General features: G+C 42.9%; 1 protein-coding gene across 1 annotated transcript; it reads left to right on the top strand.

The window, feature by feature from the left end:
- Nucleotides 1–11,654: 11,654 nt before the first annotated feature.
- Nucleotides 11,655–71,298, top strand: LOC124715040. The gene is made up of 4 exons (XM_047243070.1): nucleotides 11,655–11,765; nucleotides 37,810–37,926; nucleotides 61,370–61,652; nucleotides 71,071–71,298. Exons 1-4 carry the CDS (start codon nucleotides 11,699–11,701, stop codon nucleotides 71,075–71,077), a joined length of 474 nt encoding a protein of 157 aa, XP_047099026.1. The 5' UTR covers nucleotides 11,655–11,698; the 3' UTR covers nucleotides 71,078–71,298.
- Nucleotides 71,299–72,089: the final 791 nt, after the last annotated feature.

Raw genomic sequence — 72,089 nt, 5'->3', positions numbered from 1 at the left:
GCTATGCCCTATGGCAATCCGATAGTAGGGTTTTGGTTTCGAGAATGCCTGGAAAACTTTGCTCTCCATCATGCATAATGCCAACAGTGAAGCACGTAGAAGTGGTGTTACGGTAGCGGGAGCTTATCGTGGTTGGGTGTGGTGCCCTTATAACGCTTTAGGAGATGTTAAATGTCTACTTACAGCAAAGGAACACTTCGGAGCCGATAATTATCTGCATCAGGATGACGATACAGCCTGTTACAAAGCAGCATTTGTGGACAGTAAAATTTCTGAAATCAACTGGCCTGCATGCAGACCCGAACGGTACCCAATGGAACACCTTTGAGGTGAGTTAGGACGACGAAATCGCTCAAGATCCCAATAGCCAACATCACTACCTTCTCTGCTTTAAGCTCTTGAGGAAGAAGAGGTTACCGTTCCTCCATACTCAGAGAGCTCATTGGACGCTGATGCCGTCATAAAGGCGAAGGGTGGACATTGCCCACATTAATGTCCACTAATAGGTGTCCATGTACTTTCAATCAGGAAGTGTAATTACTTTTCTTGTCTGGCCTATTCCAAAGTTTTTTATTTCATCATAATTCTGTCAGGGGGAAAAGACGAGTGTTATTCGTTCAGTAAGGGCGGGATTATTAGTAAAGACAAGACTCTCTGGACTATTTTCCTTTGTCCGTATTACCCTCATTATAATTGGAGCTGTCACTACTCGAAAAAAAAAAAAGTAATAACTTCTTCGACTGCTGATTCGCAGACAAATTTCGTTGTAAGGAGGTCATTAGTTCACTGCTACTGGGCGTCATACTATCGGTCACAGAGGAACAAAGCAGTATTGTGGAGAAAGCCTAACATGTCAGCCGACAGCCACCTCTCAGTCCGTTTTCCTTCCCTCTGTTGTGCTCCATATCCTACAAACAGTCAGCTGCTTCTGTACACCTCAGTAGAGGTATTACCTCCTATACGTACAGTTTAGTCCAGTATTAACTTTCCGCTATTAGTCTCCTTCCAGAAGTATGCACAGTTGCGTGTGGCACTGACGTGGTGTACTATTTGCTGATGGACAGCAAGGACTATTTCTTACGCGTCACTCAACATACTACTGCACAGTGAGTCAAGAGGGCATTGCTATACAGTGATACGAAGAATATAATTTCCTGGGCAACCATTCATGACGAGACACCTACGCTCATTCAGCTGTAGTATTTCTCGCAAAGCATTGATGCTTCTTGCTTACTAGGATATATGTGCACTATTTAGATGCCAACAAAGATGTCCACTAAAAGTGACTAAAGGTGGACATTAGACGTTTGCGTTAACACACCCGCATCGTAATTCTGCTAGGAATGTATTATTCAAGTGTGACGTTTACAGTGATATTTAACTTTATAGGAATTTCGGATGTTGAATTTTAGCTGAAAAATGAATCTGAAGTTACTACAGAACAGATTTTTTCCACGGGCCAAAACTGATGTACAGCAACGATTTCTTGCGCTACCCAAATCCACTCGAAAGGAAGGAACAGTAGTTTTACTGTACCGAGGACAGAGAGGTCAGTAAAATCAGAGCTCCGAATTTGCCGCGTGAAAACAATCGAAAATGTATAAATATATACGATAAATTTTATCTGCAACTGCCATTTCAGTCTGTTACAGCCTTGAGAGTTGCGGCAGGACTTCGATCTGAGCGAAGTGGCGCAGTGGTTATCACACTGGACTCACATTCTGGAGGACGACGGTTTAAACCCACGTCCGGCCATCCTGATTTAAGTTATCCGTGATTTCCATAAATCGCTTCAGGTAAATTCCAGGATGGTTCCTTTGAAGGGGCACGGCCGGCTTTCTTCTCCATCCTTCTCTAATCTGACGGGACCGATGACCGCGCTCTTTGGTCCCCTCCCCCAAATCAACCAATCAACAAACAGGACTTCAATTTTTTTTACAAACTGTAGACAGAGTAGGAAATGAGTTCAGCGTAGTACTCCGCACATAATCCATACGATTTTTAAACGAGGGAACTGCAGATTTCAGTTTAAGAATATTATAACACACTCATTTTCAAACAAAACAGTTTTTTTGCTATTAGTATTCTGTAATCGTCTTCCGCTGACAGAAAGATTCTGCTTGTAATGGTTGAAATTCATTAACGGTACCAGCTGGAATCAGTTGTACCCGTAGTTCTTTCTCAGAATAAATTCAAAGTGCAACGTAATTATTCAGCAATTTTGTGACATGATCAAGAACCTGTAAGGAATAGGAGCGTGCAATTTTTATTCCCTTTCACACTTCAACGAGGTTATCACAAGTTGTTCTATAAAGCACAGTATACTTTGAACACGTTTCGAAACTTCATGGTTGAGTTCGAGGTACCCATATGATACAGGTGAAAATGAACCATTATGAAGTATGAGTGCGTAATTTGAAACACGCCAGATATCTTCTGACACACATCTATTTTTCAGTTTCAGACATCTGCATTACTTACGAAAGACTCAATAAATCCGGGAACGTATTCCTTGTAGTTTCAACGACAGCTTCCGTCATTTCAGCATGAGTCATTTCTTTTTGTCAATACAAATTCTCTCATCTTCCCAGATCCGAGTTTACGAGATTTCTTGCAACAAGTAACCAAACTGCTGAATTTTCGATATCTATGTCGTTGTCAACATCTAAAGTCCAAAAAGTCGGACAATGTCGTTAACACAAAACAATTAGGTGCTGGTTGAGGGAAAAATGCGGTAAATTTTGATAGGGTATATCTCAGCATTTCATTGACAGTTGTACTCAGCCACAGAGCGAACCTATTGTCTTCGAGTAAATCAACTAAATGGTTTCGGAACAGCGTACATGGAAGTTTGTGTACAATTGACAGGCTTCTGGTGCCTCCAGCTGTGTGCAATAATCGAGTGAGCATGTACCCAGTAAAAGCGTTATATAGTGAAGTCCGCAGAGGACATATACGAGGGCAACTAATTATTCACAACCGATACAAAAGAGTTAAATGTTTGCACCTGTTACTATCCTTCAAAGTAGTCACCAGCGTTGTGTAGAACCCGTTGGCAGCGTTGTGGAAGGCATAATATATCGTTAGCAGAGGCTGTTTTGTTGATGGTGCGAATGGAGCGGTGTACTGCCTGTCGAATCTCTGGAACAGTTCTCAAGTGAATGCCACGAAGCCAAAATAGAAACGCAAATCCAACGAATGGGTCATTATGGGTCGCCGTGAAAGTCGAAAGTGTGTCAGAGCCCCAGTATTGTGAAAGTTATGGTGATTCTCGTGTATGACTGTGATGGTGTTACCCTAACGTATTACGTTCCTCCAAGGCAGACTGTCAATGCACAGTATTACTGTTCGTTTTTGGAGCATCACCTGCGACCAACTTTGCGAAAGAAGCGGCGACAGTTTCTGCGCGACCGACCCATCATTTTACACGACAATGCGTGGGCACATGCAGCGCAAGCTGTGGCTGCTCTTTTCGGTCGAAGGGACTGGGAATTACTGTACCATCCACCATACTCTCCGGACTTAAGTCCTTGTGACTTTGATTTGATTCCTAAGATGAAGGAACCACTTCGTGGCATTCGCTTCAGAACTTTTCCAGAGATTCGACAGGCAGTAGACCGCTCCATTCGCACCATCAATAGAACAGGCTTTGCTAAAGGTATACTACGCCTTCCACATCGCTGGCAACGGGTTCTACACAACACCGGTGACCACTTCGAAGGAGAGTAACAGATGCAAACATGTAACTCTTTTGTATCGGTTGTGAATTAATAGTTGCCACTATTTAAGTTGCAAGCCTCGTACTACTTTTACTTCATTACCAACCAGTCATTCTCGTCCCCAACTGACTCGTCCGTTGATTAGAAAAGCGACGAATTTTTTTAAAAAAAGGAAAACACTATTAAAAAAATTCAACCGACTGCGTTAAAATTGTACATTTGACAGGATAATGAGGAGCTGTTTCTCCAGCCGACACAGAGAGGAACAATCTTGACCACGGTCGAAAAATGAGTCGGAGCTGCAGGTGAAAAGAGTGTGAACATTTCGAAACTACCGATCCAGCATAACAAATTAGAGACCATCAAACAATTAAATCCTCACGTTATGTGTTGCGAAAGCAATTTTTTCGAATGGAGTTGATTAATGAGAATAGTAATATCCTACAACAGTATGCGGATATCAGTGGAGTCTCGTTTGCACGTTAACTTTTACGGCAACTAATAAATTTTCCGTTACTGGCCGATGGTAAACACCTGAGAAATTCACGCTCGGCCATTATGTAATGTAAGAAACTGTCAGGAGTGGCTGCGGGCAGTAAATTGAAGGTTACGCGTTGACGTCCCGACGCTTTTGCGTCGTTGTAATATGCGTGCTACACAGTTGTACATAAGTATTACGATTTAATATGAAAAGATGCATTGGAACAACAAGCTTCATCGATGCGCAGCTTGCAGCCATGTAGAATATATTCTTACAGCACTGTAAGCGCAGCAGGCCGGCATGCACAAACAAACAAAGTTCGATGAAAGTCCAAAACCGTCGAAGTTGAACAGAAGTTTGTTTTTATTTAAATGGCTACCAGTTTCGGACCTTAATGCATTATCAAGCCATCTACATAAGTCCTACCATAACACGACAACGTGTACACGCTCGCTACATTGCTTGTGATAGTGGCGAAGTACAAGGGGCTATTTCCATACGACGGTACAGTGCTGAGTGCAGAACGGAAAATATTTTAGCTATATTCATCATTTTGATTTGCAGCTCCTTAGTTGGCCGTGTTCACAGTTAAAATTGTTAGATGTGAGGTCCGCCAGTTAAGCAAAACACCGTTTTTTCTCAGTACCCAAACATGTTTCGGCACCACTGTGCCATCATCAGTGGCTTTTCGTTTTTATTTATTCTGTAATGTGAACATTTTTGTCAAATGATTATAAAATTATGTGCATCTTTAGTTCAAACACTAGATCGTTTCTTTTTGTAAATACCTTTACATTTGGTGTGCATGAATTTTCTGGATCACTTGGGTGTTAATTACTACAGGTAGCTTGTCATCTGCAAACAAACGATGTTGATGGGAAAGTTTTTTGCTGGGAGTTAACCTATCCTGTAGAATGTAATTTAGTTTGTTGCTATGCTTTCGCGCCTATATTCATTTTTCCTTACGTTTTCATGTGGCAAGCACTTCTCTTCACCATGCTGAGGTGTTGTGATGCACACGTAACTATAACAAGTATTTTCACCAAATGACCTAGTAAAACACTTTTCACCTCACCAAAACAGTGTGGTTGTGGTTTTTTGTGTGTCCCAGCCCAGTCAGTGTTCATTTGTTCACCAGAGAGTCCGGCGCCAAATTTGAATTTTGTTTGCATTTTATCTTTGGGTGTGTGTGTGCGTGTGTGCGTGTGTGTGTGTATTCTGTGCGCTTCTAAGCTCTGTGTTTTGTCTTTTATATGGTATTCCTTTTGTGTGTAAATGGTGCGTCTTTGCAGATTTTAGTGTATCTATTTTTCGTGTGTGTTGACTTAATCTGTTTGTGCTCATTTCATCTGTAAAGTTCCTTTAATGTGTTAAACAGTGTGCCCTTGCAGTGTAGTGTATTCGTTTAATACCTGTTTTCCTTCTGCTATTGGAGGTCTTAAACTCCCAGCAAAAACTTTCTCATCAACATCGTTTGGTTGCAGATGACAAGCTGCCTGTAGGAATTAACACACAAGTGATCCAGAAAATTCATGCACACCAAATGTAAAGGTATTTGCAAAAAGAAACGATCTAGTGTTTGAACTAAAGATGCACATAATTTTATAATCATTTGACAAAAATGTTCACATTACAGAATAAATAAAAACAAAAACCCACTGATGATGGCCCAGTGGTGCCGAAACATGTTTGGGTACCGAGAAAAAACGGTGTTTTGAATAACTGCCGGACCTCACATTCAACTATTTTAGCTGTCGTAGAAATTAAAGCGCAGACGAGCCTGTTTTGCTGCACAAGACTCTCGTATGCAAGTAGTACCTTGCACTTAGCTACTCATACAAGCTATGCGGTCAGCGTACACGCATTGTGGAGTTCTGGTAAGACTTATGTGGATAGCTTGATAATGAACTAAATTCGGACCCAGGTCACCACTTACATTTTACTAAATCATAGTAAATTGCTGCCTATTGAAATCCAGCATTCTGGAAGTAAGTAAACGAAGTTCGGTCTGTCACTGACATTAAAATGGGATAAAAATGGCACAAACGAGTACATTAACATGTTCCTGATGCTTCACGAATACCGAAAGGATGACATGACCTTTTGTGAGCTTCTCTAATGAATCGTGCTTATGACACCGAGCTCACAACCCCAGACGACAGTGCATCGCTGAAGCTTGTCGCCCCGTGGCACCAGCAGCTTTAGATCTCGCCTACAGGTCTTTCACAGGGCGCACTGAGTCGTGCAGTCAGAAAAAGGGGCACTCGTTTAAGCACCTCAATTAAATGAACATCCCGCCACCAGAACATCCATCTCAGTGCAGCCAATTGTGTAGATCAAATTACATCCAAGGCTAAAACTTTAAACATTACTTAGCTCCATTACTAAAACTGACATAAACTGTTGGTTTAAATACATGAGATACATGAGAGAGAAAATTGTGTTCTCTTTAAAATAACTACAGCTCGTAGTTTTAACTCTCTGATAAATTATACTAAATAAACTATGTTAATTTTTTCGGAGAATGATACACGAACGATCCACCATGTGTGGTGGCAGCGAAGCGTCAGCAAGGTTTGAGCCCATAAGCGTGGGCTGGGATTGTTGGCGACCACCTGTTCAGTGTGGAGCTAAAAGACGAACAGAACATTTCCACTTGTCTGGTGCGTGTTCTCATGTGCGATTTCAACCTTTGCAGCGTATACTATCAAAAATCACTTATTAGCAAAGTATGTGAACCTCCCTTGGAATGCAATTCCTGCCGAATATCCAGAGAGCTTCTTTGCTCCTTATGCTCTGAGGAGTCGTTTCCTGCGTTTTGTCAGCATTTAGAAAAATAGATTTATTACATGACAAACAAAAGTGAAGCTCAAAGAAGGGAAGAAGGAAATGAAACTTCACTCGTTGAGAGGATGTATGATATTGATCAGTGATTACAAATTTACAAAAAAATTGGGCCGTATGAGACGACATTGCATGCCTCTGGTCTGGATGTATGTGCTGATTCTATTGGTTGGGTGTTATAAAGCCTCGAATCCTCTCCTGAGGCAAGCTGGTCCAGAACTGTTGTAACTGGTCCCTGATGTAATGGATGATGCTACTGGGCGGAGTTGACATTCCAGATTGTCCTGAAAATGTCGTGTCGAGGACAAACGTGGGATCTTGCTAAAAACAGGACGAATGGGATCTCCTTCCACGTTGCAGCTCCACTCGCCGACGACGGTTATCTGGAAGAGTGCAGCACCACTTCGTGGTCACGGCACCACTTCAAAAACGACCATTTGTGTTGTCGTGTTAACAGGATGCAGAGGATAGTAGGCGCTGGGGATGGTAGGCGCTGGGGACAGTAGGCGCTGGGGATGGTAGGCGCACGGGACAATAGGCACAGGGGACAGTGGGCGCAGGGGACAGTAGGCACAAGGGACGGTAGGCACAGGGTACAGTAGGCACAGGGGACGGTAGGCACAGGGGCAGTAGATGCAGGGGACAGTAGGCACAGGGGATGGTAGGCACAAGGGATGGTAGACACAGGGGACGGTAAGCGCTGGGGATGGTAGGCACAGGGGACGGTAGATGCATGGGACAGTAGGCACAGGGGATGGTAGGTCCCTAGTAAAGCTGATACTAATTTCCGACTAACAGTGTGGGATGACACAGGACGTTGCAGGGAGTCCATTGATTGTTCTCTGATGACAGGTCCGTATGTGAAGGAGTTACAATGTGCTTGGTGCACAGTACCTTTACGTCTACATCTTCATGATGTAGATGTAGATATCCAATATTTATTCTGTAGCTAGGTACACATGGATCCAAAGATAAGTTTTCCTTTCACGTGTAGGTATTGCACTTGCTTTGGGTTTCTTCATCAGTCGTCTTATTTGTTTTAAAGTTCAACTTGTGTCATTGTGCTTGAGTTCAACCGATTGTCAAGACCATTTGTTGGTCAATTCTATTGTATCGCTTAAATATGTCACACGTATTCACAAATGTTGACTATGCTGGTAAGATTTTTGGATACGAGTTTTGTAATCGAGACGCCACTGCCACTTTTCTAAACGCAGAATACCAGATTTAACACTGTAAACTCGCATTTTCGCTAATTCGTACATGTGTGGTGTGTCAGTAGGCACGTTTCATCCGAAAGTGCAGATGAACTGCGTGTGGGTGAAGTAAAAGACGTTATTCAGTAGGTACAAGGTAGTCTTTCAGCAACCACATGCAGAATTTCTAGACGTATCAGTAATCCTACACAAAAAGACAGTAATGTCAGACATTACGTGTGCACGACCTCCACCCTTTACAATTTCAGTAGAGTCATCACCTCAATAACTTGGGGGAGAGGGGAGAAGAAGACAATAGTAGACGATAGAAATTTTATCATTGGTGAATTTAGAATTACCGATTAATATCATTAATGTTTACTGATGAAAACAGACAGTTTTCTGAGGAGACACAACTTCAAAAATGCTTCTCCGTAAATGTGTGGTATAGTATGATAGACAATTATGGACAATCCGTCGATTGGACCTGCTGCGTTACAGCATGTCATCGAGACTAGCAAACGAGTTTCCAGGATTATAGGAAGGCGTTCCTTTGGGATGGGTATACTCTTCCAGCAAGCCGGAATCTGTTCATATTCTAGTCGTCACGTGGTACATCATGAAAACCTTACATTCCACCCAAAAGTAAATCGGCAGAAATGATCACGTTTCATGGTCACCAAAGTACCCAGACCTTAATGATTTTGATTTTTGCCTGTAGGGTCGGACAAAAGACGAATGGATCTTTCAGTCTGTGAGTAATAGTGCCCTGAAAAAAAAAGAAAGAAAGAAAGAAAGGAAACACCAAGACGATCTCGGAACAGCTGAAGTGATGATGTCAAGAAAATTCGAAAGTGCTTTGAAGTTTGGAGTGGAAATTGGGAAAATCATTTGCAGAATTGCCCGCGAAAGGCAAAGGTCCCGAGTTCAAGTCTCGGTCGGGCACACAGTTTTAATCTGCCAGGAAGTTTCATATCAGCGCACACTCCGCTGCAGAGTGAAAATCTCATTCTGGAAACATCCCCCAGACTGTGGCTAAGCCATGTCTCCGCAGTATCCTTTCTTTCAGGAGTGCTAGTTTTGCGAGGTTCGCAGGAGAGCTTCTGTAAAGTTTGGAAGGTAGGAGACGAGATACTGGCAGAAGTAAAGCTGTGAGGACCGGGCGTGAGTCGTGCTTCGGTGGCTCAGATGGTAGAGCACTTGCCCGCGAAAGGCAAAGGTCTCGGGTTCGAGTCTCGGTCGGGCACACAGTTTTAATCTGCCAGGAAGTTTCAAAATCATTTGCCTTTGCATGTAGAAAATGAATGAGATGTCTACATAGTTGGACCCAATAGCCAGTTACATTTAGGTGGGGGGTGTGAGAAATTGCCGAGAAGTTTCGAAATATTACGACAGGGTGACTCGTTGTCTCGAGGGGTGGCCTTAAAATCCTTGGCAGACCAGTGTGGTTCATAGTTTACCTAATTTTCCCAAATTATTTCGCATATTACAAAAATCGCTTCAACGGCGCGACAACTGACTGCTCATTGATCGTTCTCCCAGTGAAAACTGTACACGTCTATAATGCCGTCGATATCAATTGGGTGTTAAACACTGAAACTACTCATTATCACTACCATTTGTGTTGAGAACAACTAGCGGCAGAAAAATTATCGTATTTAATTGGCCCAGTGTAAACCAACCAAGACATCTGTCGTGGAGGAACGGCTGAAGTGATACAGGTAGCAAAACCATCAGATAGCCTATAAACACACCGTAAAGATAACTCAGGACGTCACTTCCTCACAGATTAAACCTGTGCGATGATCCAGAGCGGAACTGCTTTGGACTTTCCATAATTTCTTATTTATCCACTCAGTTAACCAGAAGTGCCTAATGCGTAGTTCCAAAACTTCAACTGTAGGTGCAGCTGAATATCTTAGATTAGATTAGATTAGTTTCTCGTTTCATATATCCGCGCTGAAGAGATCCTCGTGGATGTGGAACATGTCAATATTTTTTTTAAGCTGAAATAACAATACTAATAGTATGAATATATACAATACATCATTTGCTTCTATTAAAAAATTAGTCAAGAGAGTAGAAGGAGTTGGCCACTAGTAAGCCTTTCAGACTCCTTCTAAACTGATCTTTATTTGTAACTAAATTTTTTATTGTTGTTGATAATTCATCCGGGTTATATGGCCGTGGTCAATGGAATTCTTCTATTCCTGACGTTTCGTCCAATACTACGTTGGACATCCTCAGAGGTATGGCTGGTCCTGCTGAGTCCTGCCAGCCATACCTCTGAGAATGTCCAACGTAGTATTGGACGAAACGTTAGGAATAGAAGAATTCCATGGAACACGGCCATATAACCCGGAAGAATTATCAACAACAGTATCATCCGGTCGTGAAAGCCTTCATTGTATGATTAAATTTTTTTATGTTTGCTGGCAAACTATTAAGGATGAGTGTTCCTGAGTAGTGGACCCTTTTTTGAACTAAAGTAAGAGCTTTTAAGTCCTTGTGCAGATAATTTTTGTTCCTGGTATTGTATGTATGAACTGAGCTGTTTGTTGGAAAAAAGAGATATATTATTTAGGACAAATTTCATTAAGAAGTAAATATACTGAGAGGCAGCAGTTAGTATATCTTCTTTGAAGAGGTTTTATACAGGACGTCCGTAGATTTACTCCACAAATGATACGTATTACGCCGGCCGTAGTGGACGAGCGGTTCTAGGCGCTACAGTATGGAACTGCGAGAATGCTACGGTCGCAGGTTCGAATCCTCCCTCGGGCATGGATGTGTGTGATGTCCTAAGGTTAGTTAGGTTTAAGTAGTTATAAGTTATAGGGGACTGATGACCTCAGAACTTAAGACCCATAGTGCTCAGAACCATTTGAACCATTTTTTTTTTTTTTTTTTTTTTTTTTGATACGTATTACACGCTTTTGGACTCTGAAATCTTTTGTTTGACTTGAAGAGTTACACCAAAATATTATACCATATGACATTATGGAATGAAAGTAGGCAAAGTATGCAAGCTTTTTCTTTTTGTATGTCGCCTATGTCAGCTAACACTCGAATTGCAAATGCAGATTTGTTAAGGCGTTTCTGCAGTTCTGTGGTGTGCTCCTCCCAATCTCAGTTGCACGGCAAGGTAAGTATTCAGACTGCGGTTCATCACAAACTCTTATTTGCTACGAACTTTAATTACTGCGCACGCCCCAGAACGAAGGGTTAATTCCGTGTTTCTCGAAGGCTGTAATGCTGGTGACGACGATACAAAGGTGGAAGCAGGGCAGCGAGGTCTGCGGCGCCAGTGGAGTGCTGTCATGTAGCAGTGATCTGGGCGCCATGACGTGGCGCGGCATGGCGTCGCTATAAAACACGGCGTGGCGGACGGTATGACCCGAGCTTGCACAACGCAGGCAGGCACGCCGGCCGCACTCTCCGTCCGTCACAGGCCAGGGATGGCGGCCGCGTTGGGCGCCCTCTGCTGTCTGTCGGCGCTGTGTCTGGCCACCGCCGCTCAAGCAGGTCAGTGGCTGCTCTATTAATGATGCTGGAAACATTTCCACTCGGCTCTCTCATCTCACTCAGGAGGAGGTCATCTTTCATACCGGGTATTGGCATATATTTTTATTGGTGACTGAGGACAGCCGGCCGGTGTGGCCGTACGGTTCTAGGCGCTTCAGTGTGGAACCGCGTGACCGCTACGGTCGCAGGTTCGAATGCTGCCTCGGGCATGGATGTGTGTGATGTCCTTAGGTTAGTTAGGTTTAAGTAGTTCTAAGTTCTAGTGGAGTGATGACCTCAGATGTTAAGTCCCATAGTGCTCAGAGCCATTTGAACCATTTTTGACTGAGGACAGCGTACTGAATATTACATAAGTATTTAATTCATTTTCAGACTAATAACTGTAGCTGTAAGGAGTGATACGTTTTTAGGTTGGTTAGTGCCTCCAAGTATATGCGACAAGGACATCAACGCTTTCTTTTCCCGTGGACAGCAGATCAGGTGTTGAGGTGTGGACGTGTGGCCACAACATGGTTGATCTATACTGACAGACGTAATCCACTTAGTTGTGCCGGTACAACTGTGCACAAAACATCACGTACTAAATTATACGATGTGTTTGCAAGAAGACCGTCAGATGCAGAGAAAACAACTAACACACTGGCGTGGGTACATATTAAGGTACCACTGATCAAAATATCTTCACTTAGTTCTACTTGTACCCTTAACACCCAGCATATTTGAAATTATCAGATTAAAACTATTTACCAAGTGTACCGGTATGAAACGAGCGTTTTTTTGGTGAAAATGAAACATTAATTTTGAATTGAAAAGTAAAAACATTTTATTCAAAGTACTGACAATTGCTTTCTATACATTTTCAGCACCTTTCTGGCAATTTCTGGACACCACGCCATTTGAAACGTTCGTCTTTTGAAGCAAACCAATTAGACACCCAATTTTCGACTTCTCTGTAGGAATAAAAGTGTTCCTCAGCCGATGCGTGTCCTATTGATGAAAACAAATGGTAGTCGGAAGGGCCAAGTCTGGTGAATACGGCGGAGTAGCAGCTCCCAGCCAAGTGTTTTGCTTGTATCCTGAACCAGTTTTGTTTTGTGTGCAGGTGCATTGTCGTGTAAAAAAAATACTTTTCCATGTCCTCGGGTCCATTTTGGTCTTTTTTCAATCAATGCATAATTCAAATTGATCATTTGTTGTCTGTAGCGATTAGTATTCACAGTTTCACCGGGTCTTAGAAGCTCATGATACACCACACCTTTCTGATCCCACCAAACACAGAGAATTGTCTTCTTGCCGAATCGATCTGGTTTTGCAGTCGATGTTGATGGTTGTCCCGGATCGACCCACGATTTTTACCGTTTAGGATTCGTAAAATAAATCCACTTTTCATCGCGAGTAAAAATTCGATGCAAAATAGATTTTCTTTCATGTCTTTGAAGCAAAATTTGACAAATGGTTTTTCGGTTTTCCATCTGTCTTTCATTCAGTTTAATGTGGCACCCATTTCCCACACTTTTGGATCTTTCCCATAAGTTTCAAACGGTCAGAAATTGTTTGTTGTGCAACATTTAGCATTGCTGCCATTTGCTTCTGACTCAAAGTATTATCTTCATCCAATATTGCTTACAATTCGGCGTCTTCGGATTTTTTTGGTGGTCTTCCACGTTCTTCATTTCTTACATGAAAATCATTATTTCTGAACCGTTGAAACCATCTTTTGCATGTTGCTTCTGATAGAGCATGATCACCAAATGCCTCGACAAGCATTCGATGCCACTCTGCAGCACTTTTTTTTTTCAAATGAATACAAAAAATTAATGCTTTCCGCAAATCATCACTTTCTGGTACAAAATTCGATATTGTTAACACGATGAAAACATATGATGTTCTTTGTTCCATGACTTGATTTATACTAAATATCTTTGACAGATGTGATACCAACCAAACAAAAAAAATTAAGGCTCGTTCACAACACATTTTATCTTAACGCTCATTTCATACCGGTACACCTGGTATTTTCACCTGCCAGATGATTGCCGAGGGACTACATGTTACCGCTGAATACGTTATCTTCATAAATTGTGCTACTGTAATAACGTAAAAGATCTAAGTTATAAGTAAACTAAACAACAGTTTATGACTCTGTTAATAATAGTTACTAATAACAGATAGTCATTGAGGCTGTTTCCCGATGACGCTGTTGTACATATACAAGTCACAAAGGAAGCAAAATGTAGCGAAATGAAGGAAGAGCTGCCAAGGATCGGCGCTCGGTGCAAGGGTTGGCAGTTGACCTCGACATAAACAACTGAAACATATTATGCACAAATAGATAGAAAGACACATTATTGTTTCTTTACAGGACTGCGGAGCAATCACTGGACGAAGTTACGTCCATTAAATATCTGAGAGCGATTTAATGTGGATCGGTCACGTAAAATTAATCGGATGTCAAACTGAGATTCATTGGAAGAATCCTTGGAAAGTATTGTCCATCAACGAAGGAGGTAGCTTGCAGAGCACTGGTTCGACCGATACTTGAGTAGCAGTCATCAATTTGGGATGCCTGCATGGTGGCAGTCGTAGATGAAATACATAAGGTGCGAAAAAGGACAGTGCGTTTCGTCACAGATTCGTTTAGTAAGCACGGAAGCGGCATGGAGATGCTCAAGCCCAATCCAGTGGCAGACGCCATTAGAAAAGCATTTTCTATCACTGTGTTGTTTACTGTTAAAATTCCAAGAGCATAAGTTCCTACGAGAATCTAACGATATATTACTTCCTTCTGCTTATACATCGCGGGAAGACCGATAAGGTAAAATTCAAGATATTAAGTAACACTCAGAAATTTCCCAGTAATCGTTCTTCCCATGCAACGTTCGCGATCAAAATACTAAAGAAAGGAGTGGACTGAGGTACACATCATGGTTTCGCCTCTCTAAGGTGCCTTGCGTAGATATAGATGAAGGAAACAAAAAATAATAATAACAGCAATAATAATAATAGATAAAGTATGAAGCACATTCAGGCAACAAGTAGCTGTATCTTAGAGACCAGAGATAATGGTTGTAATAAGTAAGGCCCATTTGGGTAGTTGACTGTTCCAGCAATGCATCCGTGAAGGGAGGAAAATCTACCGGCAGATTAACAGGATACAAAGTACATTCGCAAGTAAGTGACCAGTTCGGGGAGTTTTCAGCATGTAGGTCATGTATGTTATTATGGACTGGAAATGCTTAGCAGTACGGGGATTATATGTGCCTATAATCGGAAAGGCAAAAGGATAGTGTCTTTTTCGATATTCAAAATGTCCAAGTTAAATTGCACACTATTGATATTTCACAAATGCTTCAATACAGCAAAAGAAGGATTTCAAGCAGTGGTAGTACGTCAATGACCACTGTATGGTTAATGCGGAGTGGCTAAAACAAAACTAACCAAGATAATATTTGTAAGTTTGACACTAAATAACCTTTTCATCTTCAGTTCCTGAGTCTTTCGTGTGTTTTGATGCTGTCCTCTAATTTTTCCCAAACTTTTAATTTCTACGTAAGTGTTACACCCAGCTTCTTCTGTAATCTATTTTCCATATCCAAATGGAAAGAACTGCTCCCTGGTGTCGATACAGCGCTGTACATGATTTGTCAAACGGTTTCACTGTCTGATGACTGTCCTCCCTTCTTCTCACTTGTGACAGTGTCGCACAAACACTGTCTTGTTATTCTGTCTCACTCAAAACTTCTTGTGCCGCTTAGTAGTATCTATTCTACCGTTTCATTTTGGCCATTCTTAACCCGTAACTTTTTTCATCTATCAAGACATGATTTCTTTAAATGCTTTCGTATTAGAATTCGAGGTCCTTAGAAGAGGGATGGTTGGAGATAGCACATGTCGCTGTTTATAGAAGTCTTTCGCAAAAAAGGTACGCAGCACTGTTCCACATCCACTGCTACTAAATTAGAAGATAACCAGCAGTAACTGTTTTGTGCAGGCAGACATCCCTTTCTTACCCAGAAGTAGTTTTGGAGAGCTACTTTCAAATCACATATCATCACTGTACCACAAAGTACCTTAACACCGGTTTCCCTGTGATCGTTACAGCAATTCAGGGGGCCAGCTTACGGGATAATACTTCTTTTTAGTGAACGATGACAAAGGGGATTCCATAATTTTCGATGGCACACACTTCAGTGCACTTCATGGTTTCGGTGGCAGTACAAGCACATCTGCTTTATGATGTGCAACGACATCTGGATGTTTACTTCGAATGGAGCACAAGCAATAACAAAAAAGAAATGGGAAGACACAATTAATAGATTTATAGAAAATAGCAGTTAGATAGTGAAGAGAAGAAACAGAAGGATAATGACAAAACAAGTGCTATTTGCTTCGTATGTATATTTCGTTCATCGTAAGAACGAATCTGATGCAAACAAACTCAAACGCGATGATTGGTCAGCAGCCGTAGCACTCGTACCCTGGTGTTGTTCCGCTCTTTGAAGTAGATCCAACTTACGTATTAGATATCTTATTGTTATGTCACTATAAATGAAACTTTAACACATTCTGATGCCTTAACAGCCATCAAAGATTTCTTAATCATACTTTAGCGACGTAATTTTTATTTCAAAAACGGTATACAGCCACAATCCCTGTCAGCGCTCCTTGTGCTCCGATTGTCTTGCTGTTCATACGTACAGTGAAAAATAAATGACACTCCTTCCTGCTTCATAGTGAAACACGAGCGCGGAACACGCTTAATAGGTAGAAACGAGTTGTTCTTAATGTTTTTCACAAGATTGCAGAGAAAAATCAGCTTTAAAGGTTTTCGAAAAACGCCATGTGTTAAGTATAAGGGAGGGCTAATTAATTAATCGGTGGCGTAATGTGTAGAGTCATGCGTGCCGTCGGGCAGCTATTCGAAAACCGTTGTGGTTCACAATTTTTTTGTTCGATTTGAATACCTAATTCTTTCAAATATGAAATCCATCAAATGTGTGTGAATTAACTCATACTTAACCATCATTTTTTAAGAAAAATGCACGTCTTCTAGTTTCCAATTGCATACTTCACACAAAATTCTGGTTTTCATTGCAAATACACATTTTAAGTATCGACATTTCATAAAAGATTGTTAAAGGTTTTGAAGTTAAAAAACATTGCACGATCCAATTTTTTGGACAATAATGAAAAATCAAACACTCTCTCTTTGAATATGCCCATTGCTTTTCTAACACTCTGCGTGGTGTCTGTTTGTTCTAAGTCGCGTCTCCCTACCACTTCCGCACAACGACGCTCTGAGCGTGTTTTTTAGGGAATTGACTAGTTTGAACCTGGGACCTGTTGCTGGTAAGGAGACGCCAGACCACACATGACATGTAGAGTTCAGATGAGTTCAGTGAGACTAGCGATGATATAACCAAATGCTTAACGATTTCAGCGTCAGCTCAACTGCACTCCCTGTAAAAGAAACTTAATAATAACTAAATTTAGTGGAAGGGGTTCAAGGCTTTCCTATTTTTAGTTAGCTGGTAAAATAACGTCGAAAAAGCAGTTAAGTTTACCACTGGAAATATTATTCTACTCACAAAACATTGTTTATAAACTGCACTATTGATAAAAGGAAATATTGTAATACAGGATGATAAAAACCAACTGCGTTCAACAAAATGTGAACTAATATTCCCTTCGTGGGTTTCCAAGTTCTACAATGGATCGAAGGATGACATATGCCATATCACATCTATAATCTAGGTTTAAATTAAGTTTCACAAAAGAGAAAACTATCAAAATGGTCTACAGTGACCCTCAATTATCTTTAATTACTTATCTAACTTGTCGTGAATTACAGTGGCTGATGTGGCTCCTCAATAATTATATATCAGAAAAATCATCTCGTTTCAGATTTTAACTTACGGAGCAAATGTGAATACCATGAGCTTCAATTGACGATCGACACTAGTATTACGTAAAAAGTGGATGTAACAGATGAGACTTCTGCAGTTCTGAGTGAAGCCTTATGCGCTCATAAATGCTGCATCGCGTGCGTTCATTACCTTGTCGTTGTTCGTCAGGGGACGACGGATGGCACAGCTCCACACACCTCGCCGTCTCGGAAGCAACTCTCTCCTAACTTCCCCTTACTACAATTTACCGAAGTTGGTTTAAAAAAAACTATCTGGCTGTGTTTTCATCTGACCAATCAGGGTCTCAATGTTAACCTTAAGTTCCGCCAACAAAAATTCTGTCTATCCAATGAGAAACGTAATACTTTTCGTGGTGGGTCAATGTTTTTAACGTTTGCAACGTAACAGAGACGCGAAAAAGTCTCACGCTAAAACTTGCAGCTGGTGTGGCCCTTTTAGTGTTATCGTAAGATCTATACTGTTCTTCTGGAGGGGTCTATCTTTTAACATGGGCTGGGGGGGTGGCCCTGGTGGTTACTTTTCGTGGCGGGGCAATGTTTTTAAAGTTTGCAACGTAACAGAGACGCGAAAAAGTCTCACGATAAAACTTGCAGCTGGTGCGGCCGTTTTAGTGTTATCATAAGATCTCTACTGTTCTTCTGGAGGGCTCTATCTTTTAACATGGGTTGAGGGGTGGTCCTGGTGGTTGGCTGGCGACGTGGGTGTCCGTCCATTATCGTAGGGCCTTCTAGCTTAACACGGTTCTGCTCTGGGCTTCTGTTCTCGTTTCTTCCCTCGGAAATGCGTCTGTTTCACGGTGTGAAGATATGACATGCATTTAGGCGTTCTTGTGTTAGTCTGTGGTATTCCATTTGCTCACTCGTTGATCGTATTACTTTGGTTAATTTAATGTCAGGATTTATTCGGAGCTATGTGACATACTGCCGGATTTGCTTATCATGTCACGGTTTTCATGGAAGATGTTGGATTTGCCTGACACCTTACACTTTTTAGGACAGTTAGGACAGATGTCATCTCACAGAGTGATAAGCATCGTAGAAATGATGCAAACAATAAGTTTCACGGCTTCGAGCACACTATTCAAATTTGACAAGACATTTAAGCTTCCAAACGTACTTGAACTAACGCACGAAGCTTTGTGACACGTCACTGCCGAACGATAGTGAAATGCAGAACAGCACGTCATAAAAGAGAAGGAGGAAATAGGGATTTTTTGGTGGCTTGGGATTCTGTTGCTGGTCGCCTCCTTAATATGGTCCCAAAGGATGAATTGAACAAAACTTTGAAACTCGTTACAGAAATGAAGAAGTGTGAGAATAAATTGGAAATACAAACCATTCACAAAATCTAGTGTCTTACCAGAAAGTATCTACGGAATTTTGAAACAGATGACAAAGGAGGCGCTGTATTTAGTCTCCTGGGCTGCGTCTTTCAAAATAGCAAAGCTTGCTAATGGCAGTGTTGCCACCTCAGTTTCTACCTTGTAACTACGCAACACTTGAAATGTTCATAAGTCAGCTATAAAGACCCTAGAGAAACGAAAAGCATTACAATGACGAAATAAAGATGAAAGTCAATATATGATGGCATAACAGTTCCCATAAAGCAACCTTAAATACCTATAGCTGAGAAAAACACTTTGCAATGAGTAAAGAATAAGTAAAATATGTCCTGTAAACATTTCACTTCTGCAACACTCGCTGGTGCCCCACGCCTGTCTCTGGTCTTAAAGAGACCAGAAGTATCCACGTCAGAAAAACGTATGAGTTATATGTGGAAATAAGTCTAATGAGTGAACAACATTGTGAAAAAGTTTGACTATGCCCTGAAAACTCAGGGAATGTGGAGGTGGCGCCGGCGCCTAACATTTTCGCACCGGGCGTCGAAATCTCTGGGACTGGTACTACGCGAAATAACACATCTTTTGCTTGCTCGTCATATAAGAAGTAAAGCTGTTGGTTGTGAGGAACCGCGTAACAGGCTGAGTTGCTGGAGCGGAAATATTTTGTTTATTCGCGCATACTGGCAACTACGTACGCCGAAGTGTATTGCGTAGTGGTGACTGTTTTGACAGCAAGCAAACGACAATGTCAAGTTTTTATTGATGTTTATTGAATTCGATGAAGAGTGCCAGTACACACACTCTTCCTACAGAAAAGTGCAAAGAAAATTTCTGACAAGGAATACGCAGGCCTACTCTTGGTGTTTTGTAAATTTCCGTAACATGTGACAATATTACTATTAACATGAAATTACTACAGGATTCTCACTTTATCGTGCTAGTTTGTAAATTTCCCTTCCTGTTCTCGAGATAACTTGATCATCTACAGCAATCCAAGGCTTTTTTTAAGCTTCCTGGTATCTTCTTTAATTACTATTTTGGAAAAAATTATTTCAGAAAGATTCCGAACTTATTAAGATATATTCATTTCAGAGGTAGCATTAGACTCACTGTAAGCTTCACCTCAGTCAACATTTTTTAACCTTTCTCAAAAGTTTCTCACAGTGTTTTGATGAACCATTATCATTGTTTTCTTTAGATGACTGTAGACTGTAAATGTTGCTAAGTCATGTTATGTGAGTATATCAGTACATTACCTATCAGAGCACTGCTACATAAGCCACTGGAGTAGGAAAATGTATAACTTAAAGTAAACTGTAATTGGCTAGTAATACGTCTAGATAACTTTTCTTACCAGATCTGTTTAAAAAATTATATGAACATCACGAAAATCAATAGACCCTTCATTCTTTTTGACAAACATCAAAATAAAATATTAAATTTTTCATGGAAATTCCTCACTTATCCAGTGGGAACCTGTATACTGTAAAAACGACAAGCATTAAATTGTCCAATATTAACCCACAAACACGTGCCTCTGTATCCTGATCTACTGCAGAATTTACTTATTTCTTTAAGTCTGAATCAGTATTAAATGTTTATGAAAACAACTCTTCCAAATCAATTACCAATAAATTGACTCTATTTTATCTCCATTAATATTTTGATGCAGCAAGCAGGTCATCGTTTCCCTCAAGTCGTTTTCGATAAATTGGAAGTCACTGTCAATTTCATTTCCGGGTAATATTGTCATCACACTGTCCACCCCCGCGTCTGGGTGCGTGCTCCGCGCATGTGACTTTTGCAGAGGACCAAGTTTGAATTCCCAGTACATGTTTTCGTTCCTCGTACACAGGTAGAGGTACAATTTTCTCTCTCTCTCTTTCCACTTTTTTTTTCATTTAATTCATGTCGCTTAAGGGAGGAGAGTCAATATTCGACTGTGTTCTACATCTACATCTACATCTACATTGATACTCCGCAAGCCACCCAACGGTGTGTGGCGGAGGGCACTTTACGTGCCACTGTCATTACCTCCCTTTCCTGTTCCAGTCGCGTATGGTTCGCGGGAAGAACGACTGTCTGAAAGCCTCCGTGCGCGCTCTAATCTCTCTAATTTTACATTCGTGATCTCCTCGGGAAGTATAAGTAGGGGGAAGCAATATATTCGATACCTCATCCAGAAACGCACCCTCTCGAAACCTGGCGAGCAAGCTACACCGCGATGCAGAGCGCCTCTCTTGCAGAGTCTGCCACTTGAGTTTATTAAACATCTCCGTAACGCTATCACGGTTACCAAATAACCCTGTGACGAAACGCGCCGCTCTTCTTTGGATCTTCTCTATCTCCTCCGTCAACCCGACCTGGTACGGATCCCACACTGATGAGCAATACTCAAGTATAGGTCGAACGAGTGTTTTGTAAGCCACCTCCTTTGTTGATGGACTACATTTTCTAAGCACTCTCCCAATGAATCTCAACGTGGTACCCGCCTTACCAACAATTAGTTTTATATGATCATTCCACTTCAAATCGTTCCGTACGCATACTCCCAGATATTTTACAGAAGTAACTGCTACCAGTGTTTGTTCCGCTATCATATAATCATACAATAAAGGATCCTTCTTTCTATGTATTCGCAATACATTACATTTGTCTATGTTAAGGGTCAGTTGCCACTCCCTGCACCAAGTGCCTATCCGCTGCAGATCTTCCTGTATTTCGCTACAATTTTCTAATGCAGCAACTTCTCTGTATACTACAGCATCATCCGCGAAAAGCCGCATTCTGGGTCTCCATTTGGCTGGTTTTTCGAATCATGCAATGTCCAGTTTTTTTGTGGCAACTGTATCTGACAGTGATCTTATGTTGAAGTCCATCATAGCGTTAGGTCATGTATACTCTTCATCAAGGATCCAAGTTGACTAAGTGTTCTATCTTGGTCTCCCTCCCCTTGTGTGTGTGTCTGTGTGTGTGTGTGTGTGTGTGTGTGTGTGTGTGTGTGTGTGTTTTGTTCATCTATGGGCAATAAAAGCGTCACTACGGTCACGGACTGTGGAACCTTGGTGCTAACGCACCCGGGAGCATGTGAACAACCGCAGAAGGCCGTAGGTCCGAGGAAAGTAACCACCGTGTAAATCATGATCTTGGAAACTTACTGAAGCGACAAAAAACTGCATGAAAAATGCTGTTCACTGGTAGTGAAGTTACATCTACGTCTGACATCCATTGACAGCGAGACTAATTACTATGCAACAAACTGGTCGACACGAACGTATAATATCTGGTGAAGGAATTACAGTCATTATTTGACGGTCGTGCTAGAACCCGACTAACACTCCCTAGATCCTGGACAACATGAACGTTTTGTGGAAAAAAAGGCCAACTCGTAATTACCGTAACTGATGCGAAATTGCAGGCTAACTTACATGAAAACGGAAAGCGAAACGGAACTGGAATATTTATGTCGGCAGTCCCGTGGCATCTTAAAAGTACGAAAACGTGCAACTTCTCTATTCTGGACCTCGTACTACAAATAGAATAAAAATCTGCTCCAGCGCACCTGTATACCTATAAATTTTATCACGGTATTGAAACTAATCCTATCAAGTATGTGTTATGTGTCCATTATTCGTTGAATGTGCCTAACAAGTAAATTTGTATGCTATAGAACAGTATTCTCACATGCAACTTTCGTACAGGAACACGCAATTGGCGGATATGTAAACGATTAGAGTTATGGTTCTCTGTGACAGGTAGAACGGCCACCAGAATGTATTAGCGGTATTGCTATTTGTGATTAGTGTCGACTCCAGGCCTGGTAGCTTACGTAAGGGGCAGTAGAAGTTGATTTGTCACTGTAAAGGACAGGGAGATGCCGCGTAATCATGAGAGACAACGTTTTCAGTATCTGACAGAGTTTGAAAGGGGCGTCATTCTGGGTCTCCATTTGGCTGGTTTTTCGAATCATGCAATGTCCAGTTTTTTTGTGGCAACTGTATCTGACAGTGACCTTATGTTGAAGTCCATCATAGCGTTAGGTCATGTATACTCTTCATCAAGGATCCAAGTTGACTAAGTGTTATCACCACAAGAGAAGATTGCCGTGTCGTGCACTAAACGCCTCCATACCTGCATCTGCCATCCGAGAATAGGTAATGGACTCCAGATAACAGTCTGTGTCATTCCGCACTATTGGTCGCAGAATAGCAGCAGCCGGACAAGGCAATTACCTTCGCAATCTTAGGCTGGCGTTAACACGGCAACAAAAACGGCTGTGGTTGGACTGGTCTCGTGACCGAGAAGTATGGACTGCTGACGAGTGGCGTGAGATTGAGTACAGCGAAGAATCGCAGTTCTTCACTCAGCGACAAATGGCACATCATGGGTAGGTATGATAATAATAAAAAAATTACGGAAATCAGAGCCCCGATTTAAATGTTCGTTATTCCTGCGCGGTGTTCGAGAGTGGAACGGTAAAGAAACACCTTGAAGATAGTTCAGTGAAAGACTTAATTCTGAATTGCAGAGTAATCATGTAGATGTAGATGTTGATGCTGTGTTGCTGTTATGCTCGCTGTGCACGTGCTGTTGGCTCTCCGCCTGTCTCAAATGTTGACCTCAGCCGGCGTCGCTACGTTGCTTCTCTACCTTACACTACGTGATCAAAAGGGTCCGGACACCTGACTGAAAATGTCTTAAAAGTTCGTGGTGCCCTCCATCGGTAAGGCTGGAATTCAATATGCTGTTGTCCCACCCTTAGGCTTGATGACAGCTTCCACTCTTGCAGGCATACGTTCAGTTAGGTGCTGGAAGGTTTCTTGGGAAATGTCAGCCTATTCTTCAGGCAGTGCTGCACTGAGGAGAGATATCGATGTCGGTCGCTGAGGCCTGGCAAGAAGTCAGCGTTTCCCCAACATCCCAAAGGTGTTCTGTAGGATTCAGGTCAGGACTCTGTGCAGGTCAGTCCATTACATGCATGTTATTGTCGTGCAACCAGTCCTCCACAGGACGTGCATTATGAAAAGGTGTTCGATAGTGTTGAAAGATGCAATCGCCATCCCCGAATTGCTCTTCAACAGTGGAAACCAAGAAGGTGCTTAAAACATCTGTGTAGGCCTGTGCCGTGATAGTGCCACGCAAAACAACAAGGGGTGCAAGCCCCATGCATTAAAAACACGACCACACCATAACACCACCGGCTCCGGATTTTACTGTTAGGACTCCACACGCTTGCAGATGACGCTCACGGGGCATTCGCCATACCCACGCCCTGCCATCGGATCGCCACATTGTGTACCGTGATTCGTCACTCCACACAACGTTTTTCCACTGTTCAATCGTCCAATGTTTACACTCCTTACACCAAACGAGGCGTCGTTGGGCTTTTACCAATGTGATGTGTGGCTTAGGAGCAGCCACTCGACCGTGAAATCCAAGTTTTCTCACCTCCCGCCTAACTGTCATAGTACTTGCAGTGGACCTTGATGCCCAATCATCTGACCACGTTCGAAGTCCGTGAGTTCCGCAGAGCTCCCCATTCTGCTCTCTCACGATTTCTAATGCTACCGAGGTCGCTGATTTGGAGTACCTGGCAGTAGGTGGCAGCACTATGCACCCAATATGAAAAACGTATGTTTTTAGGGGTGTCCGGATACTTTTGATCACATAGCGTATCTTCTGTCGCAACCTCCTGTTGTTCAGTAGGCTGGTCCGTGCTGAAAATCTATTCTGGGTGCGACGCCAGCGTTCCTTAAAGACTATTATCTCGAATTTGATATCTAATGACAATGTTTGTAGGAAGTAGAAGAAAGGGTATCGATTACTTCTGCGTGCAGACGAGAGAGCTAACGGGTCGTGATACTCGTTTGTTGAATAGAGTGGTGAATACATTAACTGCGATCTCTTTGCAGTAACTTCAAACTGCACAAACGATAATAAGGAATCTAGAGAAACTATTTTACAAAATTGTGTAGAAGAAATAAATGCAGTGACGAGCTATAATAGCAGCTGAATCTACGAAAGCGGCAAGAGATATCATTCGTAAACGCACTACCAGTTCACAGTGGGAAACCTTGGTATGATTATGGATATTTTGATGATGATAGTTGAGAAACAGTTTCACTCCCAGCTGCGTTCTGTAATTCATCGTGTTTAAAGCAAGCAATACGGGGTAAGGTTCATTTCCTTCTCTCATTCATCGTCATAGTTTTTCATGAGTTGAAGATACTTTTGGACATACTCATTTTCGGTTAGTGAAATGTAGTGCCACTCTATCATCATTCGCGATCACTATAGTTCTTTACAGACACCTTAATGAATTATACAAAAGCCATACATAACCCTTTTAATTTTGTTTCAGCAATCTCTACTAATTTTAATTAGAATTCCCACGGGATCTGTTTTCGTTGCAGAAAACTTCTTCCTTGTTTCTTTCACTTGTTGATAATCACCCGGTAAAGACTGTGTCTTCTTCTTTTCAGCCAATCTCGGCTCTCTTATTTACTCAGATAGTTATGTCTACCAATCGGCGTCGATTTCCCATTTTTTATGGATTTCACTCATCGTTATGAGTTTAATTTTTTATAATGAAGTTAATTCTACTAAAAAAAATAAACAAATTACCTTCTCCCCCCAAATACACTCCTGGAAATGGAAAAAAGAACACATTGACACCGGTTGTCAGACCCACCATACTTGCTCCGGACACTGCGAGAGGGCTGTACAAGCAATGATCACACGCACGCCACAGCGGACACACCAGGAACCGCGGTGTTGGCCGTCGAATGGCGCTAGCTGCGCAGCATTTGTGCACCGCCGCCGTCAGTGTCAGCCAGTTTGCCGTGGCATACGGAGCTCCATCGCAGTCTTTAACACTGGTAGCATGCCGCGACAGCGTGGACGTGAACCGTATGTGCAGTTGACGGACTTTGAGCGAGGGCGTATAGTGGGCATGCGGGAGGCCGGGTGGACGTACCGCCGAATTGCTCAACACGTGGGGCGTGAGGTCTCCACAGTACATCGATGTTGTCGCCAGCGGTCGGCGGAAGGTGCACGTGCCCGTCGACCTGGGACCGGACCGCAGCGACGCACGGATCCACGCCAAGACCGTACGTTCCGATGCAGTGCCGTAGGGGACCGCACCGCCACTTCCCAGCAAATTAGGGACACTGTTGCTCCTGGGGTATCGGCGAGGACCATTCGCAACCGTCTCCATGAAGCTGGGCTACGGTCCCGCACACCGTTAGGCCGTCTTCCGCTCACGCCCCAACATCGTGCAGCCCGCCTCCAGTGGTGTCGCGACAGGCGTGAATGGAGGGACGAATGGAGACGTGTCGTCTTCAGCGATGAGAGTCGCTTCTGCCTTGGTGCCAATGATGGTCGTATGCGTGTTTGGCGCCGTGCAGGTGAGCGCCACAATCAGGACTGCATACGACCGAGGCACACAGGGCCAACACCCGGCATCATGGTGTGGGGAGCGATCTCCTACACTGGCCGTACACCACTGGTGATCGTCGAGGGGACACTGAATAGTGCACGGTACATCCAAGCCGTCATCGAACCCATCGTTCTACCATTCCTAGACCGGCAAGGGAACTTGCTGTTCCAACAGGACAATGCACGTCCGCATGTATCCCGTGCCACCCAACGTGCTCTAGAAGGTGTAAGTCAACTACCCTGGCCAGCAAGATCTCCGGATCTGTCCCCCATTGAGCATGTTTGGGACTGGATGAAGCGTCGTCTCACGCGGTCTGCACGTCCAGCACGAACGCTGGTCCAACTGAGGCGCCAGGTGGAAATGGCATGGCAAGCCGTTCCACAGGACTACATCCAGCATCTCTACGATCGTCTCCATGGGAGAATAGCAGCCTGCATTGCTGCGAAAGGTGGATATACACTGCACTAGTGCCGACATTGTGCATGCTCTGTTGCCTGTGTCTATGTGCCTGTGGTTCTGTCAGTGTGATCATGTGATGTATCTGACCCCAGGAATGTGTCAATAAAGTTTCCCCTTCCTGGGACAATGAATTCACGGTGTTCTTATTTCGATTTCCAGGAGTGTAGTTACAACAGAATAATTTTAGTTCATTTTACGAACTGTTCTATTGAACCATTTTTAATCAGACACTTGGAACAAAAGTATATTATATGATGCAATGTCTAAAATGCTTCAGCTGTCACAACAAAGCTTACCGACAATTATCTTTCCCACGCACTATTCGCGAGTGGAACAAGGAGGGAGGGATCAGATAGTGGTACCGAAAGTACTCTCCGCCACACACCATTAGGTGGCTTGAGAAGTATGATGTAGATGTAGATGAAAGTAAGAATATATTCTGGAAGGGTCCTGTTATTTGATAGCTAGGTCCTTACGTTGAGGGCAGCCTCTTTTTGTGTTGCTCCGTTTAATTTTTGCGCCCTCTAATAGTAAGTGAATGAGCAAGGCAGTGATGATTACTCTCAGAAGAAAACACTGTTACGTCTTCTCCACCACTTGTTAGCAGCAGACACAGTGGCTGCGCCATAGACTGAGACGGCGTGGAGTTTTACAATTATTTATTGAACCTTCTTTACAATTCCTCCCTCGTCGTCGCTGCCCAGCCCTGCGGATCCCTCCGCCTGGCTACTGCTGTGTAGGTTCTCCGACAATGAGCGCAACGCGCGCCGCTGGTCGCACTCGGGAGCCTCAGGCCACCAGTGCTCCGCTGAAGCCAGGATGCCCTGTGGTTGAGATGAACTCGTCGCCGCCCGGCGCCCCAGTATGGGCACGCCCATGGAGCCGCGTCGCCGTGAGGTCAGCTTCCAACGCCTGCTGCACAGGCGGCTGGCAAGCCGTCTGTCGCGATGTCCGCGAGGTCCCATCATGGACGGACCACGCGCCGTGGGGCCGGATTGCCGTGAAGTCCGGGCGTCAGTCCCCGGCTGCGCCTGTGACCAAGACCGTTCTGCGGCCGGTCCTGCTGGAAGTTCTCGCTGTAGTCAGTAAGCCATGGTGCCGACCGAACTCGGGCCGACCTACAGAGCCGAGGTTGACATCTGGCGGCGAACGGATGACTCCTGCGAGTTGGAACAGACTTCCAGAATCGTCACCTACGAAGATTGAACATTGGGACATGGACCACGTCAGTCCTCAGATCCGAACTGCTTCCTAATGGCTTCTGTCTGTTGCTGCCTGCACTCCACTATTTATATCCGGCAGGAGGACGTTTTTAGCCCTCAGTGGTAACTTTTTGTTATTACTTCCGCAGTATATTGCAGCGTAACTTAGCGTGCTGGCCTCACTTCCCCTTACTCAGCACGCTCCAGGCTTCACTCGGCACTCAGTCGGTGTGCGTCCTTGCGTCAGCCTGCTGGTAGACTGATGCTGTCAGCAAGGCTATCTGTGCCTGCCTACTTCGCAACGCCTCGGTCGCCGGCGTGCCTCTATTTTGCCATTCTCCATTGCGTGGATCAACGCTTACTACATGTGGCCGCAACAATACGGAAGATCGATGTGTGAGATTTCCGTCATTCAGTCCTCTGACTTTAATGCATAAGGAGCGATCAAAACGTTTCTGTCTCAGGGTGTTGCTGCAGCGTATATGCAACGTGAAGTAACTTCGATGTGAGTACATAAGTACCGACATGCAGGCAAAGGATTAGATTGGCATTCGTGTGTGGTAAATGTGGACATGTCAACTATGGCGACGCTCTTACCCAATGCATCCTAACAGGATGAATGTGCTGTTATTCTTTTCTTGGCTGTTGAAGCACAAACACCGGTAGACATCTAACAGAGAATGGAAAATATGTAAGGGGCAGCATGTCTGTCGAAAACCACTGTTGTGGAATGGTGCGCGAAGTTCAGTGCTGGATGCTGCTGCTTCATGATGACGCACGTCGCCATATCGCAAATGTCGTAACGCAGAAGTTATGCCAACTGGAGTGGGAGACATAGGGGCACTCACTCTATAGTCCCAAACTCCCCCACGCAATTGTCACAACTTCTGTCCGTTAAAAATGCGTAGAAGGGTCGACGTGTCCTATAAGACGAAGATGTTCAGCAAGCAGTTGGAGATTTCTCCATGTCTTCTGCCATCCTCTTCATGTCCGCATAATTTCCTCTCCTTTTATACTATCTATCATCTTGTGTCTCCTTCTTCCTCTCAGTCTTCTCCCACAAACCAGTCCTTCCGAAGCATCTGCTAGCAAGCACACCCTTCTCAATGAATGTCCCAACCTGTTTTTTTTCTTTCTGACATCTTCTCTCATCAACTCTTTCCAATACTCTTTCATTACTCACTCTTTCCATCCAACTTATCCTCTCCATTCTCCTTCACATCCACATCTCGAATGCTTCTAACCTTTTTTCATCCTCTCGTCTCAGCGTCGATGTTTCTGCCCTATATAGTGCCACACTCCAGACAAACATTTGCCAAGCCTTTTCCTTAGACCTCTATCTAATTTGCCACATAACAATCTCCTCTTTCTGTTGAATACCTCCCTCGCTACAGCAGTTCGAGTTTTCGCCTCCTGGTGACATCTCAAGTCTTCAGTTATTGTGCTTCCAAGACATGTAAATGCACTTACTTGGCTAATGGTAGATTGTCCTATTTTAATATTGGATTGTCTGTGTCTTGTACTGATGACCATGCTCTTTGTTTTTTCTGTGTTTATTTGCATCCCATATTGCACACAAGCTTTATTCAGGTCTTTCAGCATGTTATTCACTGTCCGCTCACTTTCTGCCACTAATACAATGTCATCAGCTAACGCTAAACATTCTATTATCTTTCCACCAACACACATTCCGAACGAGCGAGGTAGCGCAGTGGTTAGCAGACTGGACTCGCATTCGGGAGGACGACGGTTCAATCCCGTGTCCGGCCATCCTGATTTTGATTTTCCGTGATTTCCCTAAATCACTCCAGGCAAATTCCGGGATGGTTCCTTTGAAAGTGCACGACCGATTTCCTTCCCCGTCCTTCCCTACTCCGATGAGATCGATGACCTCGCTGTTTGGTCTCTTCCCCCAAAACAATCCAATCCAAATACGTTTCCCATCTAAGTCTTTCGCAATAATCTCTTCATGTTTGCGCTAAACAAGAGTGGGAAAAGGCATCAACTTTGTCTAACACCTCATCCAATGCTGCTTCCTTCTGACATTTCATTTCCAATCATTATCCTTACTTTCTGGTGTAAATATAGATTCTGTATCAGTCGTCTCTCTTTCCAGTCGCCGGCCGAAGTGGCCGTGCGGTTAAAGGCGCTGCAGTCTGGAACCGCAAGACCGCTACGGTCGCAGGTTCGAATCCTGCCACGGGCATGGATGTTTGTGATGTCCTTAGGTTAGTTAGGTTTAACTAGTTCTAAGTTCTAGGGGACTAATGACCTCAGCAGTTGAGTCCCATAGTGCTCAGAGCCATTTGAACCATTCTTTCCAGTCTACTCCTTCCTCTTCCCTTCAGCTTGTTCCACTGAACTCTGTCAAAAGCCTTTTCTAGATCTATAAAAACAGCGAAGATTTCTCTACCCTTTTCCATACGTCTTTCCCCTATAGTTCTTAACAGGCCAATAGCATCTCGTGTTCCTTTTCCGCATCTAAATTCGAACTGCTCCTCTGCAATCCCTCTGTCCAGCTTGCCATGTGGTCCTCTATTCTGCACTCTCAGCAACACATTAGCTGTATGAGAAATGAGACTGATGGTTCTATGCTCTTCAGAGTTTTTAGTGTTCCTCTTTTTCTCTATTGGTATCATAACTGTTGCACAGAAGTCCTCAGGCCATTCCCCTTTGCCATATATCTCATTATAGAGGTTGACTATTTCTTTTCCTGCCCTGTTTCCCAGACTCTTCAACCGTTCTGCTGGCAAATCATCAATTCCACATACCTTTCTATTCTCCATCTCCTTCAGCGTCTTTTCTACATCTGCTTCCAAGATGGTGAATCTCTTTCCATCTTCCGGCAAATATTGCTCCCCATCAACCTTAATTTCGCTTTGTATTTCATCTCCCTGATACAGACATTCAGTATATTCTTGCCATCTGTTGAAAACCTCCAGTGGTTCTTCTGCTAGAGTAGCATCCGCTTTTTCTATTTCCATGTTATTCCTATTCCTTTTCCGTTCAAAAACTATCTCACTCAATATATCACTTCATACTTTTCCTCTTTCTCCATTTTCTGTATTTTGTCGCATTTCTGTTTCATCCATTTTTCCCTTGCTTCTTCAGTTTCTCATCTTAATTCATTATTCAGTTTCTTGTACCTCCTTTTGCCTTCTTCAGTTTCTACATTTTTCCACTTTATCCGCTCTTCCATCTTTTTCAACACGTTTTCTGTTATCCGTTCTTTCCTGGTACTTTGGGATACTCTAATTCTTAGTATTTCTTCGGCAGGGTCCATGAGTCCTTCCCTCATTTTTATCCATTTTTCCATAAATCTGTTTTCCAAATCAGTTGCACCTCTTTGAGTCTTTCTGCGTTTAGTATTTCTTTTGCTTTACCTCTCCAGACGTTTTTCGCTCACTCAGGAGACTTCAAATAATACATACATAACGTTTCGAATCCGATTAGTTGAAAAAAAATGCGGAGCATTACTTTCTGGGCAACCCTCGTAGATGGAATTCCTTGCCTGGATAGTGTATGAACAGTTTTTATTACTCTGTATAAGAGAACGAATTCTTAACTAGTAATTTAATTTTAGTTTTGGCTTCAGCCTTGTCTTAGTCCTTACGGAGGAGAAACGCATTGGTCACGGAAGACAGAGCCCCACCCCTCGAACGCACTGTGAATAGACACGCAGACCGTTCTCACTGCGACAACGCCACGGGAAGTTGCGCTTAGACAATAAGACCATGGTTACGTGTGCTACGTAAGTGGTCTGAGGTGAGTGGGACAGCAACATTATTCTCCAGGTGTCTGGCTACCCTGTGACAGAGAGCAAAAATGCCGAGCTTTAGCGACGCCCCTTCTCTCTAGTAATGGGTGCTTCTCACACTCTCTGACTTGAAGGTGTCTAGAGAGGAAGGGTCGAATAAAGGAATAATTATTCTAAACAGACACTTGGAATCGTCTCAGATTAAGCTGGGGAAAAGAGAAGCACTCTTTCTAGTTCCGATGAGAGTTTAACAGTAGAAATTTTTCTAAAACAATCCAAATTCCTTGTAGAGTAGGCGCCTGGGCGCTGCTTTCCTACTTCCCTCTCTAGTCATCGTTCATAGGAAATTTCTTCTAGATCTCATTAGCAGGGCATGACAGAACGTCGGCTTCTGTCTGCCCCATAGGCCAGTCTCCGAAAATTTAACCTAGATGGAATTTGAACAGAAAACAGTCTTTTGATTGCGGAGCAATTGTTGTTAGAGCTGTACATGTGCAGGAAGACAGAAGGAGGTTGATGCAGCAGGCTGCCGACGACAGTGTACAGGAGGTCGAGCTGTCAGGACTTCTGAGTGGGCATCCACGGCTGCCGTCAAATTATGTAAGTCTAAACAACAGTACATATTTCGGTGTATGGAATACAAGCTTAAGTATCTCGTGGTCTAGGGGTAGCGTCTTTGCTTCATAATCAAAACGTCTTCGGTCCCGGGTTCGATCCCCGCCACTGCCTAAATTTTGATAAATAATCAGCATTGGCGGCCGAAGACTTCCGGCATGAGAAGTCAGCCTCATTCTGCCAACGGCCTTGTCAAAGAGGACGGAGGAGCGGATAGAGGTTCAGGGCACTCTCTTGTCCTAGGGGTGGGAAATTGCCCCTAAAGGTGGAAGAATCAGCAATGATCAACAACATGGGGATGCAGAAGGCAATGGAAACCACTGCATTAAAGACACGTAACGTGTATCCACAGGAAATGTGGCCTGTATTTGAAGAAGTGTCATGATGATCTCTCCATTGGCAAAAGATTCCGGAATAGTCCCCCATTCGGATCTCCGGGAGGGGACTGCCAAGGGGGAGGTTACTATGAGCAAAAGATTGAATAATCTACGAAAGGATAACGTTCTATGAGACGGGGCGTGGAATGTCAGAAGCTTGAACGTGGTAGGGAAACTAGAAAATCTAAAAAGGGAAATGCAGAGGCTCAATCTAGATTTAGTAGGGGTCAGTGAAGTGAAGTGGAAGGAAGACAAGGATTTCTGGTCAGATGAGTATCGGGTAATATCAACAGCAGCAGAAAATGGTATAACAGGTGTAGGATTCGTTATGAATAGGAAGGTAGGGCAGAGGGTGTGTTACTGTGAATAGTTCAGTGACCGGGTTGTTCTAATCAGAATCGACAGCAGACCAACACCGACAACGATAGTTCAGGTATACATGCCGACGTCGCAAGCTGAAGATGAACAGATAGAGAAAGTGTATGAGGATATTGAAAGGGTAATGCAGTATGTAAAGGGGGACGAAAATCTAATAGTCATGGGCGACTGGAATGCAGTTGTAGGGGAAGGAGTAGAAGAAAAGGTTACAGGAGAATATGGGCTTGGGACAAGGAATGAAAGAGGAGAAAGACTAATTGAGTTCTGTAACAAGTTTCAGCTAGTAATAGCGAATACCCTGTTCAAGAATCACAAGAGGAGGAGGTATACTTGGAAAAGGCCGGGAGATACGGGAAGATTTCAATTAGATTACATCATGGTCAGACAGAGATTCCGAAATCAGATACTGGATTGTAAGGCGCACCCAGGAGCAGATCACAATATAGTAGTGATGAAGAGTAGGATGAAGTTCAAGACATTAGTCAGGAAGAATCAATACGCAAAGAAGTGGGATACGTAAGTACTAAGGAATGACGAGATTCGTTTGAAGTTCTCTAACGCTATAGATACAGCAATAAGGAAAAGCGCAGTAGGCAGTACAGTTGAAGAGGAATGGACATCTCTAAAAAGGGCCATCACAGAAGTTGGGAAGGAAAACGAAGGTACAAAGAAGGTAGCTGCGAAGAAACCATGAGTAACAGAAGAAATACTTCAGTTGATTGATGAAAGGAGGAAGTACAAACATGTTCCGGGAAAATTAGGAATACAGAAATACAAGTCACTGACGAATGAAATAAATAGGAAGTGCAGGGAAGCTAAGACGAAAAGGCTGCAGGAAAAATGTGAAGACATCGAAAAAGATATGATTGTTGGAAGGACAGACTCAGCATACAGGAAAGTCAAAACAACCTTTGGTGACATTAAAAGCAACGGTGGTAACATTAAGAGTGCAACGGGAATTCCACTGTTAAATGCAGAGGAGAGAGCAGATAGGTGGAAAGAGTACATTGAAAGTCTCTATGAGGGTGAAGATTTGTCTGATGTGATAGAAGAAGAAACAGGAGTCGATTTAGAAGAGATAGGGGATCCAGTATTAGAATCGGAATTTAAAAGAGCTTTGAAGGACTTACGGTCAAATAAGGCAGAAGGGATGGATAACATTCCATCAGAATTTCTAAAATCGTTGGGGGATGTGGCAACAAAACGACTATTCGCGTTGGTGTGTAGACTATATGAGTCTGGCGATATACCATCTGACTTTCGGAAAAGCATCATCCACACAATTCCGAAGACGGCAAGAGCTGACAAGTGCGAGAATTATCGCACAATCAGCTTAACAGCTCATGCATCGAAGCTGCTTACAAGAACAATATACAGAAGAATGGAAAAGAAAATTGAGAATGCGCTAGGTAACGATCAGTTTGGCTTTAGGAAAAGTAAAGGGACGAGAGAGGCTATTCTGACGTTACGGCTAATAATGGAAGCAAGGCTAAAGAAAAATCAAGACACTTTCAGAGGATTTGTCGACCTGGAAAAAGTGTTCGACAATATAAAATGGTGCAAGCTGTTCGAGATTCTGAAAAAAGTAGGGTAAGCTATAGGGAGAGACGGGTCATATACAATATGTACAACAACCAAGAGGGAATAATAAGAGTGGACGATCAAGAACGAAGTGCTCGAATTAAGAAGGGTGTAAGACAAGGCTGTAGCCTTTCACCCCTACTCTTGAATCTGTACATCGAGGAAGCAATGATGGAAATAAAAGAAAGATTCAGGAGTTGAATTAAAATACAAGGTGAAAGGATATCAATGATACGATTCGCTGATGAAATTGCTATCCTGAGTGAAAGTGAAGAAGAATTAAATGATCTGCTGAACGGAATGAACAGTCTAATGAGTACACAGTATGGTTTGAGAGTAAATCGGAGAAAGACGTAGGTAGTAGAAATGAGAACAGCGATAAACTTAACATCAGGATTGATGGTCACGAAGTCAATGAAGTTAAGGAATTATGCTACCTAGGCAGTAAAATAACCAATGACGGATGGAGCAAGGAGGACATCAAAAGCAGACTCGCTATGGCAAAAAAGGCATTTCTGGCAAAGAGAAGTCTACTAATATCAAATACCGGCCTTAATTTGAGGAAGAAATTTCTGAGGATGTACGTCTGGAGTACAGAATTGTATGGTAGTGAAACATGGACTGTGGGAAAACCAGAACAGAAGAGAATCAAAGCATTTGAGATGTGGTGCTATAGACTAATGTTGAAAATTAGGTGGGCTGATAAGGAATGAGGAGGTTCTACGCAGAATCGGAGAGGAAAGGAATATGTGGAAAACACTGATAAGGAGAAGGGACAGGATGATAGGACATCTTCTACGACATGAGCGAATGACTTCCATGGTACTAGAGGGAGCTGTAGAGGGCAAAAACTGTAGAGGAAGACAGAGATTGGAATACGTCAAGCAAATAATTGAGGACGTAGGTTGTAAGTGCTACTCTGAGATGAAGAGGTTAGCACAGGAGAGGAATTCGTGGCGGGCCGCATCAAACCAGTCAGTAGACTGATGACCAAAAAAGTAAAAAAATAAAAACGGAATACAATGGGCGCCCCTAGAGCTACCGGGTATAGGCCGGTCTAGGAGGACGAAAAACTAAATAGTGGGCAACGGAAGGGGAGGCGGTTCATGTTGGGGCCGGCCATAGGGCGCAGAGCCAGATGGTCTGCCTCCCAAGAAAGACGTCTGTTCTGCTCGAGGTCTGGATCACAAGAGAGGGAAGCAACTGTGTTCTCCACTGCAGATCCCTCCAGCGTCCACACACGTGACCTGTGTCCTACGCACGCTATTGGCTAAAACTTACGGCTTGAATTCGCTAGTAGTTTCAGCAGAGGCCTCAAGGCATCTCTTGGCAGCACCTTCAACTAGACAGAACTGCCGCTGTTCTCAAAGGCAGGCAACTTGTGTCACGCAGGCACAGAATAAGTTGCTTTGGGAAGAATGTTCAAATGTGTGTGAAATCTTATGGGACTTAACTGCTAAGGTCATCAGCCCCTAAGCTTACACATTACTTAACCTAAATTATCCTAAGGACAAACACATACACCCATGGCCAAGGGAGGACTCGAATCTCCGCCGGGACCAGCCGCACAGCTTTGGGAAGAAACTTGTACAGAATTTACTGGGGCCTTTGAAATAATTTTTTTAACCAATTCCCTAAATACTCCTTCACTGGCTGCTACCCTGTACAGCATGTTATTCGCTAGTAAACTAACTTATGTGCTTTCTTTCGCAGAGCCTAAGTAGATCTCAGATAGGAAACATCAGCTTCATTCAGGTTTCAGATTCTGAAACAGAAGGTATCGGTTTTGGATGTTGGAGGGAGACGCGGAACTCTGATATTACCAGCATTGCGACCACTGCCGTTGGACTAAGAGAAATACAGGTCCTGATGGATGACAGTTCTAATTGCAGTGCAGCAACTGCTTGGTGGGAAGCACAGCTCTGAGAGTTGTGTGTTGGCTTATTTCATTCTGAGACGCTAGTTTTGATGCAGATAAACTTCGGTAATTCATTAAAGTCCTGAAACTTTGTTCACGAACCGATTATGAATTAGCTGTTCATGTCCCGAAGTTATTTTTCAAGAACTGCTCATACAGATGCCGAATGCGTGGTTTTGGTTCCCTTTAGATGAATGATTAACATTGAAGTAGCCATAATATGATGATCCATGCAACTGTTTTTGGTTCTATCTGATCATACGAGTCTTAAGATCCTGTTACTAGAGAGGACGGACTTCCAACTCTCTTGATTTACCCACTTTCCCTGTGTCCCACGCACATGGGAGTATTATGTGTTGGACTGGCAATACGACAAGGCGATTAATAATCGTTTGAATTCGTTTTATTCGTTTGGCAATGTAATATAAACAGTTTTGTCATTTAAAGCCCCGTGAGGAATATTAAATTATCGGAAGTAATATGAATTAATCATTTACATTAATTAATCATTTCCTTTCTGTACACATTGTGTCTCCTCCCCTCATCACTCCTTCCAATTCAGAACGTTGTAATGCACACATACAACCTGTCGGGAGAGTTACTTAGATATCTATTGAGTCCCTCCCATCACGTTTAATACCCATTTTATTTAGCTTACCGTGCGAGGATTAATTAATATGTTTTAATGCATGAAAATACTACTTAATCACCACAGACATAAATGCACTGAATAATCGTTTCTAGATTTTATAATTCAAATTCTATTTCATCGAGCCACTTCTTAACTGACAACCAATTTCAGGCTAAAAGAAAAAACTTGTCATTTCGAAACATTTGACTGCCGTTGATGCTAATTCTTTTCTTCCACTCCCCCCCTCCCCTTACGTTCTGGATCTACGTTATTACACTGATAACGTTCCCACATTACCACAACTGTTTATTACAGCAGCGTTACATTTCAAAAATCTCTAGGCAAATTAAAGATGTAATTTAGTTTTTTGGTAAACTTTTAAACTACTTCTTTTGCATAAAATGCCGCTGATGTTACAGGTGCCAACGCAAATGTGACATCGGTTATCTCATCTCAGAGTGAGCAGGGTAGTCATCCCACTAGAGAAAACGTCATACCACTGCTCAGCCAGTTCACTGGTGAAGACCCCTTGGAAGGTAAGCAAACGGTGGTTTGTTAGTACTTTTGTGAGCTAATGTACCGGACTCAGTAATTTTATGTTTGCTGTCGATTATGGTGCCGCATACGTGTCTACTAAGAAACATTTTAATTTCCATTGATGGTACTATGATTTAATCGGGTACTAACTATTTCCACCATAAAGGGATAGAGGCAAGCTGAAGTGGACCTGTTACACATCGTACCTGTCCACACGCAAATGAAAAGCAACACTATGTGTTAGTGAGTACTAGGACGAAAGTCAGCTGTAACACAATACGTTAGTGTGGGCTGCATACATTCGGGGGGCAGACTATATTGATTTATGGCCCCCTCCCCCTCAATTTGACCTATTGTTCTGTTAATTGATTTATAACTCCTTGAGGGTTGATTTATGACTCTTTTAGGGATAATCCACCCTTCAGAGAAACCAACCACCGTTTCCCCTCCCCCTCAACCTCCCCTGCTCTCTGAAAATCTCCAATCCTCCCACCTTCCACCTTGCCAATACAAGCACACTTTCAGACCTCAGTTATTCGAATAGGCATCTTCTATCAAATTGATTGACTAATTAATTAAACTGTTAAATTAATTAACCCCTTCCACTTTGAGAAATTCTCCAGCCACCCTCCCCTGGCCCTAATACCTCTTCCTTTCCTAACCTGGAAATTGGCAGTAAAAAGACTCATATGATTGGCTGTCTGGTGGGAAATCGATTGCAGAGTATGCACAAGACAATGTTTGAAATTTTGTTTATTTAAACAATTTGTTATGTACAAGGCGGTTTGTGGAATACAGTTTACTTATTTAAAGAATATGTGGGGAACTCGATTGCAGTGTATGGAATAAGGTTTAAACAATTTCTGGTAGGCAAAGAAGACGTGGAATATGGTTTGTTTAATCGTGCTATGGGGTACAAGGCTGGTTTGGAATATAGTTTACCAATTTATTTAAAGAACTAGTTCGGAAATTGACTGCAGTGTTTGGGATACTGTTTATTTAAGCAATTTGTGGCTGACAAGACAGTCTGGAATATTTTAACAATTGTGGCGCTTTTTTCCAATCATGCAAGTAATACCGTCACGAAGTCGACGTCAGTATGATTCACCTCACGTAATCGCACACAGAAATCTTTTACTCAGGCTGCAGGGCACTGCGCGTCTATGCCCTGACCACCTCTCCAGGCTGTACCATGCTCTGGCGTCCAGGAGACTGCGCTACCTATGCCCAGACCTTACATCTCCACTCAGCTCGTGTGGGTGACCTGCAGACCAGAAGTCGTGCTAGTTTGCGAGCAAAGTGTTTGGAGGCAGCAAACCTTTGATATCGACACCTGAGAAATTCCTGTCAAAACACAGATCACGCCCCCCCCCCCACCCCCCTCTCTCTCTCTCTCTCTCTCTCTCTCAAGTGGCCATGTCCTGTCATGTGCAACTGCTCACACTGTGTGCACCATGAGTCACAGTGAGAACAATCCACAAACAAATCAGGGTTTACCTGGGAGACCCCAAAGCCTTCCCCTGTGGGGTATCAGTGCATACAAGAATTCCTTCCAAAGCAAATTCCTGACTGAGAATCGATCTGGAAATACTGCTGAAGTCAGTAAACTAAGTGACTAATTAATGAAATCGATACACATGGTTAATTTCTCCTTCCATGCTATTGGTGAATACTAGGACAGGTGCATTTGGCGGGATTTTATCCCAGCAAGTGTTCAGTTTCCAAACCTTTCTGGCCTTTCTTTGCTCTTGTCTCCTATTGGTGGATACTGGCAAGTTAGGTAATTTCGTAGGAAGTCCATTACATTGGAGGTAGCTGTAAATTTCAAATTAAACAATTGCAGGAGGGCTGGACAGATACATGCTCGCAATACCACTACTGGAAAAAATAAAATATTCAAACTTTGCGATTGCGTTCTTAAAACACTATATAATCCCTAAGTTGGTTCTCTCTACTACATTCGGAAGGAGGAGCAAGGGTCTACCACGTGTTAGGATGTGTTAGGATAGAGACAACAGCAAGTACCACTTCAGGACAGAGTCCACTGTGATGTATTGGGAAGCACGAAACACAACACGCTTAAACAATTATCCAGTCCGTAGCAGTTGTTGTCATGGCTAAATGTAGGAGATCACTGATACACTTGTACATCCCTTACACTCATTCAAAATGTCTACATCAGTGACCCAGACCAGAGAGTTGCGCAGCCCTAGTGGCATTGTGGATCCACATCTCAGCGATGGTGCCTAGTTCTATCCTAGTAACATGTAGATAACACAGGCTCTGTAGTATACCCACATGGTGAAGGTACACTTCTTCCTGATTGGCAGCCCATGACACTTGCAGGTGTAGCGAAAGGTATGTGCTGGCAGCAAACTCTCTCGGTGTTTTACACGTCCTCTGTACTGTGTTCCAGTGTATGTGAAAGCTTTCTGCAGGTCGACCTGCAAATAACAGAGTTGGCATGTCGGGTAGTTGCACGGGCTGAGGTGAGAACCAACCAAATGGCGGTGCATTGACTTGTAGTGTCGGCATTTGATGACATTTGCGACACATCAGACCCCATACAGCAAAACTCCAGCGTGGTTTTAGACAGTCTCTTTACATCTTGTAGGCAACGGCCTTGCCGCAGTGGATACACCAGTTCCCGTCAGATCACCGAAGTTCAGCGCTGTCGGCGTGGCCAGCGCTTGAATGGGTGACGTCCGGGCCGCCTTGCACTGTTGCCATTTTTGGGGTGCACTCAGCCTTGTGATGCCAATTGAGGAGCTCCTTGACCAAATAGTAGCCGTGTGCTGACCACAAGTCCCTCCTATCTGCATCCTCAGCTGAGGATGACACGGCGGTCCGATGGTCCCTATGGGCCACTTGTGGCCTGAAGACATCTTGTAGTTGTTTCTCAGTCTATGCCCCGCCGTCCTCGCACCTTTGTGCATGTGATCGTTCCAGTTTAAGTCGGAACTGAGCGGAAGACCAAGAGCGCTATGCCTGCCACATTCTGCATCCCATGGAGAAACAGGGTGAGATGAGTTAATGTGACAGGGCCCATGTTTGGACCACTCTGTGGAAACAGGGGCGTGTTGTATTAGCTCGGCCAACAGCGTACAATGTGTAAGGCCAGCACCCAGCACCAAAGAAACTTTCTCCTTCAACACATATGGGAACTGTAAGAAGCATGATATTGCAACTGCAATGTGGTGCATTTTCGAGATACATACAGGTATTGCAATTCGAAGGAGATCTGTATCCTTCATTGTGCATTCACATCTGTCACCTGATCATTCTCTCCCTCCTCATTATTTTGTACCATCCAACAGAGGAAAACTACAAACTACTAAAACCTCGCAGTAGAAAACTCAGTAAGATATTACCACATCCTTCTCTTCTGACACATCAAAAAAGAAATACCATCTGCATGCTGACATCGGGTATGTGTGACGATCCTGTTAAATATACATCTATTGGTACAGTGGAGCAGGTGACCAGTGAAAGAAGTCACTGTCACAGAACAATGTAAAGTTTCATCGACTGTGCTGTAGGAGGACCATACAACACAGACTATCAGTCACAAGAGAGATTCCCTACGTTGTTCTCTCGTAAGCAGTTGATACATTGTTTTTCTGCTGTAACACATAGATCAGTGTATGACAAAAGCTTTTTGCACCACCATAGATTTTGTTTTTCCACCACACCTTCGAAGTCTGTGTCAGGTGCTAAGCCGACATTAACATTTTCGATCCATTTGCTCTCACAGACATCGTATGCTGTAAAATATCTGCTCCCACAACACATGGCAGTGGTGTTTCTTATTGATAAAAATGTGGAGGACATATGGAAACTGGAAGCGATTGTGGCATTGTGGAGCATTTCCAAGCAGCCGTCTGAAGGTGATGACCTCTGCATTTAATCTCATCTTTCACATTGCCAGGATAGCAAATGTCTAGGTGTTTCATTTCAAAGATACCAAGAGCATTCATTCCTCAGATTGCAGTAATGTACATGATCGCTGTTTCAGTGATGGCCGTCTCCAGAAGGTTTCCCTCCCATCAAGATAGAGAACTGTGCAGTACATCCATTCATGGTTAATTCGTAAACATATACACCAAAGTATACCCGACAGTGTTGTATGCCGATGTAGTTAGATTTTCTACATATTTCTGACTCATAGATCGTAGTTTGGAATTTACGATTACGATTCCCCATCTTTCGCTATGTGAATGGGTGCCATAGAGTATTCTCTCACTTACAGGATAAAGTTGGAGATTGAAAGATCCCTCCGCATCGTCTTTGAACAACCCTCCATGCAACATTACTATACCCACTACATTCCACATTTCATTAAGGAACAGAGCTAGCTGAGTCAGTAACTGCTGTCCAGCGAAGATTGTTCTGCGCAAACCTTACTCACGGAAGCCATCCAAGCGCACAAGATCTCTCCAGGTGCGTACACGTTGAGGATGTTAGCATCCCTTATCGATGTGTAGGAGATATGAGAGTGTTTTGGTGATATAACAGACGGATAAGGGAAAACGTGAGGTTTATGCATGGTGGAGCTCTAGATGGACAGGGTTTTGAAGCATTTTACGTAAATCGACTGTGTTATCAATTCTAAAGTATTGTACTGGTGTCTGAGGTCAGTACCAAGAAGATATTTGTGAGAGTAATGATCGTGAAACATAAACACATGCACTCCTAAGGCTACACGACTGCACACTGAAACACACTGTAATGTTAAATGCCTGTGATTTCTGAAATACTAGTCACATGGAGTGAAACGTTCTTAATACTTTAACGCAGGACACATATGTCTAACATCTGACATACATTTACCCTGCAAGTTTTCCATCTTACTCACTACTGTGACAAATTTTAAAATGATGAAACTACTTCCTCCTACACCGAAGAGAAACATAGATTCTTTGTGATACATGCACAATATAGCTTCCTGGAGGTGGATGGCACCCATGATTCACATTCGATTGTGGTTCAAAACTCATACTGAGCTCGTATGAGTCATATGAAATGATCATAAGTAACAGAATATGCATTTTACAAGATAAGAGACAAACACATAGCAGATGTGCTTTAAATGTGAAATTACATGCCATGCTGCACTAACTCCATAAACAGGACAACTGTCAAGCAAACCTGTACACAGGGTTTGCAGTACCTCGCAAACCCCTGTCACAAATTTAGAATCGCCACAGTTGAGAAAAAGTAGACTTGATTTATGTCCAGGCTGTGGGAGAGAAACGGATACTTCACATACACCTTTGTTCATCTAGAGGAGGGTGTTGAAATAGGTTTTCCATCGATGGACATGATTCATCAGACATGCATTGGAAGTCGTTTGCTGTGTGTGATATGGACAGGTTTGCTGTTAACGATTGCAGGTAGATAACGCTTTAAGTCACACACAGAACATGCAACTGTAAACGAGTCAGATGCAAGTTATACCACACAACAGATATACTCCAAGAGAACAATGGAAAAAAACAGGGTGGATGAAGATGATTCGTTTCGAGATATGAGAGTGCTACAAATATGACTCACCAGTGACTGCAATCATTAAAAGGCATCTCCATAGGATACGACGCAAGTGTGCAGTTGAATGAAGAGACTTTCTACAAGAAAGTGTAACACTATAGATCTGAAAAGTTGATGTACTGATCATAGGATTTCGTACATTTCTTAATATTCCATCTAGAGTTGCATTTTTTAAGTGATTCATCACATAGCACACCATCTATTGTATGTGATCATTTTCTATCAACCATCATCATACCTCGCCTGTAACACTGTGCATATATCGCAGAACCTCTGTTACACTGTCTTCATGTCATCGAGATAGAATGCACTACAAATACTGTTTCTTTCAGTGGGAAATATCTAGCAGCAGCATGAGGGAGTTGCAAATATCGGCTTAATACCACTTTTCTTAGTCGAATCGCTTTCTAAATTCGGTGAGAAGGGTGGTTTTATTACGAGTATACACCGTTGGCGTAGTGCACCCACATTTCCGGTCTGTTAATACACAGCCCGCAATCACCATCTACATCTACATCTACATGGATACTCTACAAATCACATTTAAGTGCCTGGCAGAGGGCTCATCGAACCACCTTCGCACTTCTCTCTTATTCCAGTCTCGTATAGCGCACGGAAAGAATGAACAACTATATCTTTCCGTACGAGCTCTGATTTCCCTTATTTTTTCTTGGTGATTGTTCCTCCCTATGTAAGTCGGTGTCAACAAAATATTTTCGCATTCGGAGGAGAAAGTTGGTGATTGGAATTTCGTGAGAAGATTCCGTCGCAACGAAAAACACCTTTCTTTTAATGATGTCCAGCCCAAATCCTGTATCATTTCTGTGACGCTCTCTCCCATATTTCGCGATAATACAAAATGTGCTGCCTTTCTTTGAACTTTTTCGATGTACTCCGTCAGTCCTATCTGGTAAGGATCCCACACCGCGCAGCAGTATTCTAAAAGAGGACGGACAAGCGTAGTGTAGGCAGTCTCCTTAGTAGGTCTGTTACATTTTCTAAGTGTCCTACCAATAAAACGCAGTCTTTGGTTAACCATCCCCACAACATTTTCTATGTGTTCCTTCCAATTTAAGTTGTTCGTCATTGTAATACCTAGGCATTTAGTTGAATTTACGGCTTTTAGATTAGACTGATTTATCGTGCAACCGAAGTTTAATGAGTTCCTTTTAGCACTCATGTGGATGACCTCACACGTTTCGTTATTTAAGCTCACCTGCCACTTTTCGCACCATTCCGATATTTTTTATCAATCGTCTTGCAGGTTTTTTTTATGACTTAATTAGTCGATAAACGACAGCGTCATCTGCAAACATCCGAAGACGGCTACTGCTCAGATTGTTTCCCAAATCGTTTATATAGATAAGGAACAGCAAAGGGCCTATAACACTACCTAGGGGAACGCCAGAAATCACTTCTGTTGATGACTTTCCGTCAATTACTACGAACTGTGACCTCTCTGACAGGAAATGACAGATCCAGTCACATAACTGAGACGATATTCCACATGCACGCAATTTCACTACGAGCTGCTTGTGTGGCACAGTGTCAAAAGCCTTCCGGAAATCCAGAAATACAGAATCGATCTGAAATCCCTTGTCAATAGCACTCAGTACTTCACGTGAATTAAGAGCTGCTTGTGTTTCACAAGAACGATGTTTTCTAAACCCATGTTGACTGTGTATCAATAGACCGTTTTCTTCGAGGTAATTCGTTATGTTCGAACACATTATATGTTATAAAATCCTGCTGCATATCGACGTTCACGGTATGGGCCTGTAGTTTAGTGGATTACTCCTACTACCTTTCTTGAATATTGGTGTGACCTGTGCAACTTTCCAGTCTTTGGGTACGGAAGCTTCGTCGAGGGAACGGTTGTATATGATTGTTAAGTTTTACTCTTTGTCTTGGTGTTTGTGTGAAACACCTCTTGATTTTGAAGGAATACCATAGCTCGATTTATAAAGCATATATAGTTTTTAACATGGAAATCGTTAGTGATACTTGTGAGTCTGTAGAACCAAGACCACATTTTATGCAGGGTGAGAGTGTATAGTCGTTACCATCGTTTCTTTAATAGCCGGTCGCTTATAAAGCGATTATGTCTCTCTTCCCAAGACGCTCTGGTACCACTCACAAGAAAAAAAAATGGATCATGTCCATCGATCACGTAGTTTCGATCAATATTGTTTGGTGTCACCAGCATTCAGTTACTGGCAAAGCATAATACTTAGCAGGGGATGTTTGACATATTCGCTGTGGTCATCAGGCTTATACAGTATATGTTTGGATGTAAAATTACTGTGGTCTGGCTTTCGACATGTGCAAAGAAAATGACTGTGTCCGGTTGTAAGAGAGGTAGGGATTTGTCGTGGAAAATTGCGATTTCAGCGCATCGATAGCTAAGGAGGATGAAAGGTTTTACGTGAAAAATTATGTACAGGTATAAAAATGGTAGAGATATCGATATTTGCAGAGCTGCAGTCGTCAGGAGGAGGTATTTACGATACTTCGCTCACGTCGAGTGACACCAGATCGGCGCTACAATCGTGATATTTAATTATAATTACGCTGAAACATATGTGGCTGGTTTTCTAGGACGATTCTGCCTGGTGTGTGGCTGCGTGGCAGAGGTAGCCTGTAACCAGAATTAACTGACGTTTCCAGCTTAAGGCGGGGTCCGTCGCTGAGTCTTCTGAACTGGTCAGGTGGGGTACAACCATGTCGCCCTCTGGTCGGTGAACGGCGAATTAGTAGTCAGTATGCACTGGGTTGTCTCCGCGATCACGTGTTTTATGAGTAATCTAGCACTGCACGAGTCTCTCGACGGGCGCAGCGTGTAGATATCAGGACATTGGCGCATTAAATGTACAAGTGTTTCAGCAATCTCTGTAATGTATCCACGACAACTACTACTACAGAGTGGATCATGGTTTAAGTGTGTTGTGCTCAGTGCTTCTCAATACATTGCAGTGGACTCTATCATGTAATGCCGGCCGATGTGGCCGAGCGGTTCTAGGCGCATCAGTCTGAAACCACGCGACCGCTATGGTCGCAGGTTCGAATCCTGCCTCGGGCATAGATGTATGTGATGTCCTTAGGTTAGTTAGGTTTAAGTAGTTCTAAGTTCTAGGGGACTGATGACTTCAGATGTTAAGTCCCATATTGCTCAGAACCATTTGAACCATTTCTATCATGCAGTGGTATTTGTTGTTGTATCTATGCTATCACGCAGTAGACCCTCCCTTATCCTTACAAATGAAGCAGAGAGGACCAATTTGCGAATTGTAGTGCTTTAAAAACCCAGTTACAATGTAAAATTCCCAATTGTTCAATTTATTGTTTCTGATAGTGGTATGCGAGCAAGCGTCTATAGAGCCACTCCAGCAAATTGTTTAAGGAGACAGCATGTAACTGAGCTGAAATCTGAAATTTTCAGCTTCCTCAAACGTAATGGATATCCTACCAAGTGACCTTACTGTGCTGGTATCCACCAGTAGGAGGCAAGGAAAAATTGGCTGCACACGAAGTGTATAGATTTAAATAATTTATCAATCAATGTATTGACTTCTGTAGTATCACTGGATTTCTCAGGTATCAATATCAAAGGGTTGCCGCCACCTAACGCTTTGTTTGGGGATTAGTGCAACTTATGGTCTGTGCACTGCATGAGCTGGCTGGTGGTGCAGGACCCGCTAGTGGTCGTGGGGCTGGGCACGCTTAGTTTGGTTTCTTGGACACTGGCGCAAGGTGCAGCTCAGAGAAATGGTCAGGGCATGGGTATGCAAAGCTCTGTGGTCGGTGTGAAAGATTTTTAACAGTGAAATTACATGTGATGATTTATGTTGACATCAGTCTTGTGATGGTATTCCTTGCACAATTTGAAAATAAATGCTGCAGTTGTTTAAATATTTCATACTGCCTTGTTACCCACAAACTGTTTAAATAAACAGTATTCCATACACTGCAGAAAATTTCCCAATAATTTCTTTAAACAAATAAATAAATTATATTTCACACTGTCTTGTATCCCATACATCTTTTAAATAAACAATATTCCATGCATTCCTTGTCTACCCAAAACTGTTTAAACATTATTCCATATACTGCAATTGATATCTCGCCAAATTATTTAAATAAATAAAGTATATTCGAGACACCATCTTGTATCCAATAAATAGTTTAAATAGAGAATATTCCATACATTTCCTTATCTACCAGAAGTTGTTTTAACAATATTCCATGCACTGTAATCGATTTCCCATTAAATAGCCAGCCAACTGGGTCTTTTTCCCACATTTCCTTGTGGTGGAGGGGAAGGGAGGGTGTCTGGGGGATTTCCAAGACTGTGAGGGGTTAATTAAGTGATTAATTTAATTAATTAGTTAAGTAATCAGATTTTTGGAGTTGGAGGTGGCTATTGGAATACCTCAGACATGAAAGTGTGCTTTTATTGGTGTGGGGGATTGGTGAGGGTTGGAAGTTCGTAGAGGGGTGATGGAGGTGGAGAAGGAGTGGTGGGAGTCTCTCTGAAGGATTATCCCCAAGAGGTCATAAATCAAACCCCAGGGTGTCACAAACCAATTAACAAAACAGATTAAGGGGAGAGGGAGGGTATAATGTATCAATCTAGTATGGCCCTGAACATATGAAGCGCACTCTAACAAAATTTACTACAACTGGCTTTACCCTACTACTTTCTTGTGTGGTTCAGACTCTTCCAATTAAAACTGACACAATGTTCGCTGTATTCGCTTTTTAAGTTTCCCCTGTCTATTCTTGTCACAATTTCGAATTTTCACTTTTCTCTGTGTGTAGATAGAGTTATTCATCCACACGAAAAATTCTCAGCCAAGTTTTAACCTCAATTTGGCTTTCTGGCAAATACAATCAGTCGATTTAGTTACATAACATGTCTGAAAGAACAGACACGATACACATTTAATTACCGGAAATGGAAATAAGAATAGAGTACCATAAGTGTGTGAACGTTTGATGCGATTCTAAAATGGATAACTGCTTAAAATTTGTATTATTTAACCAACTACTTCATTTGTTATTATTTTAAGTATGTTCTTGTTAACAGAGTGACCTGTCACTTAAACAAGCATCAATATATCTAGTGAAATGGGCTCTCCCTGAAACCAAATAGAATAAATTAAACCAAGATGAAAATCGAAGGGTTCAGATACATTTTACATCTAATATACGTGAAGACAGAGCACGTAAATTAATTACATAAGCCTGTTACAAAGAAAATCGAGCAAATTCATTCTGCATTACTTATGGCGACATAATGAAATGATTTTTACCCTAACGTACACGAAGTTCACCCCCAGAAAATGAGTTACACACTGCCGTTATGTGCCAGAAGTGCAATAAGTAGAAACCTGCTAAGACGATGTCGACATCTCACTGCCGAAACATATTTCTTCGTACTTTTGATGGTGAATGACGCCTGTTGTAATTCGATTTTATAAACTAATATATCGTGTATGAATACAGTATTTCTCTTTAGTTTTCTAGGACTACCATGAAATGTTCGCTGGCCCATGCTGTCTTCATCATTGCCACTGATATGCACTGCAGTCCGTTCAGAGCTCTCTCTCAATCGCACGAAGCTTGAATGAATTGTACAAAATTTCCTCTCGTGGTGTTTACTGTTGTAAGCCGATCATATGAAACGCAAGCTATTCTCTCAGAACAGAAAGCCACAACTCCGTCCATGACAGGCTATTGGTCCATTCTGCTATACCTATGACCCTCTGGTTCTCCTAGAAATTTCAGAGGGGCACAAAATCGCGAAATCAGAAGCGTGCTACATTTCCGATACTCATGTCGCACGCTTTGAGAGAAACGGCTCTGGAAGTTCTCGAGTTTCTCGAGAGAGTCGCTTTCATTTCCCATCCTCAGGGGACATGGCTGCAGCCTCGGTGCAGTCGTATACAGTGCTCTGTTTCTCCACGACATTGAAAAAGCAATAGATACCGGCAGACATGTTGATGCCGTGTTCCTCGACTTCCGAAAGGCGTTCAGTACAGTTTCACACTACCACCTAATGAACAAAATGCAAGAGTACGGAATATGACAACAGCTGTGTGACTGAATAAAAGGGTTTTTAGCAGACAGAAAACATTCTCAACGAAAAAATAACTTCAGCCGTAAAAAATAGTTTCGAACGTACGGCAGGACACTGTTATTGGCCCATTACTTTTCGGAATACAAATGACCAAGTGGATAACGTCAGAATTTCCACGAGGCTTTTCGCGGATGATGCTGTCGTATACAGATAAGTCGCTACGCCAGATAATTGTAGCGAAATGCAGGAAGACCTGCAGAAGATCGGCGCGTGGTGCAGGATTGGCAACGGACTCTCATCCTAAGCAAATGTAACGTACTGCGCATATATATATTCAGAAAGACCCATTATTTTATGATTGAACGATTACTATCACTCGAAGCAGACGCATCCATAAAATATTTAGGAATACGCGTATGGAGCGATTTAAAATGGAGTGACCACATAAAATTAATCGCGGGTAATGAAGATGCCTGTCTCAGATACAATGGAAGAATATTCGGAAAATGTAGTCCACCCACAAAGAAGACGAACGAAATCCTCGTTCTACAAATAGGAACACTTGAGTATTGCTTGTCAGTCTGGGATTAGTACCAGATAGGATTGACAGTGGAAGCAGACAAGATTCGAAGAAGAGCATCACATTTGGTTAAAGGTTCATTTAGCGCGAAACCTTTACGGAGATGCTCAGACATCTCCTGTAGCAGACGCTGCAAGAGAGGCGTTCTGCATCGCGATATGGCCTACTTTAAAATCTGGAGTGCATACGTTCCTAGATCAATCAAATGTACATCCATGCTACGCATATCTCGTGAAAAGAACATGCAGATAAAGTTAGAGAGCTTAAAGCTCACAGGGAGACTTACTGACAATTTTTCTTCCAGCGAGCCATACAGGACTGGAACAGGAAAGTTGCTAAGTGACAGTGGTTCATAAAGTACCCCCCCACCATACACCGTCAGATGAGTTACGAAGTATAGATGTAGATGTACAACGACGAAAAATCGAGCTGAATTTCGCACATCTGCCTTCGGAACTCATGTTGATTTTTGTAGAGGAATATTTGTTCTCTGAAACTGACAATGTGTGAGCATATAACATGCTACGTAAGTCCACAAAAATCTGACGTTATCGATATAGTTGTATTATTAAGTTCATGTGTTGACATTATTATTTATTTATTATTTACTTGAGGCAAGCACTTCATACTCCGCCCGCCTACAGATTAATACGGACTATAGATTCCATAATCGATACATCTGTAGTAGTTATAACAATATATTCAGATACACTGCTAGACCAGCCTAATATCGTGTAGGGCACCCACGAGCACCCAAAAGTGTCACAACACGACGTGGAATGCACTCGACTGATGTCTGAATTAATTCTGGAGTGAACTGATGCCATGAATCCTGCAGCGCTCGCCATAAATCCGTGAGAGTACGAGGGGGTGGAGATTTCTTCTGAACACCACATTGCAAGGCATAAATGATATGCTCAACAATGTTCGTATCCGGTGAGTTTGGCGGGCAGCGGAAGCATTCGAACTCAGAAGAGTGTTCATGGAATCACTCTGTCCAATTCTGGACGTGTGGGGTGTCGCATTGTTCTGCTGGAATTACCCAAGTACTTCGGAATGCACAATGGACGTGAATGGATGCAGCTGATCAGACAGTGTGCTTACGTACGTGTCACCTGTCAGAGTTGTATCTAGCTGTATCAGGGGTCTCATACTGCTCCGACTGCACAGGCCCCATACCATACAGCGCCTCCACCAGCTTGAACACTTCCCTGCTGACATGCAGGGTCCATTGATTCATGCGGTTGTCTCCATACCCGTACACTTCCATCCGCCCTATATAATTTGAAACCAAACTCGTCCGAATAGGAAACATGTTTCCAGTCATCAGCAGTCCAATGCCTGTTCTGACGGGCCCAGGCGAGGCGTAAGGCTTTGTGTTGTGCAGTCATCAAGGGCACACGAGTGGACCTTCGGCTCCAAAAGCCCATATCGATTATCTTTCATTGAATGGTTCCCACGCTGACACTTGCAATTTGCAGAAATGTTACACTTCTGTCATGTTGAACGAATCTCTTCAGTCGTCGTTGGTCCCGTTCTCGCAGGATCTTTGTCCGGCCGCAGAGATGTCGGCGATTTGATGTTTTACCAGATTCCTGATATTCGCGGTACGCTCATGTAATAGTCATACGGAAAGTCCTCACTTTATCGCTACCTCCGAGACGCTGTGTCCTATCGCTTGTGCGCCGACCACAACACAATGTTAAACCATATTTAAATGTTGATAACCTTCCATTGTCACAGCAGATAGCGAACTAACAACTGCGCCAGACACTTGTTGTCTTATATAGGCGTTGCCGACCTCAGCGCCATATTCTGGCTGTTCACATATCTCTGTATTTGAATACACATACCTATACCAGTTTCTTTGGCGCTTCAGTGTACAATTATGGTAGTCAGTCACAACTCATGTATAAAGTGGATAGGGGCGACCAAAAAGTTTCTGACTGAAGGTATTGCTGCGCGTATATACAACAAAGTGTGACTGCGATGCGGGTATAGGCATGTAGGCAAGGGATTAGTGTGGCATTCGTGCCTCTCCAATGTGAGTCAGTAAATGTGGAAACTTGAACTATGGCATCGTTATTATCAAAGGCGTCCAAACAGGACCAACGTGCTGCTGTTCTTTTCTTGGCTGCTAGAGGGCAAACGCCGGTAGACCTCCATTAGAGAATAAAAATTGTGTATGGGGCAGTGTGTCTGTCAAAACCCACCGATTTGGACTGGTGCGCCAAGTTTTGCGACAAAGAGTGCTGCTGCTTCGTCGCATATTTCGTAATGAGCAACTCAAGTGGGAGACACTGGAGTACCCGCCTTCTAGTCCTGTTCCCTCGCCATGCAATTATCACGCCTTTGTGTCCTTCAACTAGGCCTTGGAGGGCCGACGATTCCTGTCTGACGAGGATGTGCCATTGGCAGTTACGGTCTTCTTCGTACAGCAGGACACGGTGTTCTACCGAACGGGCATCTTCAATCTGGTGCGTCACTGGGATGATTGCCTCAATGCTTACAGCGATTTTGTCTGACTGGCATACCGATACTGGACTGTACGGTCTTCGAACGGCAACTTTTTGACCGCCCCTTACAGTATGAAATTAGAATGATGGTATAACAGCAACCCAGTTTTGATTTGTGAAGTGTATTATTACTTAATCTAAAACATATGAACTTCGCGGAAAACTGAGGACTGCGTGAAAGAGAGTGAGAGAAAACAAAGCATAAAAATAGGAAGAAATATTGGGTGAAGTCTCCAACGCAGCCATCAGCCTTGTGTACATCGCATGGAAACGGGATGTTCTGTCTAGAGGTGATAAACAACGCACAGGAGAAGATAAGTTCTGGAGACCTTGAACATCTACATGTACATTTACATCAACATCTGTTCTCCAAAAGCTACGTTACGGCGTGTAACAGTAGGTACTTCTGAAACTACGCTCATGCTAATAAATTAAGGATAATTACAGAATGTGGTGCCACACAACGTAGCACTACACAAAACTGGCGCTGATAGCATAGGCACATAGGGAACACACACGACACAGAGCTGTAAGTCCACGGCATTGGTGATAAGTTGAGAAAACCGTCCCGAAACACATGTGCTACAAAACGCCACTGTTTCCTGCGCATGTACCCAGACATCAATATTTGATATGATCACCATGCACACATACACAGGCCGCACAACGGGTTGGCATACTCTAGATCAGGTGGTCGAGCAGCTGCTGGGGTACAGCCTCCCATTCTTGCACCAGTGCCTGTCGGAGCTCCTAAAGTGTCCCAGAGGTTTGAAAACGTGCAGCGATACGTCTACCGAAAGAATCCAAGCCGTGCTCGATGGGGTTTAGGTCTTGAGAACAGGCAGACCACTCCATTCGCCTGATATCTTCTGTTTCAAGGTATTGCTCCACGATGGCAGCTCAGTTGGGCCGTGCGATATCATCCATCAGAAGGAAGGTAGGACCCACTACACCCCTGAAAAGGCGGACATACTGGTGCAAAATTACGTCCCGATAGACGTGATCTGTTACAGTTCCTGTGTCAAGGACAAGCAGGGGTGTACGTGCACCAATCATAATCCCACTCCTCACCATCAAACCACGATCTCCATACAGGTCCCTTTCAAGGACATTAAAGAGTTGGTATCTGGATCCTGGTTCACGCCAGATGGAAACCCGGCGAGAATCACTGTTCAGACTCTACCTGGACTCGTCCGTGAACATAACCTGGGACCACTGTTCCAATGACCACGTACTGTGTTCTTGACACCAGGCTTTACGGGCTCTCCTGTGACCAGGGGTCAGAGGAATGCACCTTGCAGGTCTCCGGGCGAATAAACCATGTCTGTTCAGTCGTCTGTAGACTGTGTGTCTGGAGACAACTGTTCCACTGGCTGCCGTTAGGTTCCGAGCAAGGTTACTTGCAGTATTCTGTGGCCGCCTGCTGGTACTGATGGTGAGATATCGATCTTCTTGTGGTGTTGTACACTGTGGACGTCCCGTACTGTAGCGCCTGGACACGTCTCCTGTCGGCTGGAATCGTTGCCATAATCTTGAGATCACACTTTGTGGCACACGGAGGGCCCGTGTTACGACCTGCTGTGCTTGACCAGCCTCCAGTCGCCCTAGTATTCTACCCCTCATAACGCCATCAACATGTGTTCTTTGACTCATTTTCAACACACAGTAACGATTAGCACGTGTGAAAACGTCTGCACACTTACTCGCTGCACCGTACTCTGACATGCACCAACACACCTCTGCATATGTGGAATGCTACCAGCGTCACCGCGCAACGACCGCAGGTCAAATGGTCATACCCCTAGGTGATTTAAACCCGCAAACCGCCCACTAGAGCGTTGTTTCACCATGTATCAGCATTATCCTTAATTTATGAGTATGAGTGTATTGTCATAACCTCGCTTCTGTTCCACAATTGAATGTTACGTGGGAAGATCGATTATTGACAAACCTCCGTACTACCTCTAATTTCTCTGGTCGTGGTCGTTTCACGAGACTTACGTCTCTGTTCTTCGATCACGCGTTTTCGGAATTGCAACAGTAAACTTCTCCGTGACACACAACTCTTTTATGTAATGTCAGTCACTGGAGTTTGTCGAGCATATCAAAAAGCTGTCGCACTTGCTAGACACAACAAGACGTCCGCTCTTAATTGAATCTTCTTTATCTCTCCTATTAACCCAAACAGGTAAGGATTCCAGACATGGGCGGTATTTAGTAATTGATCTTACAAGTATTTAGTAGACCACTTCTTTGGTAGACAAATCACTTTTCCTTAAAATAATGTATCTCATACACTTTCCCAACAATTGATTTCTACGGGGTGGGAAACCCTATGCACATCACCTTCCCCTGATGTGGATGATGTATGTGGGATACCTGTCTTCGGTGCATGAAATATAGTGCGGGCCAGTTTTATTTTGCACTCCCTGCAGTTCCATGTGGTCATTCCACTTTAAGTAGATCTCGCCGTTTATACCTAAGCGAACGGTAATCAAATGCACTGCCAACAGAGCACTGCCAGCAGAGTAATTTAGAAGCACGTATCCTCGGTGTAGCGAACCAACTTAATCCGCTTAATAAGGGCAAGTCTTCCAGTCTAGATAGTATACCAATTAGGTTTCTTTCAAAATACGCTGATACGATAGCCCCATACTTAAGCAAGCATATACAACCACTCTCTCGACGGAAGATCCGTGCCAAAAGACTGCAAAATTGAACAGGTCACACCATTCTCAAGAAAGGAAACAAGAGTAATCCGATGAACTACAGACCCATAACACTGATATCGACTGGCTGTAGGATTTTGGAACATATGCTTTGTTCGTACATTATGAATTATCTCGAAACCAGCGGTCTAATAATACATAACATTGATTCAGCAAATATCTTTCTTGTTAAACACAACTAGCTCTTTATTCGCAAAAGTAATGAGCGCTATCGGTAGGGGAATTGAATGCATATTTCTAGATTTCCATTGATATTCCTCACAATAGACTTGAATCAAACTGCGTACATATGGAGCAGAGCATTACTTGTGCGACTGGATTCGTGATTTCCTGATGAAATGGAGTAGTCGACGGAAACTTATCGAATCTAACAGGAATATAACAGAGGTGATACTGGCATTCCCCAAGGAAGTATTACAGGGCATCTGCTTTTCCTGATCTACGTCATTTACCGCCCAGTGAAGTCATGAGAAGATCAAAACCAATTGAAAAATGACTTAGGAACGATATCTGTAAGGTGGGAAAAGTGGCAGTTGTCTCCGTTAGCGAAAAGTGTGAGGTTATCGATATGGATACTAAAAGAAATATCTTAAATTTCGGCATTCCATGAATCACACAAATTTAAACGTCATTTCGGCTACATATCTATGAATTACAGTTATCAACACTTACATTAAAACGATCACGTAGATAATGTTGCGGGGAAGGCAAACCAAAGACTACGATTTATTGGCAGAACACTTACTAGATGGGTCTACTAAAGACACTGCCCACACTACGCTTGTTCGTCCTCTGCTAGAGTATTGATGTGGAGTGTGGGATGCTTACCACATGGGATAGACGGGGTACACCGAAAAAGTTCAAAGAATGGCAGGTCGTTTATTACTGTGATACAGTGGAGAGAGTGTCTTGGACATGATAAGCGATTTGGGGTAGTAATCATTAAAACAATGGCGTTTTTAATTACGATAAGATCTTTTGACGAAATTTCAAACACCAACTTTCTTGTCTCAATGCGAAAATATTTTACCTTCGCCAACCTACATGGGGAGAAATGTTCTTCGTAAAAAAGTAAGAGAAATCAGAGCTCGTACGGAAAAATTTAAGTGTTAATTTTCCCAGGCACTGTTAGAGCGTGGAGCGGTAGGTGTTTCGAAACTCCTCTGCCAGGCTCTTAAGTGTGAATCACAAAGTATTCTCGCAAAAGCAGATGTGGGTGTTACTTTTATTTACTTTCCAGGGCAACTGAAAGTCCCTGAATAAATCACTGATAATCTGCAGGTCTTCCTTCTACGGTCTCAGCACTCACAGTCGCCTCTTCGAGTGTGTGTCGTACAGGATGATTGAAATAAGTAAGCTACTCAGCCTTTAGCAGTGATATATCACTCACTCCACCAATCATCCGCTCACCAATTTTTTATATGTTGTTTGCCGGTGATCCTAACACCAGTTACCTTCTAGCCATTTATAACATTTCCTATTCTTAGCCCGTGTAGAGAACCACATACGTGGGGTAGTCATAAACTTTTAATTATCACCCTGATAATATAAGCCTGCTACCATGAAATTTGGCGATGGCGTTAGTCTTCCTCTACATAATTCGCCTTACAGTGCGACATATTTCTCCCCAACCTTGAATGACAAGTTTGTAGCAGTCTGCATTGCTGTTGTTCATGGACGTACCACTTCGAAAATCGTTTAGTCTTCATTTTGAAAAAGCCCGACATGTAATGATTTCTTCATCGGAGGAAATAGGAACAAGTCATTGGGTGCCATGTACCGAGAGTACAGGCTGAGGAGAAATTTGATAGTCCAAACAAGCAGCACGTTTGACTGTGTCCTGTGGAGCACAAAGCTCTCGCTTGGACAACTTCCTCTGACGCTTCGTCTTGACAATCTTCCGCAAACTCAGCAGGAGACTGTGCTACCACGCTCCTCTGTGACTGTTTACTCCAGACGAGCATAATCTGTTAGCATCATACCTCTGCAGTACCACAAAACTAAGCGTTGCTTCGTCCTATTATGGCATGCTCGACATTAGAAACTGAATTCTATTTTCTCCACTACCGCCTCGATACTAATACTTTGATCTTCAAGCACCCGGCGCTCCATCTGCCTGTTTTCTTCTTCTATTTTCCAAACAAAAATAAAATAAAAAGAAACACGCTGCATTGAAGAAGATGGTATATCAAGTACAGAAATTTTGAATCACTAGCGATAGCGGAACACAGCTTTACGGAAGGGCATTAACCTTGAGAATACGAAGATCCTCTCTCGCACATCACCTTGGTGTGATTCTGTAATAAAAGAAGCTCTCGAAATTCCCTTACGCACCAACAATTTTACCGATTGTCGGAGCATCTTGAAAGAAATAAAACAAAACAAATATGTAATTAATATGAGAGGAGAGGTAGTTTTACTGCCTCGCTGCCGATTTTTCACATTTGCACATGTGGAGTCCACCCTACAGGAGTTGCCCCTCTGCGGATAGAAATCAGAATACCAAGTGACGTCGTACGACCAATAACAGGCTTGAACGCCACTGTAAAAGAAGCAAACTTTTCTCTTGTAAGACATCTCCTAACGAAGAATAATCATCATCGAATCCGACCGGGGTGGCCGAGCGGTTATGGGCGCTACAGTCTGGAGCCGCGCGACCGCTACCGCCGCAGGTTCGAATCCTGCCTCGGGCATGGATGTGTGTGATGTCCTTAGGTTAGTTAGGTTTAAGTAGTTCTACGTTTTAGGGGACTGATAACCTCAGAAGTTAAACCCCATTGTGCTCAGAGCCATTTGAACCATTTTAAATCATCATCGAAACCTCAGGTTGCAACTTAGATTCAACACGGTATGACCACAGAGAAAATTTTGTACAGAATTATTCAAGCTTACTGCCGGCTATCAGCTGCATTCCACGCCGTACTGGCCTGTCCTGCACTAGGCCAAACCCGGAAACACAGCTGAGCGTTCTTACCGTGAACACCGCCCCCACACTGCTTGCAGACCAAAGCACGATTACTTGTTACCGCTCTAAGAGCGCTGTCGCCGGAGAGATCTACCCATCTTGCGCCTGCCCCTAGTGACAACCACCGAATATGCACCTATGAATCAAGAGCCACAACCTGAATAGAAAAATCGCACGCCACGGCTCGGGAAAGATGCTCTGTCTCCCGAATGCAGATCCTTCAGATTTTAAGCAAAAGTCCTGTGCTTCCGTGTTTTTTTCCTGGAAGAATTTACCACTCTGTACCGTGTTTTTAAAATGTATTTCCGGTTTTTTAGATGTACGTCTTCGATTTTTTTAATTTAAAATAGTTAATCAGGTCTCATGCTCTTTGTCTCATCCTTGTTAAATTCTTTAAATAGCTCTTGGCGAAAGAGGGTTATGGACCGCTGATAGAACACTCACCGGCTATATGTGCCGAGGGGGATTCCACAGCGAATAACTTCTATATTGTACTAGACGTCTCTGCGCTACTTAACCACTGCGTCATATGATACCACAGTGTTGCCATGTACGAGGTGCGACAATAAAGTAATGAGACTGATGTGAAAAAAAAATGATGCTTACCGTTTTAGTCAAGTTTAGTGTTGTCCCCTTCAAAGTACGAGGTGCATTCAAGTTCTAAGGCCTCCGATTTTTTTTCTAATTAACTACTCACCCGAAATCGATGAAACTGGCGTTACTTCTCGACGTAATCGCCCTGCAGACGTACACATTTTCACAACGCTGACCCCATGATTCCATGGCAGCGGCGAAGGCTTCTTTAGGAGTCTGTTTTGACCACTGGAAGTTCGCTGAGGCAATAGCAGCACGGCTGGTGAATGTGCGGCCACGGAGAGTGTCTTTCATTGTTGGAAAAAGCCAAAAGTCACTAGGAGCCAGGTCAGGTGAGAAGGGAGCATGAGGAATCACTTCAAAGTTTTTATCACGAAGAAACTGATGCGTAACGTTAGCTCGATGTACGGGTGCGTTGTCTTGGTGAAACAGCACACACGCAGCCCTTCCCGGACGTTTTTGTTGCAGTGCAGGAAGGAATTTGTTCCTCAAAACATTTTCGTAGGATGCACCTGTTACCGTAGTGCCCTTTGGAACGCAATGGGTAAGGATTACGCCCTCGCTGTCCCAGAACATGGACACCATCATTTTTTCAGCACTGGCGGTTACCCGAAATTTTTTTGGTGGCGGTGAATCTGTGTGCTTCCATTGAGCTGACTGGCGCTTTGTTTCTGGATTGAAAAATGGCATCCACGTCTCATCCATTGTCACAACCGACGAAAAGAAAGTCCCATTCATGCTGTCGTTGCGCGTCAACATTGCTGGGCAACATGCCACACGGGCAGCCATGTGGTCGTCCGTCAGCATTCGTGGCACCCACCTGGATGACACTTTTCGCATTTTCAGGTCGTCATGCAGGATTGTGTGCACAGAACCCACAGAAATGCCAACTCTGGAGGCGATCTGTTCAACAGTCATTCGGCGATCCCCCAAAACAATTCTCTCCACTTTCTCGATCATGTCGTCAGACCGGCTTGTGCAAGCCCGAGGTTGTTTCGGTTTGTTGTCACACGATGTTCTGCTTTCATTAAACTGTTGCACCCACGAACGCACTTTCGACACATCCATAACTCCATCACCACATGTCTCCTTCAACTGTCGATGAATTTCAGTTGGTTTCACACCGCGCAAATTCAGAAAACGAATGATTGCATGCTGTTCAAGTAAGGAAAACGTCGCCATTTTAAGTATTTAAAACAGTTCTCATTCTCGCCGCTGGCGGCAAAATTCCATCTGCCGTACGGTGCTGCCATCTCTGGGATGTATTGACAATGATTGCGGCCTCATTTTAAAACAATGCGCATGTTTCTATCTCTTTCCAGTCTGGAGAAAAAAAATCGGAGGCCTTAGAACTTGAATGCACCTTGTAGTTCCCTTTTGATTGCACACACTTTTTCCAGCGCTTCTGCCATTGATGGTAACATTAATGGAACTCATCTTCTGTAATGTCCTCCAAGACCCTCGTCACAGCTTCTTGGAATTTTGTGTTTGGAAATGGTGTCCCTTGACCGCCGTTTTGACTCTTGGAAAAAAAAGTTGCATGGAGCGATATCTGGTGAATAAGGTGGCTGTGGTAGAACTAAAATTTGTTTTGAGGTTAAAAATTGCTGTCCTGACAGAGCAGTATGGGATGTCGCATTATTGTAATGCAGAATCCAATTATCAGCAATGTTGGTAGGGCACGAAGAACTTTTACGAAGTCTTTCTAAAATTTCTTTGTACTAATTTGGTTAACTGTTTGTCCCGGAGGCACCCATTTTTTATTAACAATTCCCTTGGAAGCAAAGAAGCACACACGCATGCATTTCACTTTTGACTTTGGTATGCGAGCTTTTTTGGTCTGGGTGATCCCTTTGAGCACCATTGCGAACTTTGGCGTTTTCTCTCTGGATCGTCTCCAAAAGCCTTATGAAGCTTACCGTAAGTTGCCGTCACGTTTTCACCCAATTTAACGCAAAAAGAAATGGCATACCATTGCGCAATATTACGCCGTTTCATTTCCGTGACGAGAGACACAAACACGTGTTAACTTATTACAGCACAACTCACGACTGAGCAGTTGCATCGATGTGCCGCTTGGACTAGAAGCAGCTTATAGACCAAGGTCAAAGGCCTGCGTATGCCTGCAGGGTTGCCGCATCTCGCAAAGAAAGTCAGTCTCATTACTTTACTATTGCACCTTGTAGTTCAACCATCTGAATACGAAATCTTGCAGTGTTGTTTCCTTAAGATGAAGAAAACGAATCCCACAAAATATTCACAGATCTGTGGAGCATGAATTTCAATGTGTAGCAAGCCTACATGCATGATCTACTAAGATAAAATAAAGCTTTATTCTGTCGAGATGATAATTAAAACTTTATGGCTAAACCCCGTACGACTTCACTACTGGAGTGGATCGGAACGCCTCAGATGGCCTTCTGTGTTGACAGCAGAATCGACGGACGGGGCAGTCAGCCCCCGGCAGAAGCGCACCTTCTTCTGCAAGAAGTGCGGCTACGGCGGCGGCTACCGCGGCCGCGGGGGCGGCTACCGGCAGGCGTACGCCGTCGTGGTGCCGGTGAGGCTGGTGGTGGTGCAGCCGCGCCCCGTCTACTACCGTCAACGGCCGCGCGGCGGCTACTGCGACCCGTGCAGCCGCAGGCGCTACTACGGGGGCGGCGGCGGGGGCGGCTCCTATGCCGAGTCCTTCAGCTACAGCCGCTCCTACAGCTAGTAAGCTCAGCATCCACAAACTCTACAAAGTCAAATGTAACAACACAGAGTGGTCAGAAACAAGCTGAAAAGCTTTCAAGGATGTTGCAGGCTCATTAGGATTCAAGCTAGTCAATCAGGCATATGAGCGCGCAAATCGAGCAGATATAGTTAGTGTCAGTTGTCCTCACAGCGCTTATGACAGCGCACGATACTGCTCACCCTTTGGTTCGGGTTCGATCCTTCTTGCCATCCCCTGTCCATTTTTGTGTATTTCTCTTCTCAGTTTTTAGGAAACCAAGCGAATATCACGTTTGGCGACAAAATCTCTGCCCGGTTGCTTGAAATTGCACACGAAGCGGCCTGATAGGATAATTTCAGTGCTAATTGTGTGGCTGTGTCTGAGAGAGAGATCTTATGGGACTTAACTGCTAAGGTCATCAGTCCCTAAGCTTACACAATACTTAACCTAAATTATCCTAAGGACAAACACATACACCCATGCCCGAGGGAGGATTCGAACCTCCGCCTTGACCAGCCGCATAGCAGTGCTAATTAAATCTGCATTTTATAACAATTATTTCTCGCCACAATCTATCGTGAACATCCTTACAACCTTTTCAGATTCTTAAAAAATGGTTCAAATGGCTCTGAGCACTATGGGACTTAACTTCTGAGGTCATCAGTCCCCTAGAACTTAGAACTACTTAAACCTAACTAACCTAAGGACATCACACACATCCATGTCCGAGGCAGGATTCGAACCTGCAACCGTAGCGGTGGCGCGGTTCCAGACTGTAGCGCCTAGAACCGCTCGGCCACACCGACCGGCTTTTCAGATTGTTCCTGACCACATTTTACTGTCTCTACGGTGAAAGAAGAGACCTGACAGCTAAACTGGGCTTGGCACAGCAGCTTCGCGCTTCTACCTCAACCAATTGTGTACCACGCTTCTGTATATATCGCTGTGGCAAAGACTGTGTGTTGCTGCAGCAGTATAGACGACTATTGTTTTGAGTCACATAGCTTCGGTACCGCGAATGGCCTTTTGCGTTTCGCAGTTGAAACTTGGCAACAGCGCTGCCTGATGTCAATGCTCTTCCTTCGCTGTAGGAAGCTCAGTTTTTACCTTCATCTTAATCGCTGTCACTCAGATGCATGGTGGCCCTGATCTTACCCAGAAATTGAAGTTCTGCATCTGCTTCTGTTATTCGAAAGACATACGATGGGTGGTACGTGCTGTATCAATGCTATTTCCATTTTTAATAATTTTATTGTGAAACCAGCAACCAATTTTAGTGTCCATAGCTACAAGAAGTGGCGTAGTCAATACAAACAATCAATAAATGATTAAAACATGACAATATTTATTTACAATATTTACAAATTGTTAAAAGCACACCCTAATCAGCCAGAAAATCACGACCACCTGCCTACTATCGATATGTACCCGTCCATGCGATAACAGAGACATCTGGCGAGGAATAACAGTGAGCGCACTGTCAGTGTGTAGAATGGGGAAGTCGCACAATCTGAGTTTGAACCAAGGCAGATTGTGATGTTAGGTTTAAGTAGTTCTAAGTTCTAGGGGACTGATGACCTCAGAAGTTAAGTCCCATAGTGCTCAGAGCCATTTGAACCATTTGTATGGCCATGGTGGATGGAACTCTTCTATCTCTGACGTTTCGCCAAGGCTACGTTGGACATCCTCGGAGGTACTCCTGGTTGTGCTGAGTCTTGCCGACATACGAGTCGGATGTCGAAGAGCGGCCTCAACACCGTGGAAAGTGGAACGGTCTGGATTTCACATGACATCAGAGATAAACCTTGTCAAATGTAAAATATAACTATCGATCATTGTACGTCAAAGATAAAAACACCTCGCCTATTCTGTAGCCCCATTGTCCATATACAGCTGAGTTTCATAGCTCCTTCTTTTCTGTTCAAATTATGCCCATGTTTATATATTTCGATGACTTCTCTAAATGACCGTGGATAATAGTTCGTCATAGTACAAAAACTTCAGTTTCCGAAAATTTCACTACGTGATCACCTGGCTAAACCACCTCCGAAGCACCTCCAGTGTCCGACGTAGCCTTGGATGAAACGTCAGGGATGGAAGAGTTCCATCCACCATGGCCATAGAAATGTTTCAAATGGCTCTGAGCATTATGGACTTAACATCTGCGATCATCAGTCCCCTGAACTTAGAACTACTTAAACCTAACTAACCTAAGGACAGCACAAACATCCATGCCCGAAGAAGAATTTAAACCTGCGACTGTAGCATCAGAGCGGTTCCGGACTGAAGCGCCTAGAACCGCTCGGTCACAACGGCCGGCGCGACCATACAACCCAGTAAGAATTCTCAGCAGCTATTGTCACCAGGTTCTCAAGCTTAACAATAAGTATGTTCTGAGAAAAAAAAAGTGGAGTATTACTTACTGAACGACCCTCGTATATTTAGTGTTAGTTCTTTCAGACTCTGTCTTGGTCCAGCAACCACTATTAATTAAGACACAAAAGAATTACAGACACTGGCAGGGAGCGGTCATTGATTAAATCAATGGGAAACGTTGTGCCAGACCGGGATTCGAACCCAGCTCTTCTTCTTTCACTGACCACTGTGACCATCGCAACTGCAAGATCTACCATATCTCGCCTTCTGTCAGACCAAAACTCTCAACTTACTCACACACTACTAATGTAGTGCCCCTTGCCCATTATTCTCGTTACTCGCGGAATACACCGATTCCAGTCTTTACCCCATTTCTTTACAAAGGTGTTCTCTTGTACTACTATTAAAAAAGAAGTAGCAAACGTTACTAAAATGCTAAAACGTCCCACGCATGCTACTCGACTGATTATAGGGTTAAAAGAGGGCTATTAGGAAAGTAAGGAACGATAGGTCGCGAAATGGAAACTAAAGTGAAAATCAAAACTGTTTTATTTGCAACAGTTAGTTACAACTTCCAGCTACTTATCTCCATAGTCGCTGATGCGACATAGACATTGTCGTAGCGTTGTACCAACTTTCCAATGCCCTCGTTACAGAAGGCAGCCGCCAGTGCTTTCCGCCAATTCTCTACGCTGGCCTACAGCTCGTTGTCTGTGCCAAAATGTAGGCTTCATAGCCAGCGGTTCATGTGAGCAGAGATGAAACTCAGAGGGAGACAATTACGGGCTGTATTCTGGGCAATTGAACATTTCCAATTGAAAACGATGTAGAAGCATCTTCATTGCCCCTGCAGAATGCTGTTGAGAATTGTCTTGAAGAAGAAAACGCACGACTGTTGCGTAATGTTGGCTGCATAGCTTCAGGCGAAATTTCTCACCAGCCCCTCGTACTTGGCGAGAGACACTACTGTTCTAGGTATCTTTATGTGTTCCCTGTGTGCTCAGAACTAAAAAGAACGACGTAACGCGATCGATGGGCATACTAGAGTCACTGGCCAACACAGCTGTGCAAAACTTCATCGAATTTTCACTGTGGTTTCCATTTCGCGACCGATCGTTCCTTACTTTACGAATAACCCTCCCATTATAACTATTATTCCCTTATGGATCCAATAGGACAACACGAGGTACATTCATCAGTTTTAATGGTTGACCCTCCTTTGTGTCCAAATTTGTTCTATCCTTTTAGAATAAAGTCTCTTTCTTTCACCAGACCACGGTGTTCCAGTCCGTTTTCTAATTTTCCACTGACCAACTTTCTAATCAAATATCTTTTGTCTGAATGATTTTCTATCTGTAAAGTCTGCCTGAGTTATACCGGCTACTTTATGATCCTCCTTAATCACAGCGATCCGCTCAGTTTTGGTCTTACTTTGTTTTCGTAGAATTCTACTATGTTCATGCCCTCTAGTGACAGAATGGGTTACCAGGCAAATGGAGCAATGGTATGTTAGGAAGTTAGTAGTATGTCAGTCCTACATGAGAGTACAGCATGTTTTGAGATTATTTTTTTGGAACATAGCAAAACTATGTGCTACATTAAATAGGGAAGCTTGCTGTGTTTGATACATTTACAGCTTGTGAATTTAATTCAGCCATACGATTGTTGTGTCATGGCAAAACACACTGCAAGAATCCTTGGCAATTTACCCTGTGTAGTTTTTAATCTATTCTACATTAGGACATGGAATGAACGGTTGGGCAAGCATGGGCATAACTTGTAGTGACGTGGTTGTGCCACCATTGACTCAGTTGCCTCGTCTCATTATTTTTCATAATTGATGTCAGATGTACGGTCACAAATCCCATTATACTAGGACTATTCGGAAAGTAAGTTCCGAATGATGGCGAAATGGAAAACACTGTGATAATCAGAAATATTTTATCTGCAATAGTTAGTTACAGCTTCCAGCCACTGCTCTACATAGTCACCACTCCGACTTATGGATTTTCATTGCGTTGTACCAACTTTCCAATACCCTCGTCATAGAAGGCAGCCGCCTCTGCTTCCCGCCAATTCTCTACGCTCATCTATAGCTCGTTGTCTGTGCGAAAATGTTGTTTTCATAGCCAGTAGTTAATGTGAGCAGAGATGAAACACAGAAGGAGCCAATTACGCGCTGCAGTGCGGGTGATGAAACACTTCCCATCGAAAACGCTGCAGGAGCATTTTCATTGCCCCTGCAGATTGCTACCGAGAAGTCTTACGAAGTGGGACTGTATAACAGTTCTCTAATGTGGGCTGCATAACATCAGACGAAATCTCTCAAAATGACCTCATACATGGCGAGGGACATTATTTTCTACGCGTCTTTATGTGCTCGCCATGCCCTCAGAACTGAAAAGGGCGAAGTGATGCAACCGACAGGCATACTAGAGACACTTTCGAACACATATGTGCAAAGCTTTATTAGATTTTCACAGTGATTTCCATTTCTTAACCGATCCGAACTTACTTTACGAATATCCTTCGTATATTCTCCAACTGATGTTATACATTTGATATTGATGACATAGTTCGTTGCAACCGTTAATGTAATTCCTTTTTTAAAAGAAAAATTTTATCTACTGTTAATATGGCTTCACTATTGCAGTGTCAAATAAACATTTAACAGATTTTTCTGGCTTCCTTCATTAAAGTGCAAGTTACTTCTATTTTCTTCACTTCATTTCCATGACATGGTATATTTCTCTTCAGCCCTTGATGGAAATCCGTAAGATGCACTGAACCCTCCTCTTTCAAATTCCAAATTGATAAATTTTGGCGTCTCACAGCGCCGTTCAAAGTTTTCGTGTGGCACTCCAAATACAACAAAAGTCCTGCCCTATCCTATTTATCTCTTGTTCTATAGCTGTAGTTCGTTCCTGTAAGGCTTCTATCAGTTCTGGTTTTTTCCCCTTTTCCTACAAGTTCTTTCACACTAGCTTCCATCAGCCTAACGTGCTCAGCTGATCTACGACACCTGAAATCTTCCTCTCCAGTCTCTTCAGTCTCTTCCTTTCCAGAACTGATTTGTCCTAATTCTTGTCTCACATTTCGTATTTCTGCCTACAGTCCAACTTGCACTTTTTCGATGCTCCCTCCAGTCTAATCTGACCGGTTACTTTTTTTATGTTGGAGTTCGATTTCACTCGTTCTAATTTCAGTTTCTGTCTTGCTTTGACTTTTTCTGTTTTAGCTTCTCTGGCTTGCTTTCACCTCAGCTTATAGTTTGCTCAAATCTATTTCTATTTTTCAGAATGGTTCAAATGGCTCTGAGCACTATGGGACTTAACTTCTGAGGTCATCAGTCCCCTAGAACTTAGAACTACTTAAACCTAACTAACCTAAGGACATCACACACATCCATGCCCGAGGCAGGATTCGAACCTGCGACCGTAGCGGTCTCGCGGTTCCAGACTGAAGCGCCTAGAACCGCACGGCCACATCGGCCGGCATTTCTATTTTTATCTTTTATTGCAGCTTCTAGTTTATTTTGGCCTACTTTCATCTCTGCCATCATATTAAATAAGTGACACAATATAAAATTAGTGTTCATTTCCCCTGTTGGATCTGCTTCTACTTTTGTGTTTGTTACAGATGATCAGGTTTGACTATTAGATGTTCCACGTGCCCCCATTATTCCTGAAAAGTACTACCCGTAATTATTCCTTCTATTGTTTCTTCTACCGGTGACGTCTTGCGTTCTGTTAATTTAGCTCGGGCCCTGGTAATAAAAAATTATGTTCCAATTACTACTTCAAATATGAAGATTGCTCAACTGGCCCGGAACAGTTAGCTATTACAGTTGTGAAATAACAGCTTGCTGTTCCATGTTCGCCAAATATAGTGTAGAAAATTTATCCCCTCTACTAATCCTTTTCCCTTCGCTAAAAAAACTGCTACCTTCTCTTTGTATACTCTTGTATCTGCACAAGTAAACTGATTCTTATACACCCGCTCAGAGCTTAATCTAACGTTGACGAAATTTTATTATTCTTCTATATATATAAATATGATGAAATGTAACATGTATAAGGTAACCAGTTCTCTGTTAAAACAATGCCTCTGTTTTCATCACTAGAATTTATACACACATATACACTCGTTTATCCAAAACCTACCACAAATACATTAGTCGAATCAGATGCAGACATCAAAATTAATTAGATGATATAATGTGATGTGAGTATATGTATGAATTAAAATTAAAACAGAGGTATCTGTAATTAATGGTGTGTGAACAACGCTGATAACTAGGATGGACTCTGTATGACAAAGTTAAACCCCAAAACTTTTGATACCTACTTTCCGACATCACTGCTACAGCATACGCTTCCAAAAATTCCCATGAATGTCAAGAATTTAACTAAGTCTACGTAGTGTTTTTAGATAGTTTTGGACTGCTAGAAACTTTACACTTTGTGTATCGTAACGAACAAGTCAAACTATCAGATTTTTTCTGTGATCTCATCGCAAGGTCTCTCGTTACATTTATTTTATTTTATTTAACTATTTCATTTTGCTTCTAAATGTATGGCTAAGCTTCGATAATTTAACTGAAGCAACTGCCAGTGTGAATACCTGCAGAAGTTGAGATCGTAATAGCGAAGTTCATACTCCGTTTACATGTTCGGTCGTTATTCTCTTTTCCTGACCAGTGAAGTGTTTTTTCTGTGCTTCTTGCCTGGATGATGTCACCTGGTTGCAGCAGGATGCTGCGTGAACCTCTGGTCCTCTCCCGTAATAGCTGAATGCCACAATCTGATACATATGGCGGCCCTTGGTAACCATTTACAAAAAATTTCACTGAAAATTATGTGACTGAAGTCTTTCTCCAAATCGTCTTGAGATGGAATATAAAATTTTTAAATATCACATGGAAACTGATGGACTGGATATGGCTTGTTGTTTTCAGCAGAACACAGTATTGTATTGGTAACAGTACACGCAAGAATAAATTTATTTACCGCACATTTATTTTGAAGCACACTACATTGTTCCCTTACAACAGATAATTTGACTAATTATCTTTTCGAATGTTCACTTGACATTGCATTTACCTTATAGACAGTTGTCCAATAGCTGCACTTCGTTCACGTTTTAATTCCTTTTCCAACAAGAGTATTAATGCTTGACCGTAATCCTTTCTTCCACTCCTTTGCAGCCCTACGTCTTTCTGTAGTGTCCACCAGTTACCAAACTTGGCGAATTTAAAACAAATGCTATCCATCATTAACGTTCCCAAAGTTTCTTCGGCTCTTCTCTTCTGGCTGGATGTCCATAAACTGAAATCCATCATCGGGATGTTCCTGTCACAGCTACTGCTTCTTACATGATGAATCGCAGGGATGAAATTATTCGTGGAGTTCAGTACATTACAACTCGACAGTTGGCTCTACTGTTATCGATGAACACTGGGGGTGCGTGTGAAGTGATTGACACTCTTAGGCACTCCAAGGTTACCTCGAAATGGATTCTACAAATATTCGCAGGAAGCCACAAAATTCAAAGAAAATTCATTTCATCTGAACTGTTGGAACTATCTGAGACCGATAGAGAGGCCTTTCTCTCATGAATCGTTACAGCTGACGAGACCTGGTTGCATCACTTTGAGCAAGAAGCAAAAAGGCAGTTACTGCAATGGCACCATCCGAAATCACCAAAAAAGAAGAACTTCAAGACAAAGATATGATGACAGTCTTTCGGGATAGTGATGGTGCCATTCTCGTGGATACGTAGCCAAAAGGGCAAACTATTAATTCAGAGGTATATGTGAAGTCTCTGAACAAATTCTAGAACCATTTCCGACGCATTCAGTCTGACAAGTGACCAAAAGTAATCTTCCTCCAAAACGAAAAAACTCGCCAACACACAAGTCGTTGCCTAATCAACCCTATAGCCGAGGCCTGGCGTCCTCGTACTTTCATGTGTTTGGACCATTTAAGGATTCTCTTCGTAGAACACACTTTGGAGGTGATGAGAACGCAATTTATGAGGTAAACATGGCTATGAGCGTAGGGCAGGAATATATGCTCTTACACAACGCTGGGTTGAGGTCATCGAAGTTGGTGGAGCAGTGTAGAAGAGCAGTACATGTAAGAGGAATATTGGTTGGTATTGTCACCAAATTCTAGCTCTTAAAAACAAATATGTTCTGAGAAAAAAAAATTGGGGGTCATTATCTATTGAAATGTTCTCGTTCTTTATTTTCCACGTAACAATCTAATTCTAGTTTCTTCGGCTCTTCTCTTCTGGCTCGTAAAATCTTCTCCAATAAGTAACTCTGTCTTTTCATTTCCAGTCTACTCTTTTGCCTTTCGCTTGTACTTCCACAGCCTCTGAATAGTTTCACGTAACTGATGGTTCAAACTGAAGTTTACCAACCCTTATTAGCACGACACCATTACCCATTGCCTGACCATACTCTTCTACGTACAGCCGAACATTTCAGGTTAGCTTCACTTTGTATCCTTCTACTTGAACTACTTCCTATAAAACTCATCTCCACGAATCACAGTTCGAATATTACTCCAGTATATTCCCTTTTTACTGGTATACATTGACTATTCACTTACTAGAATACTTCCATTACTCACACTGCACTGCACTGTCGTATTTCTCCTCGCTCAAAAACATAGATCACACTTTTACTCCAAGCCGTTTCACTTATTCTGACTATAACGACTTGCATTAGGTGTCAGAGGTAACAGCTTTTTAACAGCAACAACAATATATAACAAAGTTCGAGCACATGCGGAGGCTTCCCTACTTTGGTTCTTCCTGCGTTATCATTTGAGATTGGAACAATAAATGGGGATATTATAGCGACAAGCAAAGCTCTTTGCACAACTTAATGTAAAATGGCTTTTCGATTGCCGATGTAGATGCAGACAACATAATACCCTTATTGAAATAACGTCCTACTGTTTCTTTCGACTTGTACTTGTTTAAATGTTTTGTGGAAAGTTGTAAACTAACAACTATATTCCTCTGTTTCAGCGGTTAAAGGAAATGATCCAGCAACATCATTGTCAACTGACGCTACTATGCCCCTTGTCACCGCACACTTTTTCCATTGTTACATCGTTCATCTCCCGGTCGTAGTGGAACTGTCGAGACTTCCACTGGGCAAGACAGGAACTGTGCACGGTGTGCTGAAAAAACGGATTCAACTGTTTATCTGAAAGACAGGGGGAAAAGTATCAAGCATTTCAGAATTTAATTTTTAATACATGTGTTCTAAGAAATTATGTTCAAAGTAGTGCGAGGGACTTTCTATGTAAATTATGTATTGATTATGTTTCCTTACAACAAACACAGAAAATGCTTCTGTTGGTAACCGTATAATTAAAGGATTCTAGCAGATATTGCAACTTGCTGACAGATCTTTACCTGCATTTTCCTCTCATGTCCCTCATAACTATGATGCAAAATAAGGTCGATTACTTAACGACGAGCAGAACTGGTTTTATTTGCATGTCAAGACATTCTTAGAAATCACTGGCAATACCAACAACACCAAAGAAAAGCTGAGTATACGCAATCAATTATTCTAAAAATATTTTCCATTAATGAAGTATGTGCCTGCTCTTTTTCTTTGTGTGCAATGTTCATTGTCTGTCAAGTGTGTACCTTAAGGTGCTAAATGCAGATTTTTTTGCCTCATAATAAGCTCGGAAATAATCAAATCGTTCAAATGACTCTGAGCACTATGGGACTTAACATCTGAGGTCATCAGTCCACTAGAACGTAGAACTAATAAAACCTAACTAACCTAAGAACATCACACACATCCATGCCCGAGGCGGGATTCCAACCTGCGACCGTAGCGGTCACGCGGTTCCAGACTGAAGCGCCTAGAACCGCCCGGTCACAACGGCCGGCCGAAAATAGTCGCCATGCAGTCTATTCAGAGACGTTGTTGGACTTAAATAACTACTCAGACTGCACTGTATTAGTTATTATTATATTTCATATCACAGATTTAAGAACATCATCAGCTGTGCCTGATCACTCAG

This window comes from Schistocerca piceifrons, chromosome 1 (assembly GCF_021461385.2).
Source record: "Schistocerca piceifrons isolate TAMUIC-IGC-003096 chromosome 1, iqSchPice1.1, whole genome shotgun sequence".
NCBI lineage: Eukaryota > Metazoa > Arthropoda > Insecta > Orthoptera > Acrididae > Schistocerca > Schistocerca piceifrons.
Note: the sequence above shows the minus strand (reverse complement) of the source record. Positions and strands in the feature narration are given on the sequence as shown.

Bases quoted from the DNA above. Each gene is read 5' to 3' on its own strand.
- LOC124715040 (XM_047243070.1), top strand. From the start codon at position 11,699: ATGGCGGCCGCGTTGGGCGCCCTCTGCTGTCTGTCGGCGCTGTGTCTG. The intron at 11,766-37,809 runs GTCAGTGGCTGC...CTGATGTTACAG, and splicing joins GGCCACCGCCGCTCAAGCAG to GTGCCAACGCAAATGTGACA. The intron at 37,927-61,369 runs GTAAGCAAACGG...CTGTGTTGACAG, and splicing joins TGGTGAAGACCCCTTGGAAG to CAGAATCGACGGACGGGGCA.